The sequence below is a fragment of the Arachis ipaensis genome, chromosome B6 (genome assembly GCF_059453495.1).
Source record: "Arachis ipaensis isolate K30076 ecotype BB chromosome B6, ASM5945349v1, whole genome shotgun sequence".
Classification (NCBI taxonomy): Eukaryota; Viridiplantae; Streptophyta; class Magnoliopsida; order Fabales; family Fabaceae; genus Arachis; species Arachis ipaensis.
In genome coordinates, this window is record NC_142441.1 from 16,141,680 (window position 1) to 16,213,768 (window position 72,089).

The 72,089-nt window shown below is 31.5% G+C and overlaps 6 protein-coding genes, 1 long non-coding RNA gene, 1 other non-coding gene and 1 pseudogene across 9 annotated transcripts; 4 read left to right on the forward strand and 5 right to left on the reverse strand.

Moving 5' to 3' along the window:
- The first annotated feature begins 7,255 nt into the window (after window positions 1–7,255).
- Window positions 7,256–11,018, forward strand: LOC107645826 (acetyl transferase 1). The gene is made up of 2 exons (XM_016349949.3): window positions 7,256–7,968; window positions 9,861–11,018. Exons 1-2 carry the CDS (start codon window positions 7,513–7,515, stop codon window positions 10,713–10,715), a joined length of 1,311 nt encoding a protein of 436 aa, XP_016205435.1. The 5' UTR covers window positions 7,256–7,512; the 3' UTR covers window positions 10,716–11,018.
- On the reverse strand, window positions 11,019–13,907 carry LOC107645827 (putative aldo-keto reductase 1). 2 transcript variants are annotated; one of them, XM_016349950.3, is made up of 7 exons: window positions 13,788–13,907; window positions 13,526–13,693; window positions 12,459–12,662; window positions 12,197–12,369; window positions 11,821–11,917; window positions 11,560–11,713; window positions 11,019–11,339 (listed from the first exon to the last, which is right to left on the reverse strand). In XM_016349950.3, exons 1-7 carry the CDS (start codon window positions 13,830–13,832, stop codon window positions 11,164–11,166), a joined length of 1,017 nt encoding a protein of 338 aa, XP_016205436.1. In that variant the 5' UTR covers window positions 13,833–13,907; the 3' UTR covers window positions 11,019–11,163. The 2 variants fall into 2 exon arrangements, with proteins under 2 accessions (XP_016205436.1, XP_016205437.1); XM_016349951.3 differs by having other exon boundaries at window positions 13,784–13,876.
- A 7,870-nt stretch (window positions 13,908–21,777) lies between these two features.
- Window positions 21,778–24,030, reverse strand: LOC107645825 (putative aldo-keto reductase 1). The gene is made up of 7 exons (XM_016349948.3): window positions 23,889–24,030; window positions 23,636–23,803; window positions 23,318–23,527; window positions 23,054–23,226; window positions 22,719–22,815; window positions 22,472–22,625; window positions 21,778–22,314 (listed from the first exon to the last, which is right to left on the reverse strand). The coding sequence occupies exons 1-7, from the start codon at window positions 23,931–23,933 to the stop codon at window positions 22,133–22,135; spliced, it is 1,029 nt and encodes a 342-aa protein (XP_016205434.1). The 5' UTR covers window positions 23,934–24,030; the 3' UTR covers window positions 21,778–22,132.
- A 266-nt stretch (window positions 24,031–24,296) lies between these two features.
- Window positions 24,297–24,367, reverse strand: TRNAG-CCC (transfer RNA glycine (anticodon CCC)). The gene has a single exon. It is a non-coding gene; the product is annotated as a tRNA-Gly (tRNA).
- An 8,799-nt stretch (window positions 24,368–33,166) lies between these two features.
- LOC107645822 (putative aldo-keto reductase 1) lies at window positions 33,167–35,415 on the reverse strand. The gene is made up of 7 exons (XM_016349944.3): window positions 35,238–35,415; window positions 34,991–35,161; window positions 34,666–34,869; window positions 34,389–34,561; window positions 34,162–34,258; window positions 33,736–33,889; window positions 33,167–33,626 (listed from the first exon to the last, which is right to left on the reverse strand). Exons 1-7 carry the CDS (start codon window positions 35,301–35,303, stop codon window positions 33,430–33,432), a joined length of 1,062 nt encoding a protein of 353 aa, XP_016205430.1. The 5' UTR covers window positions 35,304–35,415; the 3' UTR covers window positions 33,167–33,429.
- A 1,487-nt stretch (window positions 35,416–36,902) lies between these two features.
- On the forward strand, window positions 36,903–52,319 carry LOC148554722 (uncharacterized). The gene is made up of 5 exons (XR_015885980.1): window positions 36,903–37,145; window positions 49,963–50,180; window positions 50,327–50,398; window positions 50,565–50,699; window positions 51,195–52,319. It is a non-coding gene; the product is annotated as an uncharacterized LOC148554722 (long non-coding RNA).
- On the reverse strand, window positions 38,906–41,140 carry LOC107645823 (putative aldo-keto reductase 1). The gene is made up of 7 exons (XM_088491320.1): window positions 40,988–41,140; window positions 40,743–40,911; window positions 40,418–40,623; window positions 40,128–40,300; window positions 39,898–39,994; window positions 39,470–39,623; window positions 38,906–39,364 (listed from the first exon to the last, which is right to left on the reverse strand). Exons 1-7 carry the CDS (start codon window positions 41,051–41,053, stop codon window positions 39,168–39,170), a joined length of 1,062 nt encoding a protein of 353 aa, XP_088347446.1. The 5' UTR covers window positions 41,054–41,140; the 3' UTR covers window positions 38,906–39,167.
- Window positions 52,320–57,884: 5,565 nt separating the features above from the next.
- LOC107646458 (uncharacterized) lies at window positions 57,885–58,768 on the forward strand (annotated as a pseudogene).
- Window positions 58,769–64,098: 5,330 nt separating this feature from the next.
- On the forward strand, window positions 64,099–65,808 carry LOC107645824 (small ribosomal subunit protein eS25y). The gene is made up of 4 exons (XM_016349947.3): window positions 64,099–64,232; window positions 64,327–64,401; window positions 64,569–64,703; window positions 65,545–65,808. Exons 1-4 carry the CDS (start codon window positions 64,230–64,232, stop codon window positions 65,656–65,658), a joined length of 327 nt encoding a protein of 108 aa, XP_016205433.1. The 5' UTR covers window positions 64,099–64,229; the 3' UTR covers window positions 65,659–65,808.
- The last annotated feature ends 6,281 nt before the right edge of the window (window positions 65,809–72,089 follow it).

Below are 72,089 nucleotides of genomic sequence, written 5' to 3' on the forward strand. Positions count from 1 at the left end.
TTATACCTGGGTGCTCCAGTGTATTTATAAGATAAGTTAGTTATCTTATCTTATCTTTATCTTTGAGTTGAGGTCAGCTTATCTTCAAAGGAACCGCCCTTATCTCTATAGGCTTGGACTGCCCTTGGATTTGGGTCGTGTTCCTCTATTTGGGTCCTTTACTAGACTTTTCTGTCGATTTGACCGACTTATTTTGAGAAGAGGTCGGATAGCCTGACCTGAAGAGGTCGGTCACTTTATTGCTGATCATCCCGGATTGGATAGCTCGAACCAGGGTGTGAACACTAGGCATACTGAGTAACCACCTATAACACAACATTTCTATAAATACAAAACCCTAACTACGTTTTAAGGTACGCTATTCACTCTAAATAACATATACCTCATCTTATACTTTTTCTTACTTGAGCGTTGGAGTCTCTTTGCAGGTCCCAACCTCCTCCGGTGTTCCCCGACGGCTGAAGTATAGCTCGGCGTCTATGCTCTTAGGACAGAAAACTCCATACACACAGAAGAAGGAGTTATACCTCGGTACTAGAAAGAGTTATACCTCGACTCAGATTACTGGACAGGGACACATAGTAAACACTCGCCAGGCACCATCCATTTTTTTTAGTATCAAGGACGGCACAAATAGCTTGTGACCAATCAAAGATTACAAGTATGCCTTGTTATGGGGTGATATACCACCTTAGATTCCTCAAAATAAATTTCCAAAACTTAGTTGACTGGGACTACGATCAAATGTAATAGAAAAAATGTTTGAGTTATCATCTTGTGTGACACTCATGAACAAAACACTCCATATTTTCCATAGATGAGTCTCATTGACAGAAATAAGTGGCTTGCAATACTTGAATATTTTAATGCATGGCGAGAATGTCCGAAAAATCTTGTCAAACTGACTTCAATCCTAGTTAACCAAATTATCTTCATAGCACGGAACAACTTGGATATTGGTAATCGTCCCTGGGAGGTACTGCTGCAAGGCTTGCAAAATTGAAAAACTTTTGTGTCACGCTTAAAAATTTTTGGTGTTATTTTATGATAAATTCTCCATAACTCAACTCCTCATTCTCTTCTTCATCATCATGATCTTTTTTTTTGTTCATCTTCTCTTTTTTATTTTAATTTCTCATAATTCTTCTTGTTTTATCCTCTTAACAAGAACAAAAACAAAAAAAAATCAAACAAAAAAAACACATAATACTGCAAAATCACCAGAAAGAAGATGAGAAAAAAAATGTAGCAACAATAGTAACAATAGAAGAATGTGAAGAAGAAGAAGAAACGCAAAGAAGAATGTGAAGAACAACGCGAAGAAGAAGAAGAGGTTGAAAAGTTGGAGTGTGTAGACACGCTTTCACTAATGAAACTTGTTTTTGTTGGGTTTGGACTAATTTAATTGGATTTAATTGCTAAAAAAATTTTGATGTGTGACATGACTAATTTACGAAAGGTAAAAACTCAGGTGAAGTCGACTTCACGTGAAATTGATACCTGAGAGCCGTTAGATGAAAATTTAGTCAAATCAGTTAAATCATTTAACGGCTCTCAGATATCAACTTCACGTGAAGTCGACTGCACCTGAGTTTCCACCTTTACAAACTAAAAAATTATAAATCTTGTTGATTATTCTAGTAATACTAGTAACGTGAGGAGTGACCAACAAAATTTAGTGCAGAGTAAATCGAAGCTGGCTCTTCTAAAACAATACCTAACCCCTCTTAAAAAGAACATAAAATGTGTAGTTTCCATTAATAAGCTAATAAGCTCATTACATGAAAAAAAAATAGACATCATCACCATATCATAAGTCATAACCCTTCATTCAAATTAGGGGTGGCAATGGGTAGGGTAGAGTAGGGTTTGGAGCCAACCCTAACCATACCCGCAGGTTGAGATTTTTATATAAACTCAACCCTACCCTACCTACGAGTTGAGAATATCTCAACCCTAATCCTACCCGCTCTTAACCTGCGGGTATCTGACCCTACCCACGGGTTACAAAAAAGAAACAATATTATTATATAACTTGATGATAATTTAAAATAGAACTGACTTTTATATAAAAAAAAAGTTTATTAAATTATCAATTAATGATCTTCTTTTAATGACTAAGGATTTTTTGCATTTAATGAGAGGTCTTTGGTTCAACCACCACTTAAAATATATTTTTATATAAGTATATAACATATGCATATATAGAGTGCGGGTTGGTCGGGTAGGGTTGAGACTCAATCCACACCCTACCCGACCCGCACGAGAACTCTACCCGCACCCTACCCTATCCGCTATGGATCAAGTTGACAACTCTATTCGATTGGGTAGGGTCGGATTGAGTACTCGCGAACAGGGTACATGTTGCCACCCCTAATTCAAATGAGTTATGTGTGATGTTTTTCTGTTGAGCCAGTCACAAAGTAGCTCATATTTTGGACTTGGGCCTCATAGCTGTGTTCTTTCATTTTTGGGGTAGTGAATAGTGATTACATTTTTGTTTTCCTTTTATATTGTGACCAAAATATAAAAAACTAAAGAAAACTAAATCTGTAGAACCAGTCTTTTCCGGCTCATGCACATGATTATTTTAGTTAAATGTTTTTATTCTCATATATTAAAATTGCTTTAATATTTAAATTATTTTATTTTTATGCATTTTTCATTGGAAGATAAATATAATATTAAATTCTTATGTGTATTTATTTCACTAACAAATTTTTATTATACACATATAATATTGCAATTTTTCATAGGGCCAAATCTAATATTTGTAGAAATAATAACGATGTATTTTTTTTTGTGAATCTAATAATAACGATGTATTTAAATGTGATTTTTATGATTCTAATTTATTCAACTTTATTCTAATTTATAAAAAGGAAATAAATTAATTCTTCAGGTCTCAGGAACAACGGAAATTTTAGTAATGGATTTGTTTAATTTGACTTGCCCACTTCCTCCACCAAAAAAAAAGGAAATTCTTTCCTTGGAAAAAATATTTTTTTTATATCACTATCTTGTTCATGGAAAGACTGTTGATGTTTTGTTTAATTCATGTGTTTTTTTAATTCATATTATGTTACTGTAGTCTGTAGATAATTTTTTTAAGGTCAAATATGACTTTATGTGACATAAAACAATGAAAATTAGAATAAGGCATACATTAGATTTGTCAAGGGAATACATAGGATAACTTCATAAAACATGAAAAGCATACTTTATTAAATAATAGGTGAATTATACTATAAATGTGAATAGAACAAATCTAATTAGTTACGACAACAGTATTTTTAAAAACAACCGTATCTATTAGAAATAAATTAATAAATCATTCATTATTATGGTGTCAAATTAATTATAAATAAGTTTGAAGTCTTCATAATTTTTTTAAAATATTAAATCAATTGTAATATATGAATAAAAACTTGCAACTAAAATAATAATGAGCATGAGTAGGGTGAAATTTGAGTTCTATCATCTATGAATTTAGTTTCCTAGGTTTTTTTTTTTTTTATTACCATAATAAGAGAAGGGAAAAAAAAAAAAAAGATAAGCCACTTTGAGATTGGTCCAATGGAAAAAATTTAACAGATAATTAACACCTCACTAGTTTCAATTAAAAGAGACAAATATGTCTTAATCCAAAAAAGACAAATCTAGTGACACTATCTGATAATAGCAGCCAAAATACAACAAGGTCAGTTGATCCAAATATCAATCTAATATACTACAGCCATACAACATCCATACACTTTATGGATGTTTATATCAATCCATATCAGACTTCGCCGTGCAAAAGATGTGCTGGCAGTGTGGCACTCTCCTTTCCCTCAATCTGCCTTTTTTATTATTATTATTATTATTGAAAAGGGAACAACAGAATAAATAAAAAAGAAAAATAAAGAATAAAAAATTGTTTAAAAAATAAGACAATTTTATTGAATATTACTTTTAAATTTTTTTTAAAGTAGCAGAAGTTTCATTCGGTGAATACGAGTTTTTATTGCTGTCTTTATCATAATATTTATCATTTTGTTTGCATTTCTAAAGATTAACTGTAAATTAATATGTCACTTTTAAGATATGATGTCTCAAATTTTTAACATTAAAAGATCAACAAAATCAGAGTTATCTTAAAAATTATTGACAAAAATAAAGACATTCATACAATCTGTTTCATAAATAATATCTCTTTGCCTTAATTTTCATGTTGAAAGATATCCTCTTCAAATAACAAACAACTTTCATTGCAGAATATTACGATTCTCAATCATTTTCAAACAGTTTCGTTGCCAACTTCTATTCTAATCTCTACTAACACAGACAAAACCAACACGATCACCAATGTCAGGATAACTTGTATCACAATTAATATTAGAAATATCCACTGAGAGGAAAATCATAAGCCACTAATGGTAGAGGGATAGAAACTCGTTGCAACTCAAATATTCTAAAGCACATTTTTCAAGGACAAAGCCATACTAGTCACCTTATCCAGGGGCCAAGACTCGTGTGGGTAAAAGATCTCATTATTCCTGAAACGCCAAATCTACCATAGACAAAAAAAAAATCTAAAAGAACGCTCTTTGATATGAAGCAAGAACCAGTTCATCAAATCCAGAGGTTGATCAGAAATCTCCAAAGTCTGCCAAACTAGCTGAGTTTCAAACAATCTCAAATACAATGAACAATCGATTCCTGACCAGAAAAACATTGTGGACAATTGTCCGGCGATGAGATACCCTTTCTGAAACGAAAAGCAACGGTGAACAGAGCCTTTCTAAGACAAAGTCAAACCCAAAATTTATGTTTTTTCGGAACAAGCTGACGCCAAAGTTAATTCCAACAAAACTTCTTTTTACTGAGCCACAAGTAACAACTATGAGAGTCGTAAATCTTTAATGTCGCACTAGACCAAAACTATCCTACTACTGAACCTGCTTGCACATTTAGATTATAGAAAAGAATATTGCCTTGCAAAAACTGATTTAGAAAAGAATAGATATTCTGAAAGTACCATTGTCCAAATGACCAAAAATATAAAATCCGGAGATTCAAATAAAAAATGTAAATATAATCTATCTCATGACAAAGTTGTTCCTCTTTTCTCCAATTAGAAAATCTAAAGTTTTGGTTTAGATTCCTAATACACCAAACAAAGCCATCCTTCAATAGATTCCAAATTCTACATAAACTTTTCCAAACATAAGAACTCGTGTCTCAAGATTAACTGAAATATTTTTCGGGAGATGAACGATATTTTTTGGCCAACAATTGAACTTGTAACTTATTTGGATGATAAAAAAATTGCCAAATTAACTTTTCAAAAAGAACAATATTAGCACAAAACGAATTTTAAATTCCCAAACCACCAAACTTCTTAGAAGTGACCAACACCTTCTAACTAACTAAATTCATGCCTCTACCATCAGCTTGACCTTTCTAAAAAAGTTTCGTATTATAGATTTTATCTTATTAAATATTTCTCGAACTGTATTTATTTATAGATGTACAAAAATATAAAATTATATTTTTTATATGAAATATGAATGATATTATTATTATAGATATTAAATTAGTATATTACAAAAATATTAATAAAAAATATCATTTATTTTTTAATTTTTCTATTAATTTGTTATAAATACATTTTGTATTATTATATTTCTTTTCAATTTTTTTAAAAAAAAAGTATATTAAAATTTAATAATTTATTTTTTATGTTTAGTTTATTATTAAATAAAATATTAAATATTAATTTTTGTGTTTTAAATTTTTTATCTTATTTTGTTATGTTCTAAGCCGTCTAAGTACTAAAATGACTTTACCTCCATATATATATATATATATCAATATATGGTCCGAAGGATTGTTTGATTTAGTATATTAAATAAATTTGTGAAATCTTACTTTGGGATTGGTCTATTAAATCAACTAGTTGGATCAACCAGGGTCACCCGGCCCACCCCATGTGCAATGTGAAGTAGAGAGGTGCAAATTTGGCCCGCTAACAAAATGATTCTTTCAACAACAACAACAACAACAACAACAACAATAATAATAATAATAATAATAATAATAATAATAATAATAATAAACAGCTTGATCCGGCCTGAATTAATTTGATGTGTTGGTTCAACGTCAATAAGATGTGTATCCTTTGGAATTGACAACCTTGATTTAAAGTTTTAACCAAATCAATAAATTATTGTCGATAATATATAACAGCTGGCTGGTGTGGTTATATTATATTTAAGAAAAAAATATAAAAAATATTTTTTAGTTAGTTAATTTAAAATTTATAATTTAAGGTATAAAATTAAAAATTTATAATTGATAATTTAAAATTTAAGATAAATAAAATAATTTTTAAAAATTAATTACTTAATATTACTTTATATTAAATAAGGATCACTGCATAATATATAGCATAGTTTTTAGGGCATCGGAAAAAAAATATTACAAAATAAGTTATATTATATCGAAAAAAAATTACAAAATAAGTTATATTATATTATTTTAAAGGTGAAAATTTATTTGTATTTATTTTTATATAATCTAAAATTAAAAATTAAAAGTCGTTAAATAATAATTGAGTCAAATATATTAAAATATCTAATTATTTTTAACTAATAATTTCATACGAAGACAATTGAATCCTATTTCAAAACATTGTTTTGGCAATTATCCTAACACGTAAATCTAAAGGAGCATTGATGAAATCAAGTATGAGGTTGTTGAAGACCGAAAAGATGATTTCGTACAAGAAATTGGCAGACATTTACGTGTGCAAGGAATAGGGATAATAATAAAAATGTCAATAACTGAAATTTAACGAGATAGGGATGGAGAAACACCTATGATTTGCCAACATGCATCAATCCATTGAGATTGTTAGGTTAATAATTATTGCCTTATTGGTGAATAGACGAATAGTGCAAATTGCAAACATTATTGTTAAATTGGTCTTAAATTTTTATACATTATTGTTAGATTAGTTTTAAATTTTTTAAAAAATTAGTTATTAAAGATATATTTGATACAAATTAAAAACTTTTGAGACAAAATTAAAATAAAATAAAACTTAGTAGTATTTTTAAAATTTTTATAAAATTTTAGAAACAAAAAATATATTTTATCCTATTATTTTTTGTCTTTCTGCTAACATATGGTTACTTATATTATAATTATTTTTTTAGTATTAGCTAATACTAATGTATCAATAAATAGTAAAGTGAAGCATGTGAAACGTGAATGACATCCTAAACCATTAATTAAAGTGAAGCATGGTGTTCCTGAATAAATATGAACTACCAACCTTCACCGAATCTCTTTAATAATCTCAACTGTCCTCGTAAAACCCAACTTGTACTCTTCCTTAGCTTTTATTAGAAGTCTTTAATATGTGTATGTGTTCCCACTTCTCTATATAGACACACACCAATCCGTTTATTGCGATCAATACACACACTAATACATGTAAGCATAAGTGTTTTAATTTCTTAATATATGGCGAGCATTACTACTTCTCATTCTCCATCGTTGAGTGTGACCTTGCACTCCAAGCTCACAGCAGTATCAAGTGAACCAACCGGGTCGGGTAAGACCCATCATGAGCTTTCCGCATTGGACCGTGCCATGGCTCAACACACGCTCCATATGGTTTTCTATTATAGGGACCAGGATGAGTTGTTTGGGTTATATGACTTGGATTCGTGGAGGGAATCATTGTCTACGGTTCTTACCATGTACCCCACAATGACGGGTAGGTTGTTGTTGGAGCAGGGGCATGATGGTAATTGGCAAGTTAGGTGCAACGATGCGGGTGTTAGGGTGGTTAAGGGCAGCGTGGATGGCACCCTCAGTGAGTGGCTTAATTCTGCAACTGCTTCCCAAGAGAAGCTTCTTGCGTCTTGGAACCATATGCCTATTGATCCTACCACCTGGTCTCCCTTTCGAATTCAGGTATCAACTTGTTAATTTTTTTTTTATCGAAAAATAAGAAAATTCGAATTTTTTTTTACTAAAGATAAAGGGATTCAAATTCGCGAACTCTTAGTTATAACTTATTGGAACTTGTTACTTGTTTTGAAGCAAACTCTCTTTACACTACTATTTTTTTTTTTTTCTGTTAAAAAGTCGTGTGCTGTGTTGATAGCTAAGACTCGTTATCAATTGTCAATTTTACACTTGACCAAAAAAAAAAATTTGTCAATTTTACACAAACACACTTTGAGTTTTCACTTTTGTTTTTTACCATATATTTCTTTTAGAAAAATATTAGGGAGTTAGTACTTTAGTGTTAGTTTAAATACATGACAATAAGAAATATTTTTTTGAGATAAAAAAACAAACCTTTGATTTTTTTTAAGACAAATAGAAGGTATAAATAATTAAATATACACAAAATAATACATATGACATCCATTTTTTAATATTTTTGTTATCACTTATATTAACTAGACATATTTTTTTTAGAATTTAATTTTTAGGCATTCTCACTATAAGAAAGTTTTACCTAGATAATCAATTGTGTATTGTGTATTAATAAAAATAATTAATTTTTAAATTTATTATGTAGAAACTTATCTAAATGTATGAATCTGATTAAATGGTCGTGCGAAATTAATATTTTTTAATTTATAATTAATTTAGGAAATAATATCACTCTTATTTTTAATAACTTCATACTTTGCATAATTTTTTTACATTGTATTTTATATAAATTTATAAGAAAAAATTATATTATCAAAATAGAAATGACATTATCATCTACTTTAGTATACACCTGTTATATTTAAAGGTGGACAGAATATTTAAATGGGGAGAGAATAGTCTAATGAAAGACACCAAAATATTAGAAAAGACACCAAAAAAATAAGTAAACTATGTCGATAATCTAACAGTGATAATATATATACAAAGATAAAAGACACATACTTTAATTTATTAGAGGACAATATTATAGGAGTAGTATAATTTATTATTTTTGATCTGCAGTTAATTAATAATATTTAAAAATATTAATTAAAAATATAGTGCTAAATTATTATATTAAAAGTGTTGGACTAATGGCTAAATATAAATTATAGTTAGTGGTCCTTAAGGATTTTTTTGTAAGTAATACCGTGTTACAAAAGGAAATGTATTTTTTCCATGCATGCTAACGTGTATAATTACGCTGCGTGATTGAGAATAAAATAAATAAAATACGAAACATACCGAGAACAAAATACAAAAATTAGTATGTTTATATTTTATTTAATAGTGAATTGAATATAAGATATAACAAATAATAAAAAATTTAATTTACTTTTTTTTTCATAAAAAAATAAAATAATAAAAAATATAATTATAAAAATTTAATAATAATAATAAATAAAAAATAAAGTGTGTCTCTGTTTAGTGTCTCTGACTTCTTCTTATAGAAATGACATAAAATACATTAATTCAATGTCCTAAATATAATATATTTATCTATATCTTTTTTGTTAAATATAATTTTCTATTTCTAAGTTCATATCTCATTATCTTGTCATTATAAAAAAATAGCGTTAATGATAGTCTTTGAGCAATTTAATTACATATGTTCCCTTATGTTAGGGTAATGCTATGCAATTTGTTTATGATGAAAACGAAAGCTAAGAATAATTAACGAAAGACTAATCAATATATTGTTATTTAAAAACGTAGTTATCTCTATGAGAGAGACAGATGAGATGACCAAACTCTTTTAGCAATTAATTAACAAGTCTGCTAATAAGTACTATCTTAAAAGGCATTTATTAAAGAGTTAACAGGTAGAACTGAATATTAAGTCAAATTATTCAAAGTTCTTAATTATGATTACGTTGCAGGTAAGCAATTTCAAAGAAGGAGGTGTTGCAATAGGAATAAGTTGCAGTCACATGCTTGCTGATCTAACTTGCTTAGCATCATTCATCAAATCATGGACACTAGTACACCGAAACTTACCCATTACCAACCCTCCTTCCTTCACTCCACTCCCTTTTTCGCCGTCGCCGCAGCCACTTTCAAACGGCCATGCTAAGCCGCCACCTCCGCAGCAAGCAAAAGACATGGCCAACGCCACTTTCAAGTTTTCCAGTTCAACAATGCAACAGTGCCTATCCAATATCCATGACATTTGCCCCAATGCCACCCCATTTGATTTTCTTTGTGCATTGTTTTGGACTAGAATCTCTCACTTGAAGCCATTGAAAAACAATGATCAAACTCACTCTCTATCCATTTGCATAGATTTCAGAAAGAAGCTTCTTAAAGAACCAATCCCTTTTGGTTACTTTGGAAATGCTCTGCATTTCACAATGCTTTCTCTTGAAGGTGAAGATTTAGGAAGTGTAGTTAGTGCAGTGAATAGGCACTTGGCAGGGATTGAAGAAGAGGAGATACGGTGTGCCATAGAACGGTTAGGATCATCGAATCGTTGCATGTATGGCGAAGAATTAACCTGTGTTTGCATGGAATCTCTGCCATATGAAGCAAAGTTTAGTGATAACGAGAAGCCGGTTCATGTTTCATGCCATGTAGGAAATGTGGCTGGGAAAGGTTTGATCATGGTGATGCCTTCTTGTGAAGAAGGGCTTGCAAGAACTGTGACAGTTATGCTGCCACATGAAGAGCTTGCTGAATTAATCAAAGATGAAGCTATATTACAGTTGGATCCAACTACTTTGCTTTCTGATATATAATATAATAAAGATTTGGTTTAGAAACCATAAAATATTTAAGGGCAGACAATTTTAACCATGAAAGATCAAATGTTTTTACATCTTTTATAGTTAGAATTGTTGGTGCCCAAATCTTTTATGGTAAAAAATGGTCATTTATTCTTTGGTTTATGTATAAATTGCAAGAGTGGACATTTTTCCATTATTCTTTTGATTCAGGTTTGATCATATTGTAATCTTTCTGGTGTTCAGATAGTTTCATTAATTTATGAACTCAATAAGTGACGACATGCCAAGCCGATGCAAAACTTTTGATCCCTCAAATTCTGGTTGAAACTGACTTTATTTATGTAATAGCAATACATTCATGACATGACATTCACAATAGTTATAGGTAACAAGAGTTGTTATAAATCCTTAAAGGACCAATAACAATTAATGTTATTTAGATGCATGCAAACATATCTAGCTAGGTTGGCTTTGATGGGGTATCAGCAAACTTCCATGAGCATCTAACAAAGGCATCAGTGGTTCGTTCCCCTGTTACCTCAGAAATTAGTTCTCCAATCTTATTCAGATCATCTCTGCTGAGCTTCACTTCAAGGGAACCCAAATTGATGTCAAGATTCTTTGTCTTTGTTGTTCCTACAACAACAATAACACATGACAAAAAGTTCAGTTCATTCAAGTAATTTATTTATTAATGATATAATTCATGATTAGAACTCAAGAGTAAACTGGATATGAAGATGTTCTTTGTGTTGTGTGATAGCTGTATAATACAAGATACCACATATTTATAGGTGATGAACAAATCAGAAAACAATCAAAATAATTTACATGTATAAAATGGGAAATCACTCACCAGGGATTGGCACGACGTCATCGCCCTGATGATTAATCCATGCAAGAGCAAGCTGTGAAGATTTGCATCCATGTTTCTCTGCCAAATTCTCTATCTTGGAGTATACCATCTTGTTCTTGTCAAAGTTTTCTCCTTGTAGCCTTGGCTGAATTGCCTGATGCGAAATTCAAATAGAGACTATATTGGTGAGTGAATGAGGAACAAGGCCAAATTTCACCACAAACAAAACATAACACACTTAGAATAAACATTAATATGTACCAGAAAACTGTCTGCAGGTATGCTTTCTATGACACCCTTGCCACCAAAGAATCCACGCCCAAGGGGACTATATGGTACTATCCCAATTCCTAACTCCCTACAAGTCTCAGAACAATTAAATATTTACTGTGAATACTTACATGCAGTTGTTTTCACACGAAGTTGATAGTTGAGAATTGTTAGATGACAATTTAGTCAAACTTGTCGAATCATCTAATGATTCTCAGCTATCAACTTCACATTAATACAACTGCATGTGAGTCTCTGCCATATTTTACTATTATAACTGTTTTCTGCTATAATTGTAACTATTTTATCTGTATAATAGAGATTCTGATGTTCATACTTGAATTCAACCAGGTTTTCATTCATTTACCTGCAAAGTGGAACGATGTCTTGTTCAATCTCGCGAGTCCAAAGGGACCACTCCAATTGAAGAGCAGTGATGGGATGAACAGCGTGTGCCCTTCTAATTGTGTTAGCACTTGCTTCTGATAAACCAATGTACCTTATTTTTCCCTCTTCCACCAGCTTCTTCAGCTCTCCCATCTCATGCATGCAAAACAAATCAAGAAATAAAACTTAAATAAAAAAAAATGTATACACAAAAGTTTGTTAGTCTAATCAGTGGCACTTACAGTGTCCTCGATGGGTACTGTGGTGTCAATACGGTGCTGATAATAGAGATCAATGTAATCTACACCAAGTCTCTGAAGGCTACCCTCACAGCATGATCTAACATATTCAGGTCTACCATTTACTATGACATTGTTAGGTTCCATTTTCACAATTCCAAATTTGGTGGCTATCTGAATTTTATCACGAGGTATCTCCTTAATCGCCTGATACATATACATACATAGTCAAATAAAATGTTATATTAAACTTGCGTGTGTCATATTTACATGAAGATGATAGTTTAGAATTATTAGATAATTTAACATATTTGACTAAATTACTTAAACATAATATGTCACACATTAAATACATTTGGAGATGGGTGTTTACCACATGTTTGGTACCAAAATATGTTAGATTTGTAGCAGACACATCATAAAAACACTACCAATCTATTTATCTATTTATTCTTAATATATAAAAGTAGATACATAAATTTATCTACGTTACTTTTAAAACATCTTTTTTTTTCTACTAATGACATGTGAGCAACATCGCTTACTTAGCAAAATATTAGAATCAACCACTCAATTTTTGCCAAATCAACTATTATTTCTAAATTAACAAAAAAAAATACAAAAATTTGTAATCAAATTTGTAATCTACAAAGACATTAAATCTATATCCATATATTTATTATATCTCACCGTTATAAATAATACAATAAATTTATAATTCTAATAATTAATTTATTAATTTCTATAAATAACTCATTAAATATAATAAACATTTATATTACAAATGTAATAATAATATTATTAATCATAATAAATTTTACGTTACAAATATTCAAATTCCATACTATTTGAACTACTTATATAAGTTTTTTATCACTATTCCTTTAAATGATATTAAATTTAGCACAAAAAATTTATTATATTTTTAAATTGAATTTACAAAAAAAATACTTAAATTAATTCTATAAAATATAATTATTTTTAATATTTATTATATATTATCATTAATTTACCATCTGTGCATTGTGCGTCTTATTCTAGTATAGAATAAAGTAGGTAAAGAGGAAAACCTTTCCGACAAGAAGTTCGTTGGTATGGGGTCCATAAAAATCAGAAGTGTCAAAGAAGGTGATGCCTTTGTTGAATGCATACTTGATTATTGAGATGCCAACCTCTTCAGGAACAGGATCATTATATACTCCGGTTAGCCCCATACACCCAAATCCCAATTTAGACACCTATCATCATCGATCATTCATCAATCAAATTAAATTAATAAGATCACTAATCACTATATCAATCAAACATAGATACATTGATATACTTACATACCTCAAGGCCTTGGCTTCCAAGCTTCACTCTAGGAACATGTCCCATCTTTGTGTCTCTCTTCAAAATGTCAACTATCCTGCTTCTTCTTCAGTATCTCTTGTTATATAATTGATATAAAGTAGTTAAAGTAGCTTAATATGTTAATCATAAACAATGAAATTATGATTTAATTAATTAATCTAAAGCATCTATTGGGTTGCGGTCATTGAAGGCAACTAGTTTTAAAATGATATCATTTGTCTCATTCTGAGCTACTCCACTCATCATGGTCTCTATGACGTGTTGACCACCATGAATTCTTCCAATCAATCATTTTCTTACTAATAATGAGGACTATAGTATTTGGCTATTTCTATATGGACTTTAGGCATAACTTAACTAATTTATGATCGAAGTTTGCTAATGCGTGCTTCGAAGTGAAGGTTTTAAAGTGAATTGAAAAGGGGTTTTGGTGCGGAATTTACAATTCACAAACTAATCGGCAAATGTATCAGGTCGTAGCAAGTAATACTTCATCAGGTGAGTGAAGGTCAATTTCACGAGAATTGATGGATCAAACAACAATGATTGAATGATTGGCTTAGTCAGACAAACAAAAATAGTGTTTTGAGAATTCAAATGAATTAACAGTAAATTCAGGAGATCAGAAAACAAATAGTAAACGGATTGTGAAATATATATGAGAAAATAGTTAAGACTTCAGAGATATCTATCTTCCGAATTGACTTTTCTTACTAACTATTTTAATCATGCAAGATTCAATTCATGGAAAACTATATGTGACTAAACCCTAATTCCTTAGACCTTTTTAGTCTTCCCTAACCTTCATCAACCGCCAATTCCTTTGTCACTTAATTCCAATTAGAGGGTTAAGTTCAATTCTAGTTTATATACCACAAAAATCCAAATTACCCAAATATAAGAGGATTATATGTCACATATCCCGTTAAGTTCAGATAATTAGAAATTTAGAAGAAGTTGTTTTCAAGCTGTTGTTCAAGTAAAGAGCTTTTCCAAGTTATACAAGAACTCAATTAGAACAAGGGTCATACTTCCGTTCCACCCAAATCCATAAGATAAAGAACGAAAACAATTCTTGAAATAGAAATCAGTACATGAATTAAAATAGAAAAATAATAGTATCAATCCATACAATAGACAGAGCTCCTAATCTTAACAGTGGAGGTTTAGTTGCTCATGGTTCAGAGAGAAAAACTAGGATTCATAAAAACGGTAAATTGCAGAATGAGGTCGAAGAGAAGAGATTGATCCGAAGGGCTGATTTTATTCCTTTTTATATCTAATCCTAATTAATGTAAAATATAATTCCTAAACTAAATAATATATTTTCCTAATTATAAATAAAATAAAAGTTTAAATCAAAATTATTTTGAATTGATCCATGCAGCCTTTAGACGAATTGGGGACCACTTGATTCATTAAGGTCTACGCTGAACTTGGAAATTCCCAAATTCAGGGTGAAGGAGGCAGTGGTTACTCTTTTGCTTTTCTTGAGTTCACGCTGAACTTGGATTAACCCAAGTTTAGCGTGGAGTGGTGTGCGTAACTTCCTTTGGAGTCTTCAGCTAGCGCTGAACTTGGAAGGAGCCAAGTTCAGCGTAGAGGAGGCAGAGTGAAGTTCTTTGGAGCTTTTCATGTTGGCGCTGAACTTGACTATTGTCAAGTTTCTCAAGTTCAGCGTGGACGTCATGTGCACATTCCCTGGGAGGTGTTGATGCTGGCGCTGAACTTGAATAACTTTAAGTTCGGCGTGGAGGAGGCAGCATACATTCTTCATTCTCTCCATTCTCTGGTCTTGACTTAAACTCCGTGAAATTCGTCCAAACTGTTACCTGAAATAAATAGAATTGAACACAACTCAAAGTAACATTCATAGTGGCTAAAATATATTAAATCTTGATTAAACTTAGCAATTCAAGTGCAAATTCACTAGGAAAAGATAGAGAAAATGCTCACGCATCACAACACCAAACTTGAATTGTTGCTTGTCCTCAAGCAACCAAAATTAGTACACGATCAAGATGTGAATTTGCATGAGAAGCGAGAGTTCAGTTATGCTCATGTCTCTTCTTGAGGTGGGGTTTATCTATTGCAATACTGAATAGTTTTGGCATCTCACTCTCCTTTGAATCAGAGGAATGTCATTGTCATTCGGAATTATAATCCGGATAATATTATGAATTCTTTGATCTTTATACTTCAATTTAATTCTTGAACACAGCAGATATCCTTCAATTCTCTTTTAATTGGTGCTTTGTACCTTGAGCCTAGCCGTGACTTTAAATGTTCTGTCTCAATAGTTACTTGACACAAAAACACCACAAGCACTTAATTGGGAAACTCTTTTGAGGTTCTAATTTTTCTTTCAACTACTCCCAGACAGTGGTGCTCAAAGCCTTTGGCATACTCTGCTAAATGCATTTAATCTCGACTCTAAATATTATGTCTCAATGATTACTTAACACAAGAACACCACAAGCATATGACTAGGGAAACAACTCTTTGAACTTTTAATCATGTCTGACCTCCCTAGTCATTGATACTCAGAGTCTTGGACCTTGCTTTTTATTCTTCCCTTGCTGTTGCTTTTGCTTCAAGGATTAACTTTTACTAATTTTAGAAAATTCATAATGGTTCTCTAAACTCCTATTCCTTATACATCAACATCTCTTGATTCAAATTCAAATATGCACTGTTCATATCATACATTCAAAATCACAGATAATACCACCACATCTAAGTGAATAAGACTACTCTTCAATATAAACTCAATTTCTCATGCAATACATCACTTCTTTTTCTTTTTAGATTCAAGCTCAGTGAGCGGTACATGAGACAATTTTTTTTTACTAAAACCAAATAATAGAATGAAACTAAATCTAAAAACTGAAAGTACTAAAGATCATGCAGGCAATCAAAGCAATAGAAAACAGAAGACAACAAAATAAGAACGGAAGGGGAAATAGAATGAAAGAAACTCAACCACCTCAGTTATGCTGGTGGCCATCTCATTCCTCCAGCTGTGCTCCTCCGTGAAGATGATTTGTCTCCCTTTGGTGTCATTAAAATAAACAGAGAGCGCACACTACAACACAAAACTTAAAAGTTTGCTTGTCCCCAAGCAAAGAAAAACTCTAGGGTGTCAAAAATTCCTTTTAATTGCTCCTGTTCTTGTTCTAATCACTTTGCATGACCAAAATACATGTTGTTCATACCCTGGGTTGAGCTGTCCGACCCGGGATGTTTTACAACAAGTCGACCGACCTCTTCAGGTTAGACTATCCGACCTCTTAGAAGGTTGGTCCATGTCCGACCTCTTGGAAGGTTGGCCCATTACCGACCTCTTCACAAAGAGCTCGGCCAAATTGCCATAAGAGGCCCAAGCAGGCCCAAACGAAGGGACACAGCCCAATCTAAAGGCAGTCAAAGCCTAGAAAGATAAAGGCGGTTCCCCAGAAGATAAGATGACCTCATTCAAAGATAAGATAAGATAAGATAAGATAAGATAAGATAAGATAAGATAAGATAACTAACTTATCTTATCTAAGAAGGTCACTCCACACCATTATAAATACACTGGAGCACCCATGTATAACTCATACACTGATTCTACTAAAAACCTGCTTAATACCCTTACTAACTTAAGCATCGGAGTCCTTTGCAGGTACCCCCTACCCTCCGGTGATGAAGGATCAGCAGTGTAGCCAAGCTCAACAAGTCGGATACGATAGCTCCGGCCGCCACTCAAGCCGGACACGTCATCTTCGATCAGCACAGAAGATCTCGTCCGAGATTGACCTACAGTTTCAGGTAACCCTCGGAACACATGTAAAACATGAAAAATTCTAAAAAAATTGAGATAAATTAATTTAAAACCAGAACTAAAATAACTATAATGCTAAAATAAAAATAACTATAAAATTAAAACCAAAGTAACTACAAAACCAAGGATACTAGTAGTTGGGTTGCCTCCCAACAAGCGCTTTTTTAATGTCATTAACTTAACACTTGATTGTTGAATTTTTCTCATCTTCTTCCAGTTGGTTAAAAGAAATGTCTACAAGGGGGGAGAGGTGAAAATTAGTGCCCTTGGACTTGAATTTCTCCTAACAAGCTTTCTTTTATTGTTATTAGCTTGATTCACCTTGCTTGTTGGGGTAGAGTTTGGATTGTTTTTTGCCGACCTTCTCTTTTTCATGGATATTTTCTTCTGTTTCTTGGTCACAATCTCCTTTTCAGTGCTTTTCTTGGGTGCCTTCACTTCTTTGATTTCAAAATTTGGGTGTTGTGTGATGGTTAGAGTGTACCCTTCATCAAGAACTTCTTGAATTGGTGGTTTAAGAAACTCACCCTCTATGCCACTCTCTGCTTCATTGGAGTGTAGATTCCCATAATTATTTTCATCCCTTACAACCTCCTTTGTTTGTGCATCTTCCTTCTTTGTTTGTGCATCTTCCTCCTTTGTTTTTGCATCTTCCTCTTCTTCCATGTGTGAGGGTGGAGAGTTCTCTAATTCACTGGAGTATGAACTTATTTGATTGATTTCCTCACTTTCTTCTATAAGATCTTGCATTATATCTCTTGGAAAGGAATTTATTTGTTCCTCTTTCTGGAGCTTGATAATCAACTCCACATATTTCTCTACATTTTTGACACCCATCCTTATATCATATATGAATTCTTTCATGAGAAGCTCAAGAGATGATGGTTCTTAATATGAATTAGGAGATGGTGGCTCTTGATATGAATAAGAAGGAGATGATGGTTCTTGATAGGAGTAAAAAGAGGATGGTTCTTGGTATGAATAGGGAGATGGTGACTCTTGATATGGGTAGAAAGATGATGGTTCTTAATATGGATAGAGAGGTGATGGTTCTTGGTATGAATATGGAGATGGTGGTTCTTGATAGTTGGAACATGGAGTACTGAAGTTTCTTTGGTTTTGACTTTGCCAACCAAAATTCGGATAGTTACTCTATCCACAATAATATGAATCACTACTTGGGTGTGAGTAGTAACCCATGTGATCTCTCTCCATTATTTTTTCTTAGCACAAAACACCAAACAAAATTAAACTCACCATGTGGTAAACAGACAAGCAAAGGAAAAAGAACATAAAGAAAAATAAAAATAAAATATAAAAGAAAATAAAAATAAAAAAATAAAATAAAGAAAATAAACTGAATAATTAAGAAAATAAAATAACTAATAAACAAAAGGGAGTATAAAATTTAAACTTAATAAATAAAATAACTAGGAAGAATAAAACAACTAAGGGAACACCAAACTTAATTTCAGAAATTAAGAAAAGAAAATTTAAATAAAATAAATCAAAAAATTTTTTTTAAAGAGATAAGTTAAATGAAATTAAAGAAAAAAAAAACGCCTAATCTAAGAAATCAAACAACCAGTAGTTGTCAATCACAGTCAATCCCCGGCAACGGCGCTAAAAATTTGGTGTGAAATTTATAATCCACAAACTAACCGGCAAGTGCACCGGGTCGTACCAAGTAATACCTCAGGTGAGTGAGGGTCGATCCCACAAGGATTGATAGATCAAGCAACAATGATTGAGTGGTTAGCTTAGTCAGACAAACAGAAAATAGTGTTTTGAGAGTTCAAATACATTAACAGTAAATTCAGGAGATCAAAAAATAAGCAGTAAAAGGATTGTGAAATATATATGAGAAAACAGTTAAGGTTTCAGAGATATCTATCTTCTGGATTGACTTTTCTTACTAACTATTTTAATAATGCAAGATTCAATTCATGGCAAATTATATGTGACTAAACCTTAATTTCTTAGACCTTTTTAGTTTCCCCTAACATTCATCAACCGCCAATTCCTTGGTCACTTAATTCCAATTAGAGGGTTAAGTTCAATTCTAGTTTATATGCCACAGAAATCCTAATTACCCAAATATAAGAGGATTATATGTCACGTATCCCGTTAAGTTCAGATAATTAGAAATTTAGGAGAAGTTGTTTTCAAGCTGTTGTTCAAGTAAAGAGCTTTTCCAAGTTATACAAGAACTCAATTAGAACAAGGGTCATACTTCCGTTCCACCCAAATTCATAAGATAAAGAACGAAAACAATTCTTGAAATAGAAATCAGTACATGAATTAAAATAGAAAAATAATAGTATCAATCCATACAATAGACATAGCTCCTAACCTTAACAGTGGAGGTTTAGTTGCTCATGGTTCAGAGAGAAAAACTAGGATTCGTAAAAACTGTAAATTGCAGAATGAGGTCGAAGAGAAGAGATTGGCTCGAAGGGTTGATTCTTTTCCCTTTTATATTTAATCCTAATTAATGTAAAATATAATTCCTAAACTAAATAGTATCTTTTCCTAATTATAAATAAAATAAAAGTTTAAATCAAAATTATTTTGAATAGATCCGTGCAGCCTTTGGACGAATTGGGGACCACTTGATTCATTAAGGTCCACGCTGAACTTGGAAATTCCCAAGTTCAGCGTGGAGAAGGCAGTGACTACTCTTTTACTTTTCTTGAGTTCACGCTGAACTTGGATTAACCCAAGTTCAGCGTGGAGTGGTGCGCGTAACTTCCTTTGGAGTCTTCAGCTGGCGCTGAACTTGGAAGGAGCAAAGTTCAGCGTGGAGGAGGCAGAGCGAAGTCCTTTAGAGCTTTTCATGTTGGCGCTGAACTTGACCATTGTCAAGTTCAGCGTGGAGGTCTTGCGTACATTCCCTGGGAGGTGTTGATGCTGGCGCTGAACTTGAATAACTTCAAGTTCAGCGTGGAGGAGGCAACATACATTCTTCACTCTCTCCATTCTCTGGTCTTGACTTAAACTCCGTGAAATTTATCAAAACTGCTACCTGAAATAAATAGAATTGCACGCAACTCAAAGTAGCATTCATAGTGGCTAAAATATATTAAATCTTAATTAAACTTAGCAATTCAAGTGCAAATTCACTAGGAAAAGATAGAGAAGATGCTCACGCATCAGGTTTTGAATCAAGGAACTATTTTTATTGCTTAATAAAATATAGTGTGTAATACACTGAATTCAGAAGATTATTTTAGATTTTATCTCGTTCTGCAGCAACAGAACAAAGAAAAATAGAAGTTGCAGAGAATAAGAAAGGAGAAGAGTGACATTACGATATATTCTGGTTCAGCCACAAAGTTAATATGACTTTTGTCCAGTCTTCAACACAATAATAGTAGAATTTTCATTATAATCAATAAGGATTATAATTACTAATTTTAAGAGACTCTCACTCTTGTAACTTACCTAAACTATCCCAAGTTTAGTAACTCCTAAGTACTAAACCAACCTAATAAGAGGAATCAAGTACACTCTAACCTAGCACACTTTTGAAATCAATCTCTCAAACAAAATACAAATTGGCTTTTGTATACACTACTCTCTTTGCCTTTTGTATCTCTCAAAATAAGCTTAATTCTAGACAAAAGAGAAAATAACTAAATAAGAACTCACTCAAATAACAAGGAATAAAAGCAATGTGTTTACTCCACTGGTTGCTTTCTTCCTTGGATGAGATCTTCTTTTATAGAGCTTGAAATCTCTTCTTCAATGTTGGAATAATTTCCTTTTTCATCATGCTAGCCATTGCACCATTTATTGGTTGTAGCTGTTGGCATTGAAGAAGAATTCTTTCCTTCTTGAATTTGATAACAAGTGCAGCAATTTTCCTTTTGTATGTGATATGATTCTTGGAGCATATCACTTATTTATGAGTCGATTTGCTTGAATCATGGATTGCTTAATTGTGGTCCTTAATTGCCAATTTATTAATATCTACAATGCTCGTGAAGAAATAAGTATAATACGAAATTATCAATTATATTTGTCTTCACAAGGTTATTAATCAATACTTGACTCAATGTGAAAGAAAGACAAAAATTGAAGATTTTGATATATTTCTCTTAAATCTATTAGAAACATTTATTTAAAAATCCTTAAAGAAGATCCTTAAAAATACTTTACTTATATTCATTATAAGTATGATGAAATAATCAATAACATACGAGGATCATTTCCTTTATATTACATTCTTTTATCATAATCAGTATTTGGAAGGAGATGATCACTGTGATGTTATTTTATTTTATCAGAGCTCTGAAGTCTGAACTAAATCCAATGAGTTCAATGCCTCAGCATAATTGAAAACATTAATTGAACCATGTCTGTGTCTCTGTCTCCTCACTTAATAAAACACACAAAATTTTGCAAGGTAACAAGAACTAGTCTTCATGAGGTGTGATCAAATTTGAGAAAAATGGAAGATAGGAGTTCTGAGATTGTGCATTAACCGGTGCATATCTATCTAGCTCCGTTTTGGTGGAGTATCAGCAAACTTCCATGAGCATTTAACGAAAGCTGCAGTGGTCCGATCGCCTGCCACCTCGGACATTGGTACAGCATCTGTAATCTCCTTCAAATCGTCTTCCTTGAGCTTCACTTCGAGCGAACCGATGTTAGTGTCAAGATTTGTTGTCTTAGTTGTTCCTACAATACATCACAAGTTCAATAAATATGTTTTTTGCAGGCCAAAACTGTTTTAAAGTGAAAGTACTTTCTATAAATATTTTTTGAATGAGTACTATTCATAACAGATTGATGCTAACACATTCAAAATTATGTTTGGAAATGGAAAATCACTCACCAGGGATAGGTACAACATCGTCCCCTTGATTAAGGATCCATGCTAGAGCAAGTTGTGAAGGCTTACATCCATGTCTCTCTGCCAGTTTTTCCAACTTAGAATACAAGATCTTGTTCTTGTCTAAGTTTTCCCCTCGAATCCTTGGCTGGTATGCCTGATGAAAATCGAAAAAAAAAAAGTCGGAGAGCAAGGAACAAGGCCAATTATCATCAAATGATCAAAAAACAAATGTGTCTATTTTCCATACCAGAAAACTGTTTGCTGGTATACTTTCTGTGACACCCTTACCACCGAAAAATCCACGGCCAAGCGGGCTGTATGGCACTATCGCAATTCCTAATTCCCTGCAAATGTTATCACCATAGTCATACATTCAATGAAGATTCATGGAGGATGTGGAAAAGCACTTAACACTAGGAAGACAAAACTTTAAATTTCATACCAACTCAACTTAGTTGATGCATATCATATGATTAGGTAAGGCAGGACAATGAAATCAGCTACTAGCCTAGGAATTAGAATAATATATTCTCCCAAAAAGCGCATAACACTTAACATACAAACATCCTTAGCATAGTTTACCTGCAAAGTGGAACAATATCTTGTTCAATTTCGCGAGTCCAAAGCGACCACTCCAATTGCACGGCTGTAATAGGATGAACAGCATGCGCCCTCCGAATAGTATCAGGACTTGCTTCAGATAACCCTATATGCTTTACTTTGCCCTCTTCCACCAGCTTCTTAAGCTCCCCCATCTATCTCATTCAGGAACAGAAAAATCAGAAATACAAACAGCTACTAAACTATCCCAAATCAAGAAAAAAAGTAGAGTTCAATGGAAATTACAGTGTCCTCAATGGGGACCGTGGTGTCGACACGGTGCTGATAATAGAGATCAATGTAATCAACACCGAGGCGCTGAAGGCTACCCTCACAACAAGATCTAACATATTCAGGGGTACCATTGACTACAACAGTGTTAGAAGCCATATCCATTTTGACAATACCAAATTTGGTGGCAATCTGAACTTTATCACGAGGTAACTCCTTAAGAGCCTGAAGAGATAGGGCAAATTATCATATAACTACTGCCATTTTCATTGTTTTATTCACAGGATGAATAAACCACTAACAAAAACAATGAATTTAAGTTGAAATGTGAACCTTTCCGACAAGAACTTCATTGGCATGGGCACCATAGAAATCAGCAGTGTCAAAAAAAGTGATTCCTTTGCTGAATGCATACTTGATTATTGAGATGCCAACTTCTTCAGGAACAGGATCATTGTACACACCAGTTAATCCCATACATCCGAATCCTATCTTAGAAACCTATCATTATCAAAAGTAAGCATAAATGTGAAGCAGGTTCAGAGTAGTACTACTGAAAGTGAAATGAATGAAACAACATAGATACCTCAAGACCTTGGGGTCCAAGCTTGACTCTAGGAACTTCTGCCATTTTTGTGTTTCTGTGTTCCAAGTTTCCTCCTCTATTCAAAATATGAACCTACTACCTACCTACCACAATGCTACAGTGTCTTCTTATATTTAAATGTACATTTAAATGCTAAATTGCTAGTAGTAAACTGAATTAAATAAATGCTAATACTAACACTAATACTTAATCAAAGTTAAAACACTCTCCATTCTCCAATAAGGCAATAATTATTGGTTTTGAAAAGTTGGTGAATGGTTGTAAGTAGAACTCATGCCACGTGTTATGTGGTTGGTGAACCTAAGATATTAAGGTGTTACCACTGCTTTCAATCCTTTCATAATTTGAGTACTTTGTGTAATTATATTGTTAAAAAATAATTGAGAATGCGCATCCGGGGAATCGAACCCCGGTCAGTACCGTGGGAGGGTACTATGATACCACTACACCAGATGCGCTTCTTGAACTAGTGTGGCCAATTTAAAATATATATATTCATACTCTGACAGCTTGAACTTATGTCTTAATCTCTAAAGTGTTTTTAAATTTTTAACAATTTAATTAGTTTATCAACGTTATATATTTCACCATACAATAGCAATAGATATCACACCTTGAAACATTTTTAGGAAACTAACTAAAGAATGTCTTAGTGCACTAGATAAAAAAAACATAGAAAGGTTTTGTTTTTAATACTTTATCAATATATTTAATTAATACAAGATTTATATTTTTTAATAAAATACTCTATTTAGACGACGAAAAAACTCTTATTTTCAAGAAGAGAAAATTTTTTATTAAAATTTGGCCAGCATTTAACTAATAAAAGAAAAGTGAGTAATTTTACATCATTAATTTTATCTATCTATTCTATTATATAAAAATCAGATTTCTGTATTTAATGATGGAACTGACGTGGCATGCTTTTGAGAGTATTTTCTAATTTATTTTTTTAACTCATTAAATACAAATTATTACGATAAACTAACTATATCAACTAATTAATTTGATTAGATATTTAAATATCATATAATTTATTATAATTTATATCAATTTGATTTGGTAGTATTTTCTAATTTATTTATTTTAATATTCTATTAGTATTTTTTAATTTATTAAACCAAATTTATTATGTGTATTAATTAATTAATTTAATTAATTAATTAGTCATTAAAATAATAAATCTATGAAAAAAATAAATAACTGAAATATTTTTAACTAATAATTAAATCAAATCAAATCATATATATTGAACTGAATTCAAATTATGTGAATTAAATACTAAATTAAAATAAGATAATTTCTTACTTATTCAAGTTGAGTGCAATAAATACAAATTAATTTTGTTAAATAATCATAGTTATCTGATCTACTGTATATAGATGGCCACACAAAATTATAAGAATCGTGATTTTTATGGCTCTTGTTATTTCAACTCTTCTTTTCTTCTTTTTTTTTCTTTATGTATAATTTCTTTTATGTATAAATGTACCCAAAATGAGAAAGTACGAATGAGTGTTTTATTGATTGATTGTTTGTTTGGTGAATATATCTCAATTTTTCAAAATGGCCGATGTATTTTTTTATAGTATTAAATAGAAGAATATTTGTTAAAATGAATATACCCATTGTAATAAATTTTGTTTCAATTGTTATATTTTTATGTCAATCATGTAAATTCTTTGAAGGCACAAAATAATAAAATAGGTTGACTTTAATATCATTAGAAGCTAAATTTAATGGTTCGAATAAGCACCTACTAATTATGTTAAAAAAATAATTTTGTAATAATAATGTGATTTACATATTAATGTTTTTCGAGTAAATTCATTTCAAAATGTAAAAATTAGACTCAATTATGCTAAAATTTTAAAGGTACCATAGAATTTGGCAACAAAATTAACATTCATTAGGAAAATAAATTTATTCATTAGCCACATAAAATTATAAAAATTATCATTTTTATCGCTTTTGTTATTTCAACTCTTTTTTTTATGTATAAATATACTCAAAATGAGAAGGTATGGATGAGTGTTTCATTAATCGTTTGTTTGACAAATATTATAGTCTGAAAATGTCTCAATTTAGGCATTTTACCGCTGTCGATAAAAGTTGAACATGTAGTAATTCAGGGTGACCATGATATTTTTTGTAATATTACATAGGAAAATATTTTTTAAAATGAATATACCCATTGTAATTAATTTTCTTTGTCAATCTGTTATCTTTTACCTAACAAACAATATTCATGTTAAATATATTATTTTCATCAGAAACCATACATAATTGATTGATAATTCTATATATAAAAATACTCATATAGTAACTAAATACTATATTGTTATCTTGCTAAAGTTAATTCTCCTATGATTATGCGAATGTATAGCACTATCAGGTAAAAATTGATTGGATTATATTTATTTCCAATGAGGTAGGTGATCTTTTAGGTCTAATCATGGTCAAAGTTGAGTAAAGTTTAAAAAATGCTAACAATACAAATACTTTTTATTTTTAATTAATACCCAATAATAAATATATAAATTAAAACTAATATTGTTTCGTACAAAATCATAAAATATGTAGCATACTCAAAACATATCCAATCCGTATTAACTGTCATTGTTTATTAGTTACGTTGTGATAAATCTGATTATTAAAAAAGATTAAAATTAACTTAAATATACACAATATTATTTCATACTTTTTATTTTTATTTTATTATCATAAAAAATCATACATATTATAAGAGAACCTCATCTTTTTACCAACGGTTCTTCCATTCAATGGTTTCTATAAAGAAAAAAGGCATAATAATGTTGTGTTTGGCAAAAATATATGGGATTTTGAAAGGTTGAAGCATAGGTTTAGTTCTTAACATATTTGTAGATAAAGTGAAAAGTAGATAAAAAAATAGCTAGCTAATAAAATAATAAATGTGGCATAACAAAATTTTATTTTTAATTTCTCTAGAATTTATTTAAAGGTAAAAATTTCTTTATAACCACTAACATCGCCGATAACAAAATTATAAGTCTTTATAAAATAAAAAAATATATATAAAATAAATAATATATATAATTTTAAAGTTATTAATCATAGACTATGGACAAATTAAAAAAAAAAAATCTTATGAATCAACATGTAATTTTTTTATATTTTTATTTTTTTCTAAAATTTTTCAGACTTATCAACATTTAAGTTGTCTATACATTACTTCTCAAAATATTATGATTTCATAAGTTATAAAATGTGGGATAAATCACCTTTATAAACCATTTACAAACTAATTTTACGTATATCTCCCAAAGTAAAAAAGGCTACGTGCATGTCTCAATTTACATATCTATATAAATCAAATTTATGAAGTTCGAATCATGTGTTTCCGTAGTAAATCAAATCTATAAGATTCGAATTACTTGGATGCTATCTATGATACTAAATCAAATGAAGGAGGTTCGATTTACAATCAGCTGGATTGCTACTAAGTGAGTATAAATCAAACTTTATCGCTTCGATTTAGCATGGACCATATAAATCAAAATTTATAGATTCGGTTTAGCAGAGGATGACATAATTCGAATTCTTTGAATTCAATTTACTTTCGAATCAGAATGTCAAGGAATTCGAATCCTATAGATTCGATTTACTACTTATTACCCTAATTCGAATTCATTAAATTCGATTTATATAGAAATGTAAATGGAGACAACTAGATAATGTTTTTAAATTTGTGTGATTCAGGTAATTTTCGGGTAGCTTTGGTTTATCAACGTAAATTAACCTAATATGTTATATTAGTTATTGTTATATATATATGAAAAATGTGACTTATTTATGCATTGTTTGGATTAGAAGAATTTGTAGAAAAATAAAATGCTGGAGAAAAAAATGGATAAAAAAATTAATTTTTTATTGTTTGGATCAACAAAGAAATTGAATGGAAAATAAAAAAGTGTATGTAGAGCTCATGTAAATTTTTTCTCTTCAAAGTTGCGAAGAAAACTGATGCATAAGTGTAAACATGAGTAAAAATATAGAGTTACCATTTGAATTATAATTTATATATAATATATAAAAATATTAATATAATTTTACTGGCAAAAAACAGAAATAAACCAAGGGAGAAAATAATTTACGTAAATAAGCCAAAACGAAAACTGCTTCATGAATCCACCAATGCACGTTTATATGTAGTTCGAACCAGCTTGGTTCGAACTCCATTTCTACATAATTCGAACCAGCTTGGTTCGAATTACACACAAACACACGCACACACTAATTCGAACCAGCTTGGTTCGAATTACACACAGTAATTCATGGTATAATTCGAATTATGCTGTTAAAAAATTAATAATTTATTAAAAAAATATTAAAAAAATTAATAATTTAAAAATTAAAAAAATATATATTTTATTTCATACGTTAAAAAAAAGCTAACAAAATATTTAATTACGAGAACAGAAATAAACCAAGGGAGAAAATAATTTACGTAAATAAGCCAAAACGAAAACTGCTTCATGAATCCACCAATGCACGTTTATATGTAGTTCGAACCAGCTTGGTTCGAACTCCATTTCTACATAATTCGAACCAGCTTGGTTCGAATTACACACGCACACACTAATTCGAACCAGCTTGGTTCGAATTACACACACAGTAATTCATGGTATAATTCGAATTATGCTGTTAAAAAATTAATAATTTATTAAAAAAAATTATTAAAAAAATTAATAATTTAAAAATTAAAAAAATATATATTTTATTTCATACGTTAAAAAAAAGCTAACAAAATATTTAATTACGAGACTTCTTTCGAATTGATAGCTCATTAATATTTTAAAGAAGTCTCGTAATTAAATATTTTGTTATCTTTTTTTAACGTATGAAATAAAATATATATTTTTTTAATTTTTAAATTATTAATTTTTTAACAGCATTATTCGAATTATACTATGAATTACTGTGTGTGTAATTCGAACCAAGCTGGTTCGAATTAGTGTGTGCATGTATTTGTGTGCAATTTGAACCAAGCTGGTTCGAATTAGTGTGTGCGTGTGTTTGTGTATAATTCGAACCAAGCTGGTTCGAATTATGTAGAAATGAAGTTCGAAACAAGCTGGTTCGAACTACATATAAACGTGCATTGGTGAATTCATGAAACAGTTTTCGTTTTGGCTTATTCACGTAAATTATTTTCACTCTTGGCTTATTATTGAGATTTGCCCTAATTTTACTCTGTTTTTTCTTTTCTTACTTTTCCTTCCATTCAAGCAAAAGAAATTTTTTTTTCTATTTTCTTTCCATTCATTTTTCTTCGTCTAAACAACACAAAAAAATATAATTTTCTTTTCATTTTTTTCCTCTCATTTTCTTTCTTTCCATTTTCTTTCCTTTTATTTTCCATCTTATATCCAAACAATAACTTAGTGTTTATCCATTTATCTTCTATTAATATTGTTATAACAAGGATACATGTGACTTTATGAAAATGATATAACCTAAACTTTTATTATTTGAGAATTTATTAAGTGGTTAGAATAGCTCCACGTCACGAACCAATGAATGTTAGCAATAAAGATGATCACAAAAACAACCAAAGTGGGTATTTGCAGGGATTACTCACGTTTTAAGACTAGATGGGGACTCGTGAAATTCTCACGACCTGCCATGCAAAAATGGATGGGCACTAGGGGTAGCAAACGAGCTTAAACCCGTCGGGCTGACCCGCATAACCCATCAAAAAAGGCGCGTTGGGTTGGAAATTTGACACCGCCAAACTTAAAAAGCCCGCCTATCCTGCACCGCTTAATGCATGGATTTTGGCAGGGCGGGGCAGACTTCTCCGCTGGACCAAACTTTTATTTTCTCAGGGTCAATTTTTTACAAATTTCTATGATGTTATTGATCTACAAGAGGATGAAGATGATAATTGAAGATGTTCTAAGTTATATTTTAGATTATGTTTTATGTTTGATTGATTATAAACTTGAAGATGTTTAATTATATATTTTGGATAATATTTGTTTTACTTTAGACAATGTTGGTTTTATTATTTTGTTTCAAAGAATTTGGTTTATAATTATGTTTATTACATATTTATAATTATAAAGACTTTAATGTGTGAATTTAAAAATTATAATTTTTTATATTTTTAGAAATTATAAATTTATTGAAATTATTGTGAAATTATATATATTGTTTAATATTTAATAGTTTATATATAAAAAAAGGACAGCCCGCCAGCCTACCATTAGGCGGGGCGGGAGAGAAATTCAGGACTGCCTTATTAGGTGGGGCAGGGCGGGCCAGCCCACCAAATGGCGGACTTTTGGCGAGACAGGGCGGGTTTTCCCGTTTGCCACCCCTAATAGGGACATGAACATAAGTATCCACCCCAAGAAACTTATTAAATATACGCAAATATAAAATTATTAATTTATCCTAATTTATATATACATAAATTTATTTCTTGAATTTAGTAACCCTACTTTCTGCCTCCAATTCGAAATTTTCCTTTTTCTTCCAAACTCATTCTCAGCCTCGATCCTCTCTCTAACTCACTTTCTCTGTCTCTCAAATTCGTCACTACGTTACTCAATATCGTTCCAAAAAATTATGTTATGTTATATATTATGTTGGAATATGTTTTTATGTTTTCTCCTTTTGAAATGTTATTTTTCATAACGAATATGCTATAAATTATGTTGAATTATATTGAATTGATTATTTTATGATTATTATATTATGTTTTTTTGTGTTAATTTTTTTCAAAATTTTTCAAAGAATATTCGTAGATATCCGAGAAGATCTGCGTTTCTTAAGGGGTAATTAAACAGGAACTTGCAATGACGGAAAAGGAACAGGGGCTTTTTTTTTTTAAATAGGAGTGATGGATGGAAATGGGGCTTTTTTTTTTAGTTTTAAATATTATTTTCTAATGTAACGAAATAGTAAAAATAACAATAATCATTTGCATAATTAAAATAGATAATTTTAATATATACATGACACTATATATATCAAGGATTATTATATATGATATATAATTTTTTTTCCTTTTCTATAATGACTATTTGTATAATTTATTGAACAATTTTTTTATCTTAATATTTAATAAATTTAACATACAAAATATTATTTAACATACAAAATAAGTAACTTAAGTCATCATCTAAGACAATAAGTATAATAGCGTAAATACTTATTTATTTATTAGTAGTAAAAAAAATATGTAAATAGTATAAATTAATTTTTTTTAGTATAAAAATAATAATAAAAATTATTAATTAAGTTAATTACATAATTAAAAAATTATGAAGAATTTCTTAAATAATAATAAAAAATAAGATCAGTATTACCATATATTATAAAGTTTATGAAAAAAATTTTGGATAATAAATCAATTCTCAATAGATTATACATTAATTCTGTCAAAAAAAATAGATAATCAATACATTAAATATTATTATTTACATACTAATATAATATATATATTATCGATTATTTAGTTTATAATTATTTTTTAACCCAATTTTTGGTAATTATAATTTAAATGATTGAAATTATTAAATGTTGAATATTTTGCATCTAACTAATTTATTTTTTTATTGAAATTAAAAAAGGATGAGTTGTTAATCAATTCTAAATTTAAATTTAAATTTGAGTAAGAAAATAAAAAAATATATTTTAAATTTTATTTCACTAACCAGAATTCATTTCAAGATAAAAAATTACTTTGTATATCATATATATTGTAGGATAGTATGGCTATTTACTATTTTTTTAATGGTAAATATTGTCAAATAAAATTGTGTAAGAAATTAGAAGAGAATGAATTTACAAGTTTAGGAAATATTAATTTATTTTTCAATAGAATAAATTATATATTGAATAACAAAAATTGTTATTGGTTTCTTTTTACACTAACTAATACTCAACGAGGGTGTTTCGGTACACCATGTTATTAAGAAATATTAATCAATCTAATAACTTTTGTAATGACATAAGTTTATGAATTTGAAAATTTAAAAATTATTTCATAAAATGTGAAGTTTTAACAAGTAACAATGTTAATCATATTGTTTTGACTTTAAGAATGAATATGATACCAACAAATAAAATTGTCCCAAGTAAATTTCAACAAAGACAAAAGTCCATAAGTATTGCTATTAATAAAAAATTATTTTATTTTAAAGACAAATACATTTTTTTCTACGGATTTTCTAACTCGGCAAGTTGAAGACTAATCCACCACATATTGATGCTCTATTTATTAAGGATCTGTCCGTAACTAATAGATTGTTATACACACAAGACGAGATTCGAACTCCAAATACTTACTTAAGCGGACAAATGAGATGACCATTCAACCAATTCAAATTGATTAAAATAAATATTAATTATTTTTAATATTTTTAAGTTGTAAAATATTTATAATAGTAATTACAATAGATATTTTTCATTTAAATTTTAATAAAAATTTTTTATATAATTTTATGTATTACCTGTGCAGGTACGGGAACATACACTAGTTAGATGTAATTTCACAATATTAAAATTTAAAAACACTAATGATTGCTACAAATCATAAAATCTGGCCTCCTAGCACTCCGCTTTCAAGAGAGGAAAAAAGAAGGAAAAAAAACACTTACCGATGAAAAAAGTCAAGAAACAGAATGATGCCATTTAAAATTATAGTGACGTAATTAAGATAAATTGGTCTAATAGTTAGCTCACTAGTCCGTTTAAGTAAGTGTCGGAAATTTGAATTCCGCTTTGTGTATGCAGCAACTCATTGGCCAGCGACAAACCTTTAAATAGAATTCAGTATTGCGACGGACTAGCCTTTAACTTGTCGGGCTGAAAAATACCGTGAAAAAAAAAAAAAAAAAAGAAATACAGAGACGTGGAGGAAAGAAAAACCAAAAGAAAGAAAAAATGGTAGTAGACATAGACACAGATGTGATAGAGTAACAATCAAGGAAGTATTTCAAGGCCTGATTCTTTTAGATTTATCAAAGTTAATACTTTGGTATCCACATATATTGGATACTACTTTGTGTTTTGAAATCTTGACCAAAAGATCTGGACCTTAATCGTCACTGATAATGTCACCAAGCATTCAAAAGTCAAAACCCGGTAAATAAGAATGACGGATTGTGTGTGGTGTCGCTTTATTGTTGATTTATAATTCCTTAAATAAGAATAATTAAAATGCTACTCTAATAATTTCATTAATACTTTAGCAGGTACATGGATGGATAATAAAGGAAAGCCCTATTATTATACATAAGTTTTGTTACAACACAAACCTGTATTACACATAAAACTGAGACATCATGTAGTATATACCCAGCCAATCAACTAGAATAGACTTGGACTAATATCTTTCTATATTTTCAAGGAACTCACATTCAAACATGTTCCAGTAAAACAAGGTATTATACATCTGGATCATACATTGGTAGGTGCAGAATTACCATTTATTCATAATTTTGTGTTCCCTATTATCATAGGTGCTTCAAGTTGAGACACTTGAATCATTTGGAGGTGTGTTAGCAGACTTCCAAGAAAATTTAGCATGCCCTTCATCGTAGTGCCTAACTCCTGCTACATCATCAATCGGAACTGCTTCTGAAATTTCCCTTAGGTCGTTCTCACTAAGTTTTACCGACAAGGCACCTATGTTTTGATCCAGGTTCTTGATTTTAGTAGTTCCTGTAAAACCCTATCTCCATCAACATAATTGTTGTAAACTTTCAACCAAGCTAAGCAGCACTATTATCACCAGAACAAGTTTGTATCCAAATTAAACAATTGATCATACCAGGAATAGGCACAACATCATTGCCTTGTTGGAGTACCCATGCTAATGCCAACTGAGGAGTAGTGCACCGATGCTTCTGTGCAAGGCTTTCTATTTTCTCATATATCCTTTTGTTCTTCTCTATGTTCTCTGCTTGGTACCGGGGATGACCACTCTAAAACGGAAAAAAAAAAAACAAGCAATCAGACAATCAGATCAGAATTCATGTTTGTCATGTTTCTTGTTGCAAAATCAAGTCTAATGATCTTCTTACTCTTGATGGCCAGCTTGGACTTAAAGAAAGAACATGGATGACAGTCTAATTTAAACTCACAAATTAGTTCAATAATCCTTCCAGGATTAAGAATTATTCCTTGCTGTTCATTAATCCTAATAACAAATTTGATGCAATGTAACTAAATCAAGCATAGTGATCAAATATGGTACCAAGGTGCTAACAGAAGGCACAGTTTCCACAACTCCCTTGCCGCCAAAAAAGCCACGACCAAGAGGGCTATAAGGCACAATTCCAATGCCAAGTTCCCTGTATTAAAACAAGCACAAAGATAAAAGGTAAAAAAAGGTGTAGTCACATAGAGACATAGTTTCAAGTAGCTGATGTCTAATCTCTATGTTCTTTAAGTAGAAACTCTAGAAGAACAACCAAAACTAACCTGCAAAGAGGGATTACTTCGTCCTCGATGTCTCGAGTCCAAAGAGACCACTCTAACTGAACTGCTGTAATAGGATGAACAGCATGCGCTCTCCTTATAGTATCAGGGCTGGCTTCAGATAGCCCTATATACTTCACTTTCCCTTCCTCAACCAGTTTCTTAAGTTCACCCATCTATTACATACACCAAAGTTATTCAGATATCAGAATGTATCAAACGAGATAAGGCAGATAAATAGATCAAGTAATTTCTTTCATTAGTCTGTATCATTACTTACTGTTTGCTCTATAGGCACCGATGTGTCGACTCTATGTTGATAATAGAGATCAATGTATTGAACATCAAGACGTTTCAAGCTAGCTTCACAACATGAGCGCACATAGTCTGGTGTACCCTTGATCTGCCTATCAGAGAAGGTTGTTTTTGAAATGCCAAATTTTGTTGCTAGCTGTATCTTGTCCCTGGGCAATTGCTTCAAAGCCTGGTCAAGAAGGAAATTCATAAATGTCTTTTATTAATTTGCAGCAGTAGCAGAAGAACCATACTTACAAGAATTCACCAATTTGTAAAAGTAACGATGACGATTAGTGAATAGTTAATACCTTGGCGAGCAAGAGTTCGTTAGCATGATTAGAACCATAGACATCAGCAGTATCGAAAAAAGTGATGCCTTGAGTGAAAGCATGCTTAATAACTGATATGGCTTCTTGTTCCGGGAGAGGATCGTTGTAAGCTCCAGTGAGCCCCATACACCCAAACCCCAACTTTGAAACCTACATATAAATAGACAATTTCAAGGAATCGGGGGTGAAAATAATTACATGGATTAAGTGAATGAAAGAAGCTAACTTGAAGGCCTTGGGAACCAAGGTTCACGCGAGGAATGGAAACGCTCTCACTCCCTGCTTCTGCCATTATTATGCTGCTTCACTCCTCAGTCCTGATTTGTAGCTGTGTAGTGTATGTAATGATGGAGAACTATATAGACAAACTAGAAGGTGGACCCGCGGGCTTTGAAAAATTTTATTATACGTGTTTTTATTTTTATATGAATAATGGTGCTATGCCACATATTCAACTTTTTTTACGAATGAAGTCTAATCAAACTAAATAATAAAATTTATAATAATAGTAGTTATAATTAATATTTATTACGTTAAATTAATTTAATTAAATAATTAATAAAAAAATCTAGATGTATGATATTATATTTTTTATATAATTTTTTAAAATTTGTATTCATTATATGTTAGGTATTTAATAGTAGATTCAAATAATAATTAAAGATTGATTATAATTTAGAAAAAAATGTATAATCAAGTATAAATTTTTACTATATAATATAAAACAGATGATTAATTATGTTAGCTTAATAATACGAATTTGTTTGTCTTATACCTATTGAGATTTTTATAAAAACTTTGTTGATCTAGCTTATTTAAATATATTATTTGAGTGTAATTTAAATATTCAGAATTCATTTAAGTAAAAAATACTGGAGTATAAAACTAAAATTCAAATATAAGAATTGTGTTATTTAAAGAATTGTACGTATTTATTTAAAGACCTTGAAAGTATAGTGTCAAAAATAATTTAAATAAAAATATTTAAAGTATTAGATAATAAACTAATATTAGATCTAAATGTATAAAAATTATTTATAACTAGAGTGAAACCCGCGTAATGCACAGAGGTAGATTATTTATATTATAAATAGATTTTAATAAATGTTATATTAAAAATATTTTAGAGAATATATTATAAATAGATTTTGAATTTTTTTTAAAGACATAGATTATTTATATTAGAGTTATATAAAACTACATTTTCATTTTTTTTTCATTTTTCAATTTACATTAATTACTACACTTTGTTTTTTTTGCGTTTTTTTTTTTGTAAATAATTAAAAAAAATGAATGAATGAGAATGAAAAATATATAAAAATGTTAAATTAAATTTAAGAAATTTTTGACAATTAGTATGAGAGATTAAAAAATGAAGAATAGTAAGAGTCTTAATATGTATAAGTTATAGAATTTGAATATTTGTAACTGAAATTTTTTATAATAATTATTATTATGACACTTTTAATGTATGTTTATTACATTTAATTAGTACTTAATGTTTCAATTAAATAATAATAAATAAAAATTTTTTGTTTTAATTTTTTTAAAATATTTTACTAAATAGTGATTGATGAATTTTAAAATTTTGCCAAATATATACCTACTTTTATATATTAACAATAGATAATTTCATTGTGAATTATTGATGTTCTTGATATAAGTTTTAATTTTGGCCATGTAATAAAAGGTTAGATTCATTTTTTTAAAGAATGAATACCATTTTTGTTTTCCAATTTGTTTGTAGGACATGTCGTCTCCAATCATTCTTAAACCCTCAAACAACCTTCATCCTAAAGAAAAACTAGACAAGTCAACTATTAGCAGAAGGTTATTCATATGATGTGTCAGTTTGTGGGTAATGAGGCAAATATCAGTGCCACGTTGTAAGGGAGAATTGTTATAGAAACTAGTTGGCTCCTCCCAAAATACGAAACGTTGTTGTAGAGTGAAGGATGTATAAGAGACCTTGAATATTTGGTTTTCTATTAATATCTTTCGTTTACTCACACATTCACAGAAAAGTCCTAAAACTTTGTCTTCCTCCTTCGTTTCCCTTCAAAATACGGTGACATCGTTGCATGTGGTATTTCTGGAAATAACACGTTGATGAAAGTTGATAAGGACCAAGAAGGTTAGTTGTTAGTTTTCCGCACTCATATTCTCCTTGTTTTACTTTTTATTGCGTTATGATGAACTGGAGAGTGTTGTTGCATTGTTTTGATGAGTGGTTTTTGTTCAAAACTGAGTTAACTATACGATTGTGATGTCTTTGTGAAATTCTGTGGTGAGCTAGAGTTTCGTTATCTGTGCAAGCTAGAATAAAAGATGTAATCTTGATTAGTATATTCTGTTTCTTTTACTAGGTGTTTATGTCAATTGTGATCCTCTGTTGAAAGTTTGTTAAACAATTTAAATGAAATATTGTGTTATGTCTGCAAATGTCCATTTTTGTTGTTCCTGTGTTCAATTATGGTAGAAAGGTTTGAAAGAACTTTGAAATGTGAGTTATGCTATAAAGATGGAAAAGTAGAGATTTTTTTTTTTCAATGGATGTGGACTTCGTCAATAAAAAAGATTTAGAGGAGTTATTCAGAAGATTAGGATATTTGGAGTATAAAGCCATATTCTGGCATGACCAACTACGCTGGTGTTTGAGAATGGGTTGAACAAACAAAATGTGTGACTTTATACTTAGACACAACCTCAGAATTCTTCTTGTACTTTGAGCATCTAATGGATCAGCCTTGTAGTCCCAAAGACAATGTGAGGGTGGAATCTGTTTCTATGCTGAAAGCCAAACTTCACCTACTTTTTCCCCAACTTAGATTGCAGCACTTTTGGTAAAGAACCAACTTGAGTTGGTCGAGCGGTCAGCTCACTCGTCCGCTTAAGCAAGTGTCGGGAGTTCAAACCCCGCCTTGTGCATGCAGCAACTCATTGGCCAGCGGTAGACCCTTAAATGGAGTTAAGATCCGCGACGGATTAGTTCTTAACCTATCCGGTTGGAGAATACCGTTTGAGTAAACTAAAAAAAAAAAAAAATTCAGATGCACTTCTTGCGTTATATATTTCATCATACAATAAAAATAGATATCACACCTTAAAACATTTTAAAAAAATTAACTAAAGAATGTCTTAGTGTCCTAGATAAAAAGTTATAGAAAAAGGTTTTATTTTTAATATTTCATCAATATATTTAATTAATACAAAATTTATATTTTTAATAAAATACTCTATTTAGACGAGGTCTTAGAAAAAACTCTTATCTTCAAGAGAGAATAAAAGGGGAAAAAATACTTATTGATGAAGAAACAGAATGATGCCATTTAGAAATGGCCAATTCTATGGTGCCTATGACTTGGTGCCTAAATTTTGCCTAACATTCCTTTTGTGGTAAGTTTTGAATTTTTAAAAATTATTTATTTTTATACCTTTTAAATTAAATATTAATTTTTAACTCTTTTTAGTAAATAGACACCATCTTTTAGACACTATAGCATTCACCTTTAGAAATATAGCGAAGTGGAGGGAAGAAAAAAACCGAAAGAAAGAAAAAGTTGTAGTAGACATAGACATAGATGTGATAGAGTAATAATTAAGGAAGTACTTCGAGGCCTGATTTTTTTAGATGTATCAAAGTTAATACTTTGGTACCCACATATATTGGATATTACTTTGTGTTTGTGATTTGAATTCTTGACCAAAAGATCTGGATCTTAATCGTCACTGATAATGTCAGCCAGTATTCAAAAGTCAAAACCCGGTAAATAAGAATGACGGATTGTGGTGTGGTGTCGCTTTATTGTTTCTGCCTTATCATGATTTATAATTCGATAAATAAGAATAATTAAAATGCTACTCTAATAACTTCATGAATAGCAGGTACATGGATGGATAATAAAGGAATCCCTATTATTATACATAAGTTTTGTTACAACACAAACCTGCATTACACATAAAACTGAGACATCATGTAGTATCTACCCAACCAACCAACTAGAATACACTTGGACTAATATCTTTCTGTATTTTCAAGGAACTCACATTCAAACATTTTCCAGTAAAACAAGGTATTATACATCTGGATCATACATTGGTTGGTGTAGAATTACCCTTTACTCATAATTTTGTGTTCCCTATAATTATAGGTGCTTCAAGTTGAGACACTTGAATCATTTGGAGGTGTGTTAGCAAACTTCCAAGTAAATTTAGCAGTCCCTTCACTGTAGTGCCTATCTCCTGCTACATCATCAATCGGAACTGCTTCCGAAATTTCCTTTAGGTCGTTCTCACTAAGTTCAACCAACAAGGCACCTATGTTTTGATCCAGGTTCTTCATTTTAGTAGTTCCTATAAAACTCTAGCTCCATCAACATCATTGTTACAACCAAGCTAAGCAACACATTTGATCATACCAGGAACAAGTTTCTATTAAGAAAAAACAAAAGTTCATACCAGGAATAGGCACAACATCATTGCCTTGTTGGAGTACCCATGCTAATGCCAACTGAGGAGTGGTACACTCATACTTCTTTGCAAGGCTTTCTATTCTTTCATATATCTTCTTGTTCTTCTCTATGTTCTCTGCCTGGAAACGGGGATGACCGCTCTAAAATGGGAAATAAACAAGCAATCAGACAATCAGATCAGAATTTATCTTTGGCATGTTTGTTGTAGCAAAACCAAGTCTAATCATCTTACCTTTGATGACTAACTTTAACTTAGAGAAAGAACATGGATGACAGTCTAATTTAAACTCACAAACTAGTTCAATAATCCTTCTAGGATTAAGAATTATTCCTTGCTGTTTATTAATTAGCCACATCCCAATAACAAATTTGATGCTATGTAACTAAATCAACCATAGTGATCGAATATGGTACCAAGGTCCTAACAGAAGGCACAGTTTCCACAACTCCCTTGCCGCCAAAAAAGCCACGACCAAGAGGGCTATAAGGCACAATTCCAATACCAAGTTCCCTGTATTAAAACAAAAACAAAGATAAAAGGTAAAATAAAAGTGTAGTCACATAGAGAGACATAGTTTCAAGTAGCTGAAATCTAATCACTATGTTCTTTAAGTAGAAACTCTAGAAGAACAACCAAAACTAACCTGCAAAGAGGGATTACTTCGTCTTCGATGTCTCTAGTCCAAAGAGACCACTCTAACTGAACTGCGGTAATAGGATGAACAGCATGCGCTCTCCTTATAGTATCAGGGCTGGCTTCAGATAACCCTATATACTTCACTTTCCCCTCCTCAACCAGTTTCTTAAGTTCACCCATCTATTACATACACCAAAGTTATTCAGATATCAGAATGCATCAAGTAAGATAAGGCGGATATAGATAAAATGATTTCATTGGTCTATAAAAGAGGAAGAAACGAAAAGCATGAGTTACTGTTTGCTCTATAGGCACTGATGTGTCGACTCTATGCTGATAATAGAGATCAATGTATTCAACACCAAGACGTTTCAAGCTAGCTTCACAACATGAGCGCACATAGTCTGGTGTACCCTTGATCTGCACATCAGAGACGGTTGGTTTTGAAACGCCAAATTTTGTTGCTAGCTGTATCTTGTTCCTAGGCAATTGCTTCAAAGCTTGGTTTGTGGCCAAGAAGGAAATTCAAAATTGTGTTTCATTAATTTGCAGCAGAACCATACTTACAAGAATTCACCAATTTGTAAAAGTAATGACGATGATTAGTGAGTAATTAGTACCTTGGCGAGCAAGAGTTCGTTAGCATGATTAGAACCATAGATATCAGCAGTATCGAAAAAGGTGATGCCTTGAGTGAAAGCATGCTTAATGACTGATATGGCTTCTTGTTCGGGGAGAGGATCGTTGTAAGCTCCAGTGAGCCCCATACATCCAAACCCCAACTTTGAAACCTACGTATAAAAAGACAATTTCAAGCAATTGGGGATGAAAATAATTACATGGATTAAGTGAATGAAAGAAGCTAACTTGAAGGCCTTGGCAACCAAGGTTGACGCGAGGAATGTGGATGCTCTCACTCTCTGCTTCTGCCATTATTACGTTGACTCCTCAGTCCTGATTTGCAACTGTATAGTGTATTAGCGATTGAGGATGGATGTACTATATCTATATGTGAATGTGACTATGGTTCCCAGGGAAAGGTTCATGGTTTTTTCTTTCACTTTTTGGGCCATTTATTTCATCTTCTCATTCATTGGGTTTGCTCTTACAACAGCGACCTTAGCCCAATTATCTCCTCTGTTTAAACTATGAAGTGGGACCCAGGTCATTTTTTGGTATTGGACCCAGTTGTCCGTACCTTTTTGGGTTTGTTTTGATTAGGACACATCTATAGGTTAACCATATTGTCCATGGTCCATCTTATTTGTACAGATGTATGATTCATGGAGCTTTCTAGCATGGTGAAAGTACCTTTAGGTGCTTAAAGGACCAAGATAAATAATAGAATTGGTAATAATGTTGGGGTTTTTGCATAAATACAGGTTTTTAATTTTTTTTTTTATCATATAAATCCAGTTTTAATCATAACTCATGAGAACCAAAAGTTTAGTGAGTAGACAACATATTATAATTTTACATGTAAAATTTTATACGCTCAAACGATTAATAATTTTTACTTGTATAAATCATTGACCCTCAGCAATCTTTATTCTTTTAAAAAAAATGTTGGTATGATTTAATAATCCAATAAAGAAATATAAATCTAAAATTACATTAAAGAGGCATTTTAGTTTTTTTTTTTTTTAAATTATAATTTTTAATATAATTAAATAACCTTTATTATAAAAGAGTATTTTAGTCTCCTAAAATTAATTCTAAAAAATTATTTTAATTTTTTAAAAGTTAAATATAAGGATTTAATCTTTTTAAGTTTATATTAAATTTTTAATTTCTAATATAATTAAATAATTTTAATTAATTCTATAAAAGTAATTTAGTTCTTTTTATGCTAATAATGATTAAAAGGACTTTAGTACTTAATATGAATTACAAGAATATTTTTTTGTTTTTAAAATCATATTCAAATTTTTAATTTTTAATACAACTAAATAATATAATATAGTCTTATGATGGTATTTTTTTAGATTTTTTTTAATTAATCTTCAAATATTGCTTTATTCTCCTAAACATACAGGGATGTTTTAGTCTGTTTAAAAGTTGAGATTTATAATTTTTAATATAATTAAACAAATTTTATTATAAAAGAGTATTTAGTCGTTTATGATTTATCTTAAAAATTTAGTTTAGTCTTTTAAAAGTTAAGTATAAAAATATTTTATTCTTTTTTATATATAAAATTTTTATTTCTAATACAATCAATCTTAATTAATCATGTAAAGATAATTTAGTCTTTTTAAAATTATTATTACGATGTATATTAGTATGCTAAATATGAATTATGAGGACATTTTTGTCTCTTTAAAATTAATGTTAAAAAAGTTATTTAGTATCTTAAAGTGAACTCAGTAAAAATTTTATTCCGTTAAATACATATCAATAATATTGACTCATCCAACTAATTAAATATATTCGTAGCAAACACTTTTATGCTATATACCATAATTTTTATACTATCTCAATAAATTTGTTATTAAAATTTTTTTTATGTTATGCTTAAAAAATTTGTGTACTATATTAATAAATTTTTGTACTTTTTAACGAAAATTTGTGTGCTACAAAAAGCGCAAAAAATATGAAGTGAAGACATATGCGAACATTTTGTTTTATTTTGTTGAGTTTACACTAATTTAGTTTGACTTAAATATAAAACTGCTACGTAACTAAGTTATTTTAGTAATTAAATTTCACCAAAATTGATTCAATTGTTTATTGCCACAATAAAAATCAGTTGAAAAAGAAAAAAGAAAACATAAGAAAAAAAAATATTTGGTGAAATTTGAATATAAAATTAATTTATTTATCTAATATTTTTTGTTATTTATTCTTATAAAAATATTATAGTAATTTTTTTTAAATGTAATGTTAAAAAAAATTGTCTTAGTCATTAGTTTTTTACTTAATCCAACAGGTCCTTTTGTAATTAGCATAATTTTAAAACAACATTTTACAAATTTACACTATTTTATATGGTGTCAATAAAGAACATTAAATTGGGATATACAGCCTAAGTCCTTTAAGAACCAATTCTAAGTTTTTTCACCATAGACAATTCCATGATTCATTACCAACAACCCATAAAGGATAACAAAAGAATATGATTCATTACCCTTTGTGGCCTAACCCATTCAAAGATAATAAGGAGTCCCAAAAAGGTTTTGTTACGGTTGGTTTTGCATCCATAATTATTCCCCTTTTATTTGTGTGAATTAGGGTTGTTCATAATTTGGATTGTATTTGTAAATTTGCTGTAATTATTCGCAAATTGCGGATATGATCTGATCCGCAATTTAATCGGATTGGATAGGATTCGATCCGCACTCTTAAAAGATTGGATCGCGAATATCTGGTATGTATTCGCATATCCAATCCGTAAATTCGCGTATTCGCATATTAATAAATAAAAAATAATATATATATATATATATATATTAGTAAAATTACTTCAACAACCCTAAATTCTTAATTTCACATTTTTCCCTTCGAGTTTCAGCGCTGCAACCTTAGGCATTTACTCTCCGTCATACTCCGACACCAATCGACCACTTCTTCCTTGACCCGATATTTTAAAAATTTGATATTTTAAACCTTCCCGCATGGCCAGAGGCTCAGCGGCAACTAGGGCACCATTGGGAAGAATGGCAACCATGGCAACAGTAGTGGAGCTCCGTCACTTCTTCTCTCGTTTGCCCGTCTCTGATACGTGGTCAGGAGGGTATTTTCGTTATTTTAGAGCTAAGGGACAGAATGGTAATCTCGTCACGTTTAAAGATCTGAATACTAGAAGAATCATACCATGTCGGTCTTGGACATTAAGGAGACCAAGAGTTCGTCTCAAAAACAGTGGTGCTGAAATGGCGACAACTCATAAGGCCCAATAGGCTAAGTCAGGATAGCAAGAAGCCCAATAATGTTTTTCAAATTCAGTGGGAGGCATACTTTATTATTAATTTCGAATTTATTAGGCCTTTATTTTAATTTATTTTTTTGTTAGAGTTTGTTAGAAGATTTGATTTAGTTATAATTTGCTTAGTAGTATTTTTAGGAATTTTAAATTTAAATCAAATCTGATCTAACCCATTAAGATCAAATCTGATTTAAATTAGTTATCATATCTTTAGGATTTTAAAATTTAAATCAAATCTGATCTAATCCAATAAGATTAAATTTGATTTAAATTAAGTTATCTTATCTTATCTTTTAGTTAGTTTGTTAGGTGTCTATTTAAACACCTTTGGTGAGATAATTTACATAACTTTAATGAATAAAATTTTTTTAGTGCTTTATGCACATTTTTTTAGTACTCTAAAATAAGTACTCTAATTTAAAATTAGGGATAATATAATTAATTTTCTTTTAGTTCGTAAGTTTAGCTAAAATTTTCAATTATTCAAATTAAATAAAATATTTTTTTTAGTTTATAACTACTAAAACTTTAAATTTTAAATATAAAAATTATTCAATAATTATAAAATTAGATAAAAATCCTAATTTAATTATCACAACTTAATTTAATTACATTTAATAAAATAATTTCTGAAATTAAAGTCTTTAACGAAGAAATTAAATTAGGATTGGCATATAATAAAATTTTCAAAAGCTCTGGGTCTTACAAGTCCGGCATCTTCCTAATGCCGAGGTGCCGGCGTCCGAAGTCTTGGTGAAGGTGGAGGGTAGTACCTGCAAGGGTCTTCGATGCTTAAGTTATCAAGGGTTTTAAGCATGCTTTTTTCTTGAGTTAATTACCATTCGTATCCACGAAAGTTGAAAACGCTGACATATTGACGGACGAAAAATGTCGGTAAAGATTTTCACAAAAATATCGCGTTGCTAGTATAGTCTAAACCGACAATTAAACCTCAATCAACATTTAATTTGTTTGTCACTAAAGCAAACCCAATAAAAATAAACCGAAGTATTTAAACCTCGGGTCATCTCTCAAGGAATTGCAGGGAAGTGTTTTTACTATTGGTTATGAAAAAGTATCTTTTTGGGTTTTGTAATAAGAGACAAGTAATATAAATAACAAGGAAATAAAATAACAACTAAGAAAAGTCCTAACAAGGATTGAGAATTGGAATTCCTATCCTCATTATCATCATCAATTGTGATGGTAATTGCCTTTTGCTTTCACTTAGTTAACCTCTAACAATGAAGTCAAGTGAGCAAAAATTAACTTAAGTTCACAAGTCCTAATCAAAGACTAGATTTAGTGAAACCTAAGCCAACTAGCAAGTTTCAATCACCAATCAACAAAAGAATTCTGATAACTCAAGAGTCTCTAATTGATCAATCCAAGTTAAGAACATAAAAATCTAATTTAAAATCAAACCAAGCATTTTATCAAACACTTGGAAGGCATAATATAAAAATATGATAAAATTAACAAGGAATATTAAATCTAAACAACCAATTACAAGCATCAATAACTAACAATAAAAGAGAGTAACAATAAACATGAAAAACATAAATTGCATTAACAGAATCAAATGTAACAAGAGCTTATAAACATAAAAATGGCGGAAAAGAAAAATCAACAAAAGAAGATAACTAAGGTACTAGAACAAATGAAAGTAGCAGAAAACCAAATTAAAGCAAAGTAGAAGTCTGAAATTGAGAAGAGCTAAACCTAAAAACCTTAAAACCTAGAGAGAGGAGAGAGCCTCTCTTTCTAGAAAACTACATCTAAAACCTAACTAATGTGAATGAAATTGTGAATGATTCATTCCCCCATCCAGCTCCACTCTGCAGCCTCTAATCAGTATTTTCGGGCCTGAAACTGGGTCAAAAGCAGCCCAGAAATTGCCTCCAGCATTTTCTGATATCTACAGCACGTGACGCTTTGTCACGCGTATGCGTCATCCACGCGTATGCGTCGCTTGCCTGATGCGCTGGCCACGCGTAGGCGTCGCCCATGCGTGTGTGTCGCTGCCAACTTCTCAAAACATCAATTTTTTGTGTTCTTTCCACTTTTGCATGCTTCCTTTCCATCCTCTAAGCCATTCCTGCCCTATAAAACCTGAAAACACTAAACACACATATCACGACATCGAATGGTAATAAGAGAGGGATTAAAAATTAGTAATTTAAGGCCAAAGAAGCATGTTTTCAATCATAGCACAAAATCAGGAAGGAAAATGTAAAACATGCAAATTATATGCATAAGTGTGAGAATAATGGATAAAATTCACTCAATTCAATACAAAATAAATCGTAAAATAGCGGTTTATCACATATCTACCCATAGAAGAAGGAAATGACCATTTGTACCCATGAAACATAAATTTTTGCTAACAAAACTATCCAAATCCAAAAAAAATATTTGAAATTTTCAAATTACCCTTTAATATAACCCATCTCTAACTTCTCCTCTTACTCCACACCACCACTTTTCCAATCCCAAACGCTACTACCATTGAAACTCTTCCTCACCACCACCCTAAATCCTAACTATCATCATCACTCAAAATGCGTCCTGTGCCTTTGACGAACATTCCAGAAACAACGACACTAATCCGTCGCCTCTAGTCTTCCCTCACTCTGTATCTCCCTATGTTTCTCGTCGGATTATTTCAACCAAACACAGAACAAGCATAAACTTCAACCATGTCTTGTTGCAACTCCAAGAAAAGAAAAAGACACACCTGGATTTAGAGTAGAGTCCTTCCATTGAAGGAGTAGTAGATGTGACGGTCATAGGATACAGATCCCAATCCGTTTCCACATTTGGGAACAAACCCAATAACTTTGAATACGCATCACACTTCTCTATCACCCCAACCAACCAAACCTTCCTTCCACTACCTCCACCACCACCACCACCACCGAGTCAAGATTGCAGAGGAACATAGGGGGTGGGTAGCGCGTTCTTAAAAAGATTTTAGAAGAAGGCAGAGGGTTGGAGGCTGAAGATTGAAAGAACTAAGTGTTTGAGCTCAACTTTCAGAAACGACGCCGTTCCTTGATTGAACTGAGGGTTTTGGTGATTGTGGATGTGCATCAAGTGGAAGGTATCTGGGTGGCGCCGTTGGTTCTCCTGGGAGCGTTTTATGGCCGCCATCAGGGAGTTCGACACCAGATGTCCGTCGTCGTCGGCGGTGGAGGAGGTCGATGAGGGTTTGGAGGAGGGGAGGCGGTCGAGGGACAAGCCGACATAGAGTTCTAGGGTGCGCAGCTAGAGGTGCGGGGAGACGGTTACGGTTGCGGCTACGGCGGTGACGGCAGTGTGCGATTGGGTGATTGCGTCGCGGAGGGAGGAGGAAGGGAGGGCCAAGAGAGCGGAGACATGCTTGGAGGGAGGTCGTCTGGAAAGCTTGCGGATTTTGGATGGCGGCAGTGATGATGGTAATTGGGGATGAAAGTGGTGATGAAGAAGAGTTTGGGTAGTGGTAGGATTTGAGATTAGAAAAGTGGTAGTGAAGATAAGGGTAATTTAAGAATTTTAGATAATTTTTTAGTGTTTGGATAATTTTATTGTGCGGAATCCATATTTCATGGATACAAATGGTAATTTTCTTCTTTTATGGGTATATATGTCAACGTTTTTAACTTTCATAGGTAGAAATGGTAGTTTACTCTTTTTTCTTTGTAGATTAGAGTTGAGAAATACTTGAGATGGAGGAGATATTTATATAGTTAGAGAGGTGACCTAATAGCCATCTTTTGCAACTTTTCCTCCTCTTTTGTAGGTGTTTATCTTTTTCTCTTTAGTCTAGAATTTGTTATGATCTCATATTTAAATATATGAGCTTGTTTGTAGGTGCGGTTAAGATTCTGCATGGAGGTCGGACCTGTAAGCTCTATAGATTTGGCTTTCATCCGTGCTTTGAGTCTGACTATAAATTTTAGGTTAGAATATGAACAAGAGTATAGAGTTTAATGTTTAAAATTTAGATTTTAAAGTTCAAGAAGCATTACACTTCTTAATTTTTCTGGAGCACATTAGCAGTTGCCAAAAAAGATAATACCTAAAATGGTCTTCCAATTTTCAAATGCAAATAAAAATAGGTCCTCACTCTCATAATTGACTAAATAATAAGTCCCACAAATTTATTTTTGTGAATTTTTGTTTATCCCTAATCCAGAATTCTATTAGTGCAGTACTGACTTGAACTGTTAATAAGTGCCAATATGGCATACCAAGATAATCAAAATGATATTTTAAATTGGTTAATGAAAGTTTTCAATGGCTTAGAGAAGAAGGGATTGAATTTAGAGCCGCTTTATAACTTTTGAAACTTGAACATTAAAACAAATTTGAATCTTTGTTGCGGTTGTGTTTGTTATACCAATTATGCAGGAGAAAAAATAATTTTATCTCATAACAAACATAGTAAAACAGAGCAAAAAAAAAAAAAAAGAAGCTTGCACCACGAAATATTCTGGTTCGATTTTTATGTGGCATAAAATCTACATCTAGTCTCTACCACAATATAGTAGAATTTGCACTATCTTTTTCAAAAATTATAAATACCAATTTCTTAGCATTCTTTTTAATCGTATAAAAAAACTTACAAGTTTATAACCAAGTTTATTTCGGCTAGGTTTTAGACTCTCAATACTAAATGTTCATTTAACTTAATAAAAAAATTCTCTTAAAATTATGATACAAAATAGAAAATACATTAAAAGAGATCTTTTTGTCATTTCTCTCATAAATTTTTTTCAAATACTTCATTTAATATCTTTTACCATAAAAAATAAAAAAAGATAAATTAAAAAAATATTCAATGAAATAACATAAAGAAAAGGATATAAGTAGCTTATAGACTATAAAAAGAGTAATTCTCTACATCCAAATAATTTTTCGTCCATGTTTATCCAAGTGATTTGAGTTACGCGTTTCTTTTTTCCGTTTTTTCCCTCCTGCATTTCTTCTTTTAAATTCACGCTTCTTCTTCTTTTTCTTCACTACAGATGATATGTCTTCTTCTTCTCCTCCTCCTTTTTTATTATTGTTGAATTTCGTTACCGACGTCACCAACAACACCTCTTCTTCTTTCTTCTCCCCCTCCTATTGGAATTTCGTCTCCTCCTTCCTTTTCATCCTTCTCCTTCATCATCATCATCATCATTATCATCATTGTCTTCTTCTAATATGTATCGTCGTTATCGTTATCATCGAATTCGGATTTATATAATGGACAATTTTCGGTTCATTTGGTATTATACAATTGTTTCGTTTTGAGCTAATTTTTGGTTCATGAGGCAAGTATTTCTGAATTCAAATTTATATAATGGACAATTTTCGATTCATTTGGTATTATACAATGGTTTTGTTTTGATAATATTTTTGGTTCATTCGAGATGCAGATGTTTCTGAATTCGAATTTATATAATGAACAATTTTTGGTTCATTTGATATTATACAATGGTTTTATTTTGATAATATTTTTAGTTCATTCGATTACCACAAAGAATCAAAATCAATAAAGATGTTAGAAAAATGTTGGTATTGTTGATGATGACGATAATGATGATGGAGGAGGAAGAAGAAAAAGAAGGAGGAGATAAAAAAAATTCAAATAAAAAAGAAACAAGAGGAGGAGGAGAAGAAGGAGGGGGAGATGGATGTGGTGGTTGGTAGTGGTGACGATGACGATAATAAAAAAAAGATGAAGAAAAAGAAGAAGGAGAAGAAGAGGGAGGAGGAGGAGGAAGAGGAGGAGAAAGAAGAAGAAGACGACGAAGTCCCGCAACATAAACTAAATGACTTGAATATAAAATTGCTTGGATGTGTAGCGAAACTCCTATAAAAAACCTCAAAAATTTCAGTACTCACTCTTTAGTCTTCAATCCTTGACCAATTATTCCTTTTATTCAAGGTAATGTTTCCAAAACTTGAAATTGTGTTGGTGACAACTTCTGCACCATAAGGACAAGATCATGGTTGTCTTGCTCCCTCAAAATCAGAACACAGCAGTAGCGATTTGACACAAACATCTTCAGAGGCGTTTTGCAAAATGCAGAGGTAGTTGAGAAGTGAAATCGCAGAGGGACAATGCAGCTGCGGCAGAGAATCATGCGATAGGAGCTAGTGGTGGTATGTTGTCCTTGCTGCATCCTTTTCTTCTTTTTGATTCGGATCTATTAACTTTTCTGCCAATTTTCTATTTCATTTCTTTCCCTTTTGTTCAAAATTTCAGTACACAATCACTCTAAATGGTTCCGTTGGGTTGTTGATTGCAGGCTCCAAAGAAGGATAAGGCTCCTCTACCATCTTCTAAACCTGCTAAATCTGGTGGTGGCAAGCAGAAGAAGGTATCCTTTTATTTTTTTGAATATTTAACGTAATGTTACTTTTTTTGGGGCTCTAAGTGAATTATTAGTTGACCTATTGGGTATTTTTGGGGATTGATGTTGTTAATGTATGTTTCATTTTAAAGTTTGGATTTTTTTTTATTGTGAATGTGAATGTGAATAAAAGAACTGGAGTAAGGGAAAACAAAAGGAGAAGGTGAACAACCAGGTATTGTTTGATCAAAGTACTTATGCCAAGCTCCTCTTTGAAGCTCCCAAATTCAAGCTCATCACTCCTTCTATTCTCTCTAATCATTTGAAGGTACCTCTATTTCTCTTACTCTTTCAATATGTTGTCTTGATGTGTGTTCTACTATTATGTAGTATAATCAGTGTTGAAGATTACTATTTTATTTGAAGGGTATTTAAATTTGTGTGTTATTCTAGTGACATTCTAAGCTAGTTAGCTTGACGAATTCAGCTCTTTATCCTGTTTGCCTATATGTTCCTGTTTGTCCCTGTCCTATTTGGGGCTAATCCTAAAAGACTTTTTCTGTGCACACAAATTGGCTCTCTTGTGCTTATGGTTTTATCCATATTTTTTTTGCTGCTATATTATAATTGGTTGGTATTTATGATAGTAAATTGCCATTATGATATTTGGATGTTTAGTTCAATTTGTAACCCTGATGAGAAATTTGGGTTTGGTGGGATTCCCCACACATCTTTATTTGTTATGTTGTTGCTTGTATTCTATATATAATCCATTATCTATACTGTTGATTTGTTTTCCCTTCTATTTATGTATAACGAATAGGAAGAAGCTAAGGCACGCTGAGGTTAACCAGGCTACCCATGCAGAAAATAGTAATAACAATCATGCCTTAGAGCCACATATGTTGGAGGAGGAATTATGTACAAGCCAAGGACAGATGGCAAGCATAGGGGTAAATCAAGGCCTAAGAAGAAGTCCAAGAGTGAGAGCTACTAATAGGCAGTTAGAGGACTACGTTCGTTAGCTTGATGTGGTAATTCTCATTCTTTTCTGTCATTCTCATCTTCTTCTCCCTAGCCTCTCTATTCTCTCTCCTTCTCTTACCTTCTTTTCTTCTGTCATGGAAATTCTTCTCTGATTTTATTTTTCCTAAATTCTGCATAGGTCATTGGATGAGGATCATGGAATTATACTCTTGTGACGTTCCATCACATTTTTTTCTCTTCTTTATTATACTGATTATGTTCTTTTTATACTGTTACATTGAGACTTTGAGTCCTCCATAGTGTGTTATACTTGCTACTGTTATTCCATTCAATAAAATTCATATTACACCCTTTCATTTGGTGCTTTCATTGTCTCCATCGCCGTGGATGATAATACCAGGATGAAAGGGATGGAGGCAGACATCAAGCGACTCTTTCAATTGCTTGAGTTGGTAATGGAGGAACACCGAGTTGAGAGGGCCAGAACTTCTGAGGCTACGAATATGAAGTTTGACGTGATTCAACACTCTATTGCCAGCTCGCTTAGCCCAGAACTCGTAGCCATTTTCCATTGCGTGAGCCTATGCATGGGTCGAACTCTGAGGGTGATCTCCAACCCTGATACGATCATCCTTAACGAAGGCTGAATTTTGATTTACCAAAATTTGATGGCGGTGACGCGCTTGGCTGGATCTTCTCGATGGACCAATACTTCGATTTTTTTTCGGGTGCCTGAGGAGGAGAAGCTTGGTATAGCTGGGATCTATATGACGGGACCGGCAGTTCCTTGGTTTCAAATGTCTCAGCACGCTGCTCAATTTCATTCGTGGGATCAATTGAAGCGAGTAATAGAAAATGAATTTGGTCCGTCTCTCTATGAATCGCCACAGGAGCTTCTCTTCAAGATGCAACAATCTAGGTCGGTGGGTGACTATTATTCCGAATTTGTGGCATTGGCGAATCGTTCACGTATTGAACCACCTGAGGCTCTTTGTGATTGCTTCATCAGTGGTCCGAAGCCCGATATTCACCGCGAAGTGAATGCCCAATTCCCCTGTCGCTCATGCGCGCTGTCGCCCTCGCCAGACTTTGCGAGGATAAATTCTCTTCATCTCCATATACCATTCCACCTCTGGCCCTTCAATTAATCATCCAGGAAATCCTACTACGGAAGTGCCGCAACCACACTTAAATAATCATGGTCCACTTTCTCTCCTGCTTCCAACACCGAATCCGTGCAACTCCACTACTCCAACTAAAACCCCGATCCGAAAACTCTCACTAACGAAGATTCAGAATAGACATGACAAAGGCTTGTGCTACTGGTATGATGAGAAGCTTTTAGCTAGCCACAGGTGTACAAATTGCCAGTTTATGTTGCTGCAACTTGGGTCTGACGATTTGGAAGACATTAATCCATCAACTGGGGATATGCCGTCCGACATGGATATTTTACCACAATTAGAGCAGCAAGTCTTGGGCCACCATTTATCATTTAATGCCATGTTGGGCACCACTGGTCCCGCCATGATCCGTCTCAGAGCTTCAATTAATGGGTTAGAAATTCAGACACTGATCGATGGGGGAGGGGGGAGCTCTAATAGCTTTATACAGTTCTGAATCGCCAAGTTCTTGAATTTTCCCATTGAGCCTGCCTTGGGGGGTCAAGGTCATGGTGGGTGATTTTGATGTGTTACCTGTGGAGGGCTACTTTCTGGCCTTAAATGTTAATTTGTCAGGTTGCTATCTGACAATTCCAGATTTCTTTGTGCTACATGTTGCAGGGGACAACTTGGTTATCGATACAACCTGGTTAAAGACTTTAAAAGCTCACATTGTGGATTATGACTCTTCCTTTCTAAGATTTTTGCACCATGGTAAGTTTGTGACTGTGCATGGTGAAAAGCCCGGAATCCCTGCTCAAGCTCAATTTAACCATATAAAAAACAGTTGGTTTGTATTGACGCCATTGCAGCGGCTTTCACTCTTGAGGTGCAACCGGCTGCGGAGGCTGCTAAGCCCCATCTTCAACTCCCTGTGACTATAAAACCTGAATTGGGACTGCTTCTTCATACCTATGCCGGGGGGGGGGTTGCTACCCCATCAGGATTACCTCCATAACGCACTCATGATCATAGCATTCCGTTGGTTCATAGTGCTACACCGGTGAAGTCCAGACCTTATAGATACCCCCATAGTCAGAAGGCACATATTGAATTAATGGTTCAGGAGATGTTACACAAAGAAATTATCCAGCCTAGCAAGAAATTATCCAGCCTACCCCCATAGTCAAGAAAAAGGATGGCACATGGAGGATTTGTACTGATTATAAGGCTCTCAATAATATCACCATCAAGGATAGCTTCCCAATTCCCACAATTGATGAACACTTAGATGAGCTTTTTGGTGTGACAGTGTTCTCAAAATTATATTTACGCTCGGGTTACCACCAGATATTGGTTAAGCCGGAGGATCATTTTAAGACTGCTTTTTGGACTCATTAAGGATTGTACGAATGGTTGGTGATGCCATTCGGCTTAACCAATGCCCCAGCGACATTTCAATGTTTGATGAATGATGTGTTTTGTCCATTTTTAAGGCGGTTCGTGCTAGTATTTTTCGACGACATTCTCATCTATAGCCTGACGTGGGACCAACATTTACACCACCTTGAATTAGTTTTGAAGCTATTATAGCAGGAACAACTTTATGCCAAGCTTTTGAAGTGATCCTTTGGCTCGGCAGAGATAGCTTATCTTGGCCATACTATATCTGGTAATAGGGTTCATATGGAAGATGCAAAGGTGCAAGCAGTTATGGAGTGGAAACAACCTCAAAACCTCAAGCACCTGCGGGGTTTTTTAGGCTTGTCGGTTTATTATTGATGCTTTATCAAAGGTTATGCCTCTATTGCTGCCCCGCTGACCGATCTGCTCAAGAAGGATGCATTCGACTAGAATGATAAGGCCGAATCTGCCTTTCTTCAACTCAAGATGGCCATTTCTTCTCGTCCTGTTTTGGCTCTTCCTAATTTTGAGTTGCCCTTTGAGTTGGAGATGCTTCAGGGTTAGGCATTGGGGCTGTATTGGCTCAAGCAAAGCACCCCATTGCTTACTTTTCAAAAAAATTATCTTCCTCTATGCAGCAGTAGTCAGCTTACATCTGTGAATTCTATGCGATTATGAAGGCGGTTGCCAAGTTCCACCATTATTTGTTGGGTAAGAGGTTCATCATATGCACTGACCACCAGAGCTTAAAGACCCTCTTGGAACAGAATCTACACACCCTAGAGCAGCATAAGTAGTTGCATAAGCTTTTGTGGTATGACTTTGAGATACAATATAAGCCGGGTAAAGAGAATCTTGCAGCCGATGCATTATCACGTTCCTTCTTTGCGGCTTGGTTCACTCCAAAATCTGAATGGCTACATATTCTTAAAGAAGAGATTGATAAGGATGCCTTCCTTCAAGATATTATCCTTCAATGCCGTAATAACATGGTAGATGATAAGAATTATTCATGTCGCAATGGCATCTTGCTGTGGCGGGACAGAGTAATGGTACCCCAAAATAGCAAACTCATTGATCTCATCATGAAGGAATACCATGATAGTGTTGTAGGTGGCCATGCGGGTATTGCCAAGACCGTGGAGCGCATTTGTTCTATTTTTTATTGGCCGAATATGCAGTGGCAAATAAGGGGCTATGTGCTCTCTTGTAGCACTTGTCAAAAGGCAAAGATAGAATCCAAGTTACCTGTTGGGTTGCTGCAACCTCTTCCAATTCCCTCTCGAGTTTGGAGGACATATGCATGGATTTCATTGTGGCCTTGCCATCGGTTAATGCCTTTTCAGTAATCTTGGTTGTTATTGATCGTCTTACCAAATTTACTCATTTTATTCCACTCAAGCCTGACTTTAGTAGTAAGAGTGTTGCTGAGGCTTTTGTTAAACATGTTGTAAAGCTTCATGGATTTCCTAAATCAATTGTATCTAATAGGGATAAGGTCTTCGTAAGTAAATTTTGGCAGCAACTTTTTGCGATCAGGGCACGACGTTGGCCATGAGTTTTGCCTACCACCCTCAAACGGACAGTCAGAGTGAAGCGCTGAATAAGACTCTAGAAATGTATCTCCATTGCTTCTGCTTTGATGCTCCTAGGAAGTGGCTCGAGATGCTTCCATGGGCGCAACTCTAGTATAACACTTCATGGCACCAGAGTATTAAGATGTCTCCTTTTAAGGCCTTATACGGTAAGGAACCACCGTCCTTGGTTAAGTATGAATTCTACCCAGATGATGAACCGTCTCTTCAAGACATGCTGCTAGCACGGGATCAGATCTTAGAGTAGCTAAAGCGTAACATGGCTTGCTCCCAACAATTCATGAAACACTTTGCAGAAAAGCAGCGAAGTTTGGTTGAATTTGAAGAGGGTGATTTCGTGTTGGTGAAACTTCAACCTTATAGACAGCATTCAGTTGCTTTAAGGAAGCATAAAAAATTGGCGATGTGCTATTTCGGGCTATTTAAGATCTGTCGTAAACTGAGTGTCGTGGCTTATGAATTGGCACTGCCTCCTGAAGCTAAGATTCATAATGTGTTTCACATATCAGCTTTAAAGAAGTTTAGGGGTGAGAAGGTTGACCATTATCTTCCCCTTCCTCTATGCACAACCGAGTTGGGACCCTTATTGGAACCGCAAGAGATTTTGGGTACGAGAACAGTCATCAAAGATGGTAAAGAGATTCTTCAACTGCGGGTTAAATGGGGTCAAGGATCGAGTGTTGACATTTCGTGGGAGAGTGCTGATGATCTGTGCCATACTTATCCTAGTTTCAACCTTGAGGACAAGGTTGTTGTTGATGAGCAGGGTAAAGTAACGAATAGGAAGAAGCCAAAGTATGCTGAGGTTAACCAGACTGCCCATGCAGAAAATAGTAATGACAATCATGCCTTAGAGCCACATATGTTGGAGGAGAATTAGGTACAAACCAAGGACAGATGGCAAGCATATGGATAAATCAAGGCCCAAGAAGAAGTGCAAGAGTGAAAGCTACTAATAGGCGGTTAAAGGACTACGTTCGTTAGCGTAACGTGGTAATTCTTATTCCTTTCTGTTATTCTCATCTTCTCCCTAGCCTCTCTATTCTCTCTCCTTCTCTTCCCTTTTTTTCTTCTGTCATGGAAATTCTTCTCTGATTTTACTTTTCCCAAATTCTGCACAAGTTATTGGATGAGGATTGTGGAATTGTACTCTTGTGACGTTCTATCATATTTTTTCTTCTCTTCATTATATTGATTCTGTTCTTTTTATACTGTTGCATTGAGACTTTGAGTCCTCCATAGTGTGTTATACTTGCAACTGTTATTCCATTCAATAAAATTCATATTACACCCTTCCATTATGGTTGTCAAACACTCCACGTTTTGTCTCCAACATCTTCCTTCATTTATGGATTTTGCAACTATTTTCTTCCTTGTTGATAGTCAACAAGATTATTGGTTTATGTAGACATTAAACTACCAAATTATAGTTTCCACAGCCTTAATTATTAGAATAGCCATTTTGATTTCTGGTTTCATATTTACTTAATGTTCATGTTTGATGTCTGGTTGTAGTTGTCAGTTTTCTCACGCTATGCTTAAAATTTGTAATTTTGTGTACGATTGAATGTCCTTCTTTCTTGATGATGTCTTTTAGACAGTTCCAATAATGACTTTTTGTTATGCTTTTGTATCCAAGGCATTCTATGTGTACCTTTTGCAGCATACTTACCTGCTTGCACTTAAAACACATTGGAGTACAATATCACTTTGTTTGAGAAGTAATAAAAGAAGGAAGTGTTGATATGCAAAAGATTCACACTAAAAATAACCTAGCAGATGCCATGACAAAACCAATCAACACAGAAAAGTTTGAATAGTGTAGATCCTCATACGGCCTATGGAATACATGAGCAACATAAATTTTAAAAATTTATCAAAATTAACTTTAAGTAGGAGATTGTGAAAATTAGTAAAGCTAATTTTAGAAAATAAATAAATAAATAATAACTAAATAAAATGAAAGGTAATAAATAATCTTAGTTTATAACCTTAGAATTTTAATGGTTGAAAAAGAGAAGAATTATATACCTCTAATTGACGGATGGTTCATATTAAAGAAACTCACCTATAAATTGAGTTTTTCTTTAATTCATTTCAGTCAAGTCATCCAGATAGAATAACATAATATTTTTTTGAGTAGTTTTTTCCTATATATGATAGAGAGAATTGTGTTCTCCTTTTGTCAAGAGAGAGTGTTATTGTAGTCTCCTTATAATAGAGAGAAGTTATAATTCTCAAAGAAAGTTATTCAATTGTTTCATATTTTATACAAATTTCTAACTTTTCATCTTTATATTTTGTTGTGTTTATATTTTGTTGTGTCATTTGTCTGGTACCTAACAAATACTTTTAACATATGGTAGCATCAGAATACCAACATCTAAATTAGAAAAAAACTACCTCAATTTTTTTGGCTGCAATTTCTACCATACAAATATGAATTCATGTTTGCACAACCGGTCGAATAGCGTGCCTTCTGCGCCGCATCCTTTGATATCGCAATATGCAAAGCATTTCCAGAGGTTGAAGGCTTCTGAAGCTGCCTCCACCTCATCAATAAGCTCTAAATTCAACGGTTTGCAGGCTTTGTATGAAAGTAGAGATAAGGTACTTCTATTGCAAACTATGCAACAAGAACTCAGAAGCGAATCTTGCAAGAAATCGGTCGATGAATTGCTAGAAGGGTGTCTGATGCTCTTGGATAATTGTGCTACTGTCAAAGATGTCCTGCTACAATCAACAGAGATCATATATAAGGACTTCAATGGGCCGTTTGCAAAAAGAGATGGGGCGAATCAGCATTACAATCTGAGGGTAATAAATACTTGTCCTTAAGGAAGAAGGCGAAAAGGACAATTCAAAATGCCTTAGAGATTTTCAAGGGATTCAAGAAAGGCTTCACTATTCCAACAACCTTAAACACTGAAGATGAATTTATGTCCATGATCAGAAGCTTAAAAGAAGTAGAACTCTTCACACTGATCCAATTAGAGTCTTTGTTATCTTTCGTCTATGGCTCCAAGGCGAAACCAAAGATGAGCAGTTGAACAGTAGTCTCCAAGTTCATGCAGCCTAAGAGAGTATGTTGTGATTCAAACCAATCAAACGCCAACGAATTCGAGAAGGTTGACGGAGAATTGTAGTCTCTCTTTCAAAAGCATAGCAGTGTTGGGTATGTTCAGAGTTTCTAAAATTCTATGAAAAATTTGGAGTTATGCATTAAGAGTTTGGACTTAGGAATTGAGCAATTTGAAAGACAACTTATTAGAACGAGAGTTTCACTTCTCAACATATATAATTATTAAGAAATTATGTAGATAATAATATCATATTCATACACTTGTACATGAAAATTTGCTAATCAGAATACATTATTTGATTTGAGACTTCAATTATAGCTGCTTTGTTTCAAACGAATCTATATATATGGACATAGTTAAAGTGTTCAGAATAATTTTACTTAATTTACAACTTGATTAGTGTTAGTACATGTATTAAATACACATGGTGTTTTGAATGAATATTGAAGCTGATCAAAGTTGGTGGTTGAACAATGATGAAAATTCTATTATTGCTATCAATTATAAGTAATGGGCTTAAATTCCACATGTTGAATCTAGGGGTGTGCATGGCCCGGCCCGGCCCGAAGACCCGGTCCGGTCCCGAACATTTTAGGGGCTAATTTGGTGTGATTTCATCGGGTCTAGGGTCGGGTATGGGTCTCAAAAATAGACCCGGTCATTATTTCGGGTCGGGTCCGGGCCATAGCTCGGGTCACCCGAAATCGACCCGGTGGCCCGGTCATCATACATAATTAATATTTTGTGTTATTAGTGATGGATGATGGCTATTATTATGTGAAATTTAAGTGTTGTAAACCTTAATATTTTGTGTTATTAGTCATTATATATAAGACTATAAGTTAATATTTTATGTTTAAAATGCATAAGACTTTTGACTAATGCATAATCTTGTATTATTTGTATTGATTTAAATATTTGATGTTATTAGGCAATATTAGTATTGATTATGGTTATACTTTAATTTTAAAGAAGAGTTGGTTCTTATTATATTTTTCTAAGTGAATTTTACCATGTCAAATAATGATTGGAGTCTTAGAAATTTGGATATTTTTACATGCTAACTTACAAGAAGGTATCAAGGTAATATAATGTTAACGGCCCGGTTTTCACCCGGTTTTTACCCGGTATAATCGTGGCCCGAAAGTGTATAGGTTTCATCGGGTCTAGGGTCGGGTTCGGGTCTAAGAAATAGGCCCGGTATATATTTCGGGTCGGGTCTGGGTCACATTAAACCCGGTTTCACCCGGTCCATGCACACCCCTAGTTGAATCTAATGAATGATTTTATTATTGTCGACTTGTTATTATAATGATGAATAAACAAATTAAATCAATATGCATTCTCCTTAAGTTATAGATATATATTTCTACATCATTTGAAAGATAGCACGGCATAATCTATAATGCATCACCACTGTCACAACTCAAAATTTTGGCAAAAGAAACACATATTTATATTTGGCAATAATGTTTCAGCACCTTATAATTTCACTAAATCAAGAGGGAAAACAAAACTCCATCACTTTCATTGTAGAAAAAGAGGGAGAAAAAAAATATATTATTTTGACTTTCTAATAGAGTCACCACCGGGGAGATTTTGGAGAGAAATGAGAGAACATAAAATGAACTGACACTACATTCAACTCAAAACCTTAAAATACTAAGTTAATGAGTCTCTCATCTTATAAACTATTCACTCTCCTTACTTTCTTTGATGTAGGACTAACTTCATACACTCCTCACACTTACAACATTAACAAATAGAGTAATTACCCAAATCAGTCCCCAAAGATTTTAGAATCGGACATTTTAGTCCTCAAGAAAAATTAATACACAGATCAATCTCCAAGGTTTTACTCTGGCAGACAAATCAGTTCCCAATTCATTTTCTGGCAGAGTAATTATCCAGATCAGTCCCAAAAATTTTAAAAACGGACATTTTAATCCCTAAGAAAAACTAATGTACAAATCAATCCCCAACGTTTCTCTCTGTTAGACATAATAGTCCTCCATCCAAAAATAAAATAAAATAAAATAATTATTATTATTAATTGCACAATAATATTGTACTATATTTTTTGTATTTTTTGGACAAAAATAATAATAAATTTATTCATTAAATTCTTATATATATATATATATTCACTCAATAATAATAATAATAAAATTATTAGAGATTATTTTACAAAAAATTTAAGGTTAAAACTATTTGATATTTTTGTATTTAATATAATCAAAAGATGTCCTATGTAAAAAAAATATATGTATGTATTAAAAAATATGTATTAAAAGAAAATATTTTAATTTACATTTATATTAAATACATATTCTTTTTAATACAAACATATTTTTTAAAATAGTACATCTTTTAATTACATTAAATACAAAAATATCAAATGATTTTAATCTTAAATTTCTTGTAAAATAATCTCTAATAATTTTATTGATTATTATTATTATTATTATTATTATTATTATTATTATTATTATTATTATTGAGTGACTATATATATATATATATATATATATATATATATATATAAATACATATATAAGAATCTAAGAATAAATTTATTATTATTTTTATCTAGAAAATACAAAAAATCATGGTATAATAATAATAATAATAATAATAATAATAATAATAATAATAATAATAATAATCAATAAAATTATTAGAGATTATTTTACAAGAAATTCAAGGTTAAAATTATTTGATATTTTTGTATTTAATATAATCAAAAGATGTATTATTTTAAAACATATGTTTGTATTAAAAAAATATGAATTTAATACAAATTTAAATTAAAATATTTTCTTTTAATACATATTTTTTAATACAAACATATATATTTTTTTACATAGGACATCTTTTGATTATATTAAATACAAAATATCAAATGGTTTTAATTTTGAATTTCTTGTAAAATAATCTCTAATAATTTTATTATTATTATTATTATTATTGTTGTTGTTGTTGTTGAGTGACTATAAGAATTTAATGAATAAATTTATCATTATTTTTGTCCAAAAAATATAAAAAATATAGTACAATATTATTCTGCAATTAATAATAATAATAATTATTTTATTTTATTTTATTTTTGGATGGAGGACTATTTTGTCTAACAGAGAGGAACGTTGGGGATTGATTTGTACACTAGTTTTTCTTGGGGACTAAAATGTACGTTTTTAAAATATTTGGGGACTGATCTGGGTAATTACTCTGCCGAAAAATGAACTGGGAACTAGGGGTGAGCACGGGTCGGTTTGATTCGGGTTTATGGTAAAATTAGAACCGAACCGATAAAAATGTAATTGGTTCGGTTTGGTTCGAATTTGTATTTTTTTGTACATGTACCCAAACCAAACCAAACCGATTAAGAATGTATTGGTTCAGTTCGGGTAATCGGGTACCCGATAACTTTGAAATTCATAAAAAAAAAAACAAATTTTTATCTTAAAAATTCAACAAGTACAATAAACATGTAACATCAATTGAAATAATCTAAATTGTTAAACACCAAATACATTAAAAACTAAACTCATTAAAATCCAAACATATTAATAATGAATAATCATTGTCTAATGAAAAAGTCATATATATTTTTTTATTTAATTAATATATGATCGGGTTTGCGGGTTGGTTTGGGTTCTGCACCTCCAAAATCGATACCCGAACCAATCACTAACAAAAGTCCTCGGTTTGGTTCGGGTTAGACCCAATTACCCGTTGGTTTCAGAACCAATTTAATTAGTTTGGTTCGGTTCGGACAGATAATCGGATACCCGCTACCCGTGCTTACCCCTACTGGGGACTCATTTGTCTGCCGGAATAAAACCTTGGGGATTAATCTGTGTATTAATTTTTCTTGGGGACTAAAATGTCCAATTCTAAAATCCTCGAAGACTGATTTGGGTAATTACTGTAACAAATAAATACAACCCTTCTATGATCAACAAAGAATATCAAACAGTTAACTTGTTGAAAGAAATTTAGGTTACTAGTTTTGCCATATTTGAGTCCCTTTTAAACTTTATTTCTGGATCTACACATCGAAATGTGGCGGTTGGTTTCAAAACTCATGAACAACAAAAGGATGTTATCCAACACAGAGGACAATAATGAATTTGTAAAAGTGGATGATGCATTGCAGTTCTTTGCATTCAACATGGGAAACATCGATGACTTGCAGAACAATTTACTAAGATTGGGGTCATGCATTTAAGATCTTGAAGAAGGAATTGAGTCATTGTTTAAGTGCTTAATCAAAATCAGAGTTGCCCTTCTCAACATTCTTAATCATTAGTTGTTGATCCAACTTAACGGCTTCTGAATTTTGTAATATATTAAGGCCAATTCTATGGTGTCTATGAGTTGGTGCTTAAATTTTGCCTAACTTATCTTTTTGTAGTAAGTTTTGATTTTTTAAAAATTATTTATTATTATATTTTTTAAATTAAATATTATTTTTTAATCTCTTTTAGTAAATAGGACCACTTTTTAGACACCATAGCATTTACCATATATTAATTAGCACCTTGTATACTTTTCTAGTTTTCTTTTATCTATATATATGCCATGTGATATTTTCATTTGAGGTTCCACCCTCTGGACTAAGACCTATACAATACGTGAAAAATTAACATTATAATTGTATGATATTTTTTAGACAAATAAATAATAATAGAAGAGTTTTTGGTTTTATAATTAATTTTAAAACAATATATAGTAATAGAATACTATAATTGAGAAGTCATTCTTTAGATGTAGAAAAATTATGAGTATATAATAGATTTTTATTTCCATCCATCAAAATAAAAGATCATTGTAACAATAAATGAATAAATTTAAAAAAAAAACATTAAATTAACAAAAAACCCTCAAAATTTTGTTTGACAATGACAATTTCATGATTTATCTTTTATCAAACTTTATAAATGGTGAGATAAAACAGTCTTTTAAAATTTGAAAATGATAAATTTATTTGTGATTTTTTTATTAAATAAGTTTGTCTATTCAGCATTAAAAAAATATTATTCTTATTTAAAGTCCTGAGATAAAATTTTTTAGATAATTTGATATATTTAACTAAATTATTATCTTAAAAAATAGGTATTGTCTTCTATTATTAGAAAAGAATTTAAAATAAAGAGGGATAAATTTATTCCTTTTCTTTGCATGAATTGCATTTAAAATCAAATTCAATTGTATGTTTACTCAATTCCATTTATTTATTTATTTATTTTGGCTGAGAACATTTAACTATATATAATTTGTAATTTTATCCTTATTAGTTAAACAATTTCATCATTATCATAAAAATAAGTTTTGTATTATCTGCAATTACAAAAAATCGAGACAGCCAACTACATCACAAGTCAACTCAAGCCAAATACATTGAAAACTGAAAAGATGACAAATTTGAACAATGGGCCGGAGCTAGAAAGCCCAAACAGAACTATACGAGATGGGCCTAAAGAACAAAAAGAAAGACCTCTAGGGTCCAATCTTTTCAGAAGAGAAGTGCAACGACGTCGTTTAGATATTTAGGTTAACCCGCGATAGAAAACCCTAGGGTTTCACATTCACTTTCTTGCCACTTAACTTGAACAGACCTGAACTTCCGCCTCCGCACTGAAACTCCCTTCTCCTTCCACCTTCCTCTCTCGCAACCCATTACATGGTGCGAATTTCCTCTTCGTGCATCTCCTAAATTGAATTTCTTTTTCGATTCACTCTACATCACTCTAAATGGTTCATTGTGTTGTTGATTGCAGGCTCCAAAGAAGGATAAGGCTCCTCCACCATCTTCCAAGCCCGCCAAATCTGGTGGTGGCAAGCAAAAGAAGAAGGTCCCCTTTTATTTTTTTGAATGTTTAAAATAATTGTTTCTTTTCTTTTCGGCCCTGAATGAATTATTAGTTGTGCTATTAGGTAATTTTGGGGATTGATGCTGTTAATGTATGCTTGATTTTAAAGTTTAGATTTTTTTTTTTGTTATTGTGAATGTGAATAACAGAAGTGGAGCAAGGGAAAGCAAAAGGAAAAGGTGAACAACCAGGTGCTGTTTGATCAGGGTACTTATGACAAGCTCCTCTCTGAAGCTCCCAAATTCAAGCTCATCACTCCTTCCATTCTCTCTGATCGTTTGAGGGTACTCTTCTTTCTCTTACTCTACAAGCATTACTGTTTTCTCTTGATCTGTGTTATAGTAGGATCTGAGATTTAGGCTGTGATTAGGATTGGAGTCACTGCTTTTTGAAGTGTCTTTGAATTTGTTTTTTATTCTATTGACATTCTAAGTTTGTAAGCTTAGGACAAATTCAAACTCTTTATCTTGTTTGCCTATATGTTCCTGCAGTCCTGCTCTGTTGCTGCATTATTTGAGGCTAATTCTAAAAGGATTTGCATGCACTATTTTGTGTTTGTAGTTTCGTGCACATAGTTTTTCTGTTATATTGTTTTTGTGGCTTGTGTTACTTGTTATGATCTTGCTTGCAATTTATATATTATATCCATTATCTACACTGTTGATTTTGTCATCTATTTGTGGTTGTCAATACTCCACTGTGTCTCCAACATCAGCCTTCATTTGTGGATTTTACAACTATTTCTTCTCTGTTGATTGTTAATAAGGTTATCCCAATGTAGATATGATTTGCCGAACCACTAGTTTGTAAAGGCCTCAGCACTTATTTGTTTTAGAAAAACCATATTGGTTGCTGGTTACATATCCCTCACCTCTAAGCTTTAAGTTCGCAATTATGTGTACAATTGAAGGCCCTTCGTTCTTGATGATCTCGTTCTGACAGTTACAATCATGACTTCATTATCCTTTTCTATCCGATGCATTCCAAGTGTAGCTTTCGCAGCACACTTCCTGCTTGCACTTAGCACAATAGGATACATGATTCTCAATTCATGAAGCACTCTATGACTATGAGTAATGTTTTATCCTTCCCAAAAGAGTCATTATTTTCCTTTCGTTGTTACAGATTAATGGATCGCTTGCAAGGAGGGCTATAAGAGAGTTGATGGCTAGAGGTTCGATTAGACTGGTCTCCGCCCACGCAAGTCAGCAGATTTACACAAGAGCAACAAACACCTAGATATAGTTTTTGCAAGATTAATGAAATGTTCTTTTCCCCAGTTTTTGTTGTACTTCTGGCTAGATTGCTTCAGTACTAGACTATTGCTGAATCCATGTGCTGAGAATATTGTGTGTACTTTATAATGTATTTGGCTTCTATGTTTCATCATTTTTGGTATTTTGACGATCTTATTATTACTGTTTTAGTTGTATTTCTAATGTGTATATTTAGTGCATGTGGTGTCATTAAGTTGTTAGAAAAAGATATTTTTTTTCAAAAGATCTTTTTTTATTTTGGGTAAACCACCAAAAATCCATTTAAATAATTGTAACTAACAAAAATGCATCTGAATTTTGTCATCGACAAAAATGTTTTTAAATAATTTAAAAATGTGACAAAAATGTTTAGTATTAAATATGTATTTTTAAAAACTATTTTAGAGATTGAATTTTGATGTGATTTTTTGTAAATATGATTAGAAAAATAAGATATTTTTATTTTTAAAATTTGGTGATTTTTTGTTCAGTATATGTTTTTTTTGTGATTTTTTTTGTCAATAACCAATAATACTTTTAAAAAATCATAAAAAATATATATTCAGTGAAAAATTATCAATTTTTTACATAATATCTTATTTTTCTAATTATGTTTGAAAAAAATTGTATCAAAATTCAGTCTAAAATATTTTTTGAAAAATAAATATTTAATGTTTAATATTTTTGTCACGTTTTTAGGTAATTTAAAGGTACTTTTGTCAAGTCACCAAAAAAAAAGGCACTTTTGTCTATAGAAAATCTAAGGGCATTTTTGTTTTATTTGAGTATATTTTTTGTAGTTTACCCTTTTATATTTTACTGTGTTTGACAAGATTTTTTTACTCAAAAAATTCTGTATTTGACAAAACTTCCACTAGAAATATTCTTGTTATTGCTCCGACTCATATTTCCGCTCTAATAGCTCCGAATAAATTAAATACATGCATTAAGATACGAAAGCTTCTTATTTCACAACAATGAAAGCACTTTTTTACTCTTTTATATACTAGGATCTCAACATTTGTTTTTAACAAAATGACTTCCAAAAAATATATTTTGTTTGGCAAGATTTATTCCTCCAGTCAATCATTAAATTTTGTATGAAAGTACTAATTTATCTTTGTCTTCTCCTGTAAAAGTACTATACTAATTTACTGATTTCTCATCACCATTACCTATCATTATTGGCAGCCACTTAAATGAAGTCATGAAAAATGACTTCTGCTGAAGTCACCTTTCTGATTGAAACAAGTGTCCCACATGATTTGTTTTTTAATTTGGTTTGATTTTATTGAACCATATTAAACCAAATCATAAATTTAAATATATGGTTCAAATTTTAAAATACCAATATATCTTTAGGTTAATATTTTTATTGATAAATTTTACTTAATTTTTTTCTCCTTCAATAATAAAAATAAAAAAAAAACTAAAAAGTAAGTTATAATTTGTATATCTAAATATAAATAAATTATAATAAAATAAATCATATTAAAAAATATTAATTAATTAAACAGTTAATTTAAATATAAAAAATTAGACAATTATTTAAATTTATAATTAAATTAAATATTTACTAAGTGTTAACAATTATAATTTTATTAGTTATTAAAATATTTTTGTTTTAATAAAAATTAGAAGTCTAATTTAAAGTTAAGAATAGTGTTTGATTGTAATTAATTGTTAAGTATAATTTTTATTTAAAATAAAGTATTATTTCATTTAAAGTGCACTATTGTAATTATAATTGATTGTACATTAGAGTATCTCTAATAGTAGTTCTAGTTTCAATTTTATTTTGGGTCCTACAAAAATATTTGTGAGATCATATATTATAAATAGTGATTTAAAATTTAAAATGAAAATTTATTCCTCCAATACTTAGTCTTAGTTCATTTAAAATTTTATATTTTTTAATTATTTTATCAACATAATTATACAAATAATAAGATTTTATTAGTTTTCCATCAAACTGATATCGTATCTCTAAAATGAATTTAGAGTATAATTTGATCTGAAATTTTTGTTTGTACATATAATTTATATAAGTAAATAATAATTAGTGATTTGATCGAATAAAAAATTGAGTATCATTTAATTAAGTTTATAATCATGACAACAAGAAAAAATGTTAATTAGTTCTTAATATTAAATTGAGAGTATAATTTGATGTGATCATCTAAATTTGTATTTTACACTTTTAATTAAGTATCAATTAGTGATTTTGAATTTTTGATCGAACTTAAAATATTATTACATGTAAAGTTTACTCTAGCACTCAAATCTAAGTGTTATTTTGTTCAATGATATGAGATCCAATATAGACCACAATTTGATGTAAAGTTCTTCTTAAACCTCTAATTAAGTGTGAGTTAGTGATTTAGATTAAATTTAGAGCATCACTTTAATTTTGATGTGACATATGCTCTTACACATATAATTAAGCATCAATTAGTAATTTGAATTAACTATAGAATATCACTTCATATATAACTAAGTGTGGTTATTATGAACATAAATTAAAAGTTAATTTGTTTTCAAGATAACAATCAGAACATTATTTGATGTGAATTTTGCTATTATTTCTCTAATTAAGAGTTGATATCAAGTTTAGAATATTATTTCATAGCAAATTTACTCTGGCATCCAAAAATTAGCATCAATTTGATTTTGATGAGATTAAATTTAGAATATGAATTGATATAAATTTTTATACGAAAAATCTTAAAAAACTCACTTAAATTTAGAGTATGATTTGATCTAAAAATTTTATTTGTACATATAAATAAATGATAATTAGTGATCCGATCATATAAAAATTTGAACATAATTTAATTTAAAGTTCATAATCATAACAACAAAAAAAAGTGTTAATTAGTTCTTAATATCAAATTTAGAGTATGATTTGATATAGTCATATGAAGTTCTCTTTTGCATTTTTAATTAAGTGTGAATTAGTGATTTCAATCAAAGTTAAAGCATTACTATATATAAAATTTACTCTTACACTAAAAATTAATATTAATTAGAAGTTGAGATTCAATATAGAACATAATTTAATGTCAAATTTACTATTAAATCTCTAATTAAGTGTGAATTAGGGATTTAGAATAAATTTAGAGCACTATTTTATGTAAATTAATGATTAAGATAAAATTTAAAAAGTAATTTTGATATGAAATATATTCTCATACATCTATCAATTAATAATTTGAATTAAATACAGAGTATCACTTCATATATGATTATTTGTAAACCTAAATCTAAAAGTTAATTTGTTCTTGAGATGACATTTAAAATATTATTTGATGTGAAATTTACTATTGTTTCTCTAATTAAGTGTTGATATCAAGTTTATAATATTATTTCATAGCAAATTTACTCGTACATAAAAAAATTAGCATCAATTTTTTATGAGATTAAATTTGGAACATGATTACATGAATTGATATAAATTTTTTATTAAAGATCTTTAAAAAATTACTTAAGAAAATCTTTTAAAAATTTACCCAAACAAATTTTGATTGTATTGAATTATTTATTTTTTAAAGAAAAATAAAAAATTCATGTGTTATCCAAATTAGATATATATGTCAATTAGTAATTATGGTTTATGGTATTTAGTATTATAAAAATTCATAGATAAATTTGTGAATTTGTATTAATACCTGATTTGTGGATACAAAAATTGTTTGCAATCAATAAAATATCACTTTACATTCTTTTTATTCTTTCATTAAGACACAAATTACAAAATAAAAATAATAAATAAAATTTTTTAAAATATTTTTATTATTTATCTTCTCTTTCAAACTATAGTAAATACTAAAGGAGTTCTTTCTAATCTTTCAGAAAACTCCAATCCTAAGTCCTAACACATTTTGACATTTTGTATCAGAATGACTAACCCTAACCATTACCCCAACCCTAAACCCAACCCCTTTTGCAAATTTTCAAATCTATGCAATTGATGGGGTGGCTACTAGCGACATTGAAGGCGTGGACCTACATTCTTCTCTGCTTGCTTTGTTCCTTTTTCTGCATTGGTACTCATCTCTGCTTGTGGGAGCTGTGCTCGTGTTCTTCTCTGGTCCGGGTCTTCTGCTCACATGCTTAGTCTCTCTGCCTCTGAAGTCTGAAGCCTTGTCCTCCTGGGTGCTCCCGTGCTTGTTCATCTACTCTCACAGTTGCCGAAGAACGTCGCAAGTCAGTTCAGGTAGGCGGTATCCTATTATTATGTTTCTGACTTTCCATTGTGTACTATCTATTTCTACTGTACTTGTTCGTCTATTCTCATATCATTTTTTTCAATGACAGCATTCACACTTCAGTTTCTTCTTATTGCGATCATATACAACTGTAAATATTTTGACTCTCTTTTGAAAAGCACAAATCTTGTATACCATAGTTGTGGAAAAGGGCTGACTATGTATAATATCTAAAGAAACTATTTCTTCAATTTTCTTCCTCAATAGTTTAAATATCTCTCTAGTGTAAATGTTTACAGCACGAAACTCGAGAAACTGTAAGCCAATTGTCAAAACAGGATCAGAATTAATTGTCTTGAATTGAGCAACCATCTCATTGTTGCAATAATCTTGTAAAGCCTACTCAAGATTCTCCACCAACTCTAAAATGTTGTGTCTTGAATGAACAAATCTCTTTATGAAGTTGTTAATGCCTTCACATCGTGAAGTGGTTCTAAAACCAACACAAAATTTATCCTGAAGAAACTCCCTAGCCTAACTTTCTTTGTTTCATATTGTTTGTCAATCCAAGACGTGTCACTAGCACCAAACTCTTCAACCAATTTTGACCATTCCTCCTCAAATTCATCAACATCCTACTTGGAATAAATGGATTTCTTAAATGATTCACATAAGCCTGGATTCTTGATTCTCAAAGTAGAATTTTTCTGAAAATGCCATCTGCACAATCTATGGGTTGTATTTGGAAAGATCTCATTAATCACCTCTTTCATAGCCTCCTCTGCATCAGTCAAAAATACTTTAGGATGCTTGTTCATCATGACCTCCAAAAAGTTAGCCAGTAGCTACTTGTACGTGGATGCCATTTAATTATCAAGTATGGCAAACCCGAATATACACGTTTGCCTGGTTACTCCCAGAAAAGATTACCAAGGATTTCTTGTACTTATTCTTTTTGTATGTAGCATCAAACGCAAGGACATCATCAAAATATTGATAATCAGCTCGGCATATTCCATCGGCCCAAAATAAGCTACCCAACCGATCCTCCACAGTTGAACTATATCGTGCCATAACCATCGGTCAACGTCAGCCTTTCCAAACAGATAGCTTATGGTGGCATTGGCATCACCACCTAAAATGCATAACCGTCGACTCCTGTCAAGGTGGTTATCTAAGTCTTTCTTTGTAAAACCAGTTCTGGCATACCCACTAGTTTGCCCAGCCATAAACCCCATAATTTAAGATGTTAGCACACCATACATATACATGATGTCAGCTTTTGCCTTGTTTGCATCAGTTAACTGCCGATGGTTCGGAATTAGGTGAACCATGCATTGTGGTACTAAGTCATAGTTATGTTCATCGAAAAAATTCTTAATCCTACAAACAATTACACTTTTATCAAAGTATAAACACAATTTAGCTTGACAATTAGTTCGTGTCTCAGCCCTTTGTTCTCTTTTTCGTGAAATATTGTCATAGTATTTCTTCTCTCTCAATCCGGCCCTATTACAAAAGAACCTTTTCCTTGAATAACAACCATCTTTAGTTTTTACAAAATCGCCTTTCCAAGCTCCAAAGCCAACACATTTGGCATATCTCAGATACATATCATATGCTACTTCAGATGTTAGAAATGTATGATTGATAATATCTTCAGCTGTAACAATTTCACATTGCTTGCAGCCACCACATTGACATTTTTTGTTCCCATCTCTTAGTCCAAGCCACAATCATCGTCATTAGCTGAACCCATCTCTGTAGTTTTCATCTCAATATGAAAATTACATGAATAAAGTATATCAATGTGCAATTTAATATCAAGGTAAATATTCATATAATATAACATTACTCAATTCACTCAATTAAGATCCAGCCTAATAAATTAGAGGGGACAATTACTCTTTTTTAGAATAATGATAAAAAATATATAAATTGTAATTATATTGTAATAAGTTATATTATGATAAAATAAAATAATGTGGTAGAAAAAAATTAATCTACATTATTACAATGGTTATTATTGAATATGCACAACTTTAAAGTGGGTAAAGATTTTATAAACTTTTTTGAAGGGCATTTATTCCCATTTTCAAAAGCCATGAAATACTATCCTTAAAACTCTATTGTGAAAAGAATTTGTCAACGAATTTTATTAATTTAAAAGATTATTTATGATGTTTTATTACCGCTCACCTCTAAT

Coding starts and splice junctions, on each gene's coding strand:
- LOC107645823 (XM_088491320.1), bottom strand. CDS start 41,053: ATGGCAGAAGCAGAGAGTGAGAGCATCCACATTCCTCGCGTCAACCTT. Junction 40,624..40,742: donor TAACGAACTCTTGCTCGCCA/AGGTACTAATTA, acceptor TGGCCACAAACC/AAGCTTTGAAGCAATTGCCT. Junction 39,365..39,469: donor TGATGTTGTGCCTATTCCTG/GTATGAACTTTT, acceptor AGAGTTTTATAG/GAACTACTAAAATGAAGAAC.
- LOC107645825 (XM_016349948.3), bottom strand. CDS start 23,933: ATGGCAGAAGTTCCTAGAGTCAAGCTTGGACCCCAAGGTCTTGAG. Junction 23,528..23,635: donor ATGAAGTTCTTGTCGGAAAG/GTTCACATTTCA, acceptor CTATCTCTTCAG/GCTCTTAAGGAGTTACCTCG. Junction 22,315..22,471: donor CGATGTTGTACCTATCCCTG/GTGAGTGATTTT, acceptor GATGTATTGTAG/GAACAACTAAGACAACAAAT.
- LOC107645822 (XM_016349944.3), bottom strand. CDS start 35,303: ATGGCAGAAGCAGGGAGTGAGAGCGTTTCCATTCCTCGCGTGAACCTT. Junction 34,870..34,990: donor ACGAACTCTTGCTCGCCAAG/GTATTAACTATT, acceptor CTTCTTGACCAG/GCTTTGAAGCAATTGCCCAG. Junction 33,627..33,735: donor TGATGTTGTGCCTATTCCTG/GTATGATCAATT, acceptor AGGGTTTTACAG/GAACTACTAAAATCAAGAAC.
- LOC107645827 (XM_016349950.3), bottom strand. CDS start 13,832: ATGGGACATGTTCCTAGAGTGAAGCTTGGAAGCCAAGGCCTTGAG. Junction 13,694..13,787: donor TTGGAAGCCAAGGCCTTGAG/GTATGTAAGTAT, acceptor CGATGATGATAG/GTGTCTAAATTGGGATTTGG. Junction 11,340..11,559: donor TGACGTCGTGCCAATCCCTG/GTGAGTGATTTC, acceptor TTGTTGTTGTAG/GAACAACAAAGACAAAGAAT.
- LOC107645826 (XM_016349949.3), top strand. CDS start 7,513: ATGGCGAGCATTACTACTTCTCATTCTCCATCGTTGAGTGTGACCTTG. Junction 7,969..9,860: donor GGTCTCCCTTTCGAATTCAG/GTATCAACTTGT, acceptor ATTACGTTGCAG/GTAAGCAATTTCAAAGAAGG.
- LOC107645824 (XM_016349947.3), top strand. Junction 64,402..64,568: donor GTGGCAAGCAAAAGAAGAAG/GTCCCCTTTTAT, acceptor TGTGAATAACAG/AAGTGGAGCAAGGGAAAGCA. Junction 64,704..65,544: donor TTCTCTCTGATCGTTTGAGG/GTACTCTTCTTT, acceptor TCGTTGTTACAG/ATTAATGGATCGCTTGCAAG.